At 37.8% G+C, this 72,089-nt stretch overlaps 1 protein-coding gene and 1 long non-coding RNA gene across 2 annotated transcripts; both read left to right on the forward strand.

The window, feature by feature from the left end:
• Positions 1-6,092: 6,092 nt before the first annotated feature.
• On the forward strand, positions 6,093-8,633 carry LOC131935597 (uncharacterized). The gene is made up of 4 exons (XR_009385955.1): positions 6,093-6,217; positions 6,671-6,768; positions 7,689-7,751; positions 8,511-8,633. It is a non-coding gene; the product is annotated as an uncharacterized LOC131935597 (long non-coding RNA).
• Positions 8,634-19,590: 10,957 nt separating this feature from the next.
• Positions 19,591-56,014, forward strand: LOC131935596 (uncharacterized). Its single transcript, XM_059292084.1, has 4 exons — positions 19,591-19,866; positions 34,750-36,001; positions 41,916-42,000; positions 55,818-56,014. The coding sequence occupies exons 2-3, from the start codon at positions 34,764-34,766 to the stop codon at positions 41,983-41,985; spliced, it is 1,308 nt and encodes a 435-aa protein (XP_059148067.1). The 5' UTR covers positions 19,591-19,866; positions 34,750-34,763; the 3' UTR covers positions 41,986-42,000; positions 55,818-56,014.
• The last annotated feature ends 16,075 nt before the right edge of the window (positions 56,015-72,089 follow it).

Here is a 72,089-nt window from a genome sequence, read left to right on the forward strand (position 1 = left end):
CATCCATTCATACATCCAGAAATGACGGGTTAATAAACGCAATTCTCCAGAATGGAAATTGCGCTAAAAATATTGAAAAAAAAATTGTTAGTGGCTCTTTGAAAACTGCGAAATTTTGAAAAGTGTAACGAATGACTCTTCCGTCTCAAAAGGTTGCTGACCCCTGATATAGGCTAAATGTTTTTTTTTTGTGCGTTTTTTTCCAGCGGTGTGCTGTCTGTGGATTTTGATGGACTAGGATACTAACGTAGGTAATACAAAACACAGTTGTATTTTGATACATTGGTATGTGACGTCGTTTAACTTGCGGCACATATCTCGTCAGGTACAGGTTCGGAACCCATGTCGTCATTGTAAATGTCTTTTGCTTTATCCTTTTATTTTAACACTCGACACAGAACCCCCTTCCTCCTCCCCCTTCTCAGCTAGTCCCTGATTGTAAATCTCACCACACTCCGCTGCTTATTTTATATTCTTGATTTGCGTTGCGAAAATCGGACAATTTTCTCCCGTTAATTCTCAGATGTGGTGCAGTTAAGTCCAGCCACCCACTTCTTCTCTCAAACATAATCAAGTAGGGCTTAAACCATCAAAACAATAGAAATAGTGCAAAAAATATTTTTATAGAACATACTTATATGGTAAAATATATCGTATCTGACCTTTGTTTAATGAGTCTAGCCATTACACAATAAATCTATTACGACAGCAAAGATAATATTTTATTTCACAACGGACGGGGTATATCATCGTCTAGTTAATGTTCAAGTCTGCTGTTACAGAAATAAAACCTAGTCCTAATTGATGATTCTGTTAGTGAAAGTTAACAATATTCTGTTACTAATAGTTTAATGTAGGCCTCAGTAAAAGGGGAAAAAAACATAGACTTAATACTAAGAGAAACTATCAACAATGTTCTGAAGTTTTTAAAATGTTCGCCCCCGAAAGGTATACACTTTCAAGGAGAAATTTTAAACGGTGGCAATGGAAAATTACTAATTACTAATTGATACATTAGGTTGTCTGATAATTTGCGATGGCTAATTGGTCTGTCTGCGACTTTAGCTCAATTAATAGATACTATTAATTAACGCGAGTTGCCAACCATAGGTGGATTTAGTGGTGTATTAAAAAAAAGTTTGGTTTTGTAAAGTTAATTTACAATTTACGTAAGTAACATTTATATATACATACATACATACACACCACCAAAAAAAAAAACAGTCTGCGATATAATCGTAAGTTTGAAAGCGGACTTTAAACCCCAAACAAGAAGTAGGAGTAAAAGATTTGGAATTATAGCCCACATGTAACTAAAATTTCAGTCTTACATTTCAGATCATGCACTTTTTTTAATTAGCTACTGACTTTTTGTGTTCTTTAAAGATAATTTTTTGACATAATGAGAAGGTACGGGTTAGATCACTGTATTACTCACACACCTTTTACTGGTAATTTCAAAAACAATATTCACAGAGATTTACGTTTCAAATGTATCGACCAAAGATAATTTTTTAACAAATCAATGTTTAAAACTGAGTTTAAAAAGTTTCCAAAAAGGCGCCACTTTGCTAAAAATCGCCAGAGGGGGAGCGGCCGCTCCCCCTGCTCCCCCCCCCCCCCCTGCGTACGCTACTGGTCTGTGGTGACACCAACTTTAAAGGAAGTAAAATTTAATGCCAAAAACGTTGTATCCAGTTATACAATAAAATAGTTGTAGGCGAGGGGTGACTATATCAAAAATGGTAAATTGTTGGATGAGATATGTTGACACCCTCAGCTACTACACGGGCTAAGAACATTCCTAATGACGCCACTAGCAGAGACTCCTGTTTCAGACACTATAGTTTTGTTTTTTTCTCACCATAAACAATTGCGCAAATGTTGCTTCCAAGGGCGCGAGAGTGTAATGGATCTCTATTGACGTCAGACCCAGTAGGTAAACAGATATACTGTCTGGATTTAGAGTACACCATTATAAAAAAAATGAAATAAACACCCACTCAAACATACATAAAGTATTTTCATAAGTACTCATCATATGGGATGGGGGGGGGGGAGATTAAAAAGCTGCCAAGATTTAGGAAAATGCCTTTAATTAAAAGCCGGATAGGTGAAGCTCATGGTTGCCATGGTTTCTTCAAGGCATCTACCGCGCCTCCGACGAAATGGAAAGTTATATAGAAAATATATAGTTTCACCAGTGTCCGCTCCCCCCCCCCCTCCCTTGGAGCAAAAATGTGGAAGAAACACTGATGGTTTTTTTTTTTTTTTAGCGCAATTTCCATTCTGGAGAATTGCGTTTATTAACTCGTCATTTCTGGGAATGGATGGATGGATGGATGAATGTGTGTCCGGGCTTTAAGTCGTATCTCCTCCTCAACGAAGCAATATCGATGAATAGTTCCAAAAGCAATTATGTTAAGCAAGTTACGAGAATGAGCATAGGCCATAAAAATTCCGGGTTTCTTTCATGTATTTCCCGGAAAAGCCAAAAAACCTCGAAAAAATTCAGTTTTTGGCCCATATCTCGGCAACCAGACCACTTAGCGACTTGAAACATGTACCAATCGATTCCTGTCATAATTTAGAACAATATTGCCGAAGAAAGTTTTCAAAAATATTCTCTCGTTCGGTCACAAATTTTAAAATTACATCAACACCTACAAACCGATTGTTCTTCTAGCTTGAACGCACCCCAACATTATACGTCAGAGCTATTTTTAGATAACATAAGGAAATTGCGCACAAATGTCACTAGACTTTTTTAATTAACTTGTTTTTTTTTTAGTATTTAATTTCAACGAATTTTGATGGGTTATTTACAACTGGACAAACCTGAACGTACCACTGTGTATTTTGGCCATGTTTGTGTAGTCAATACAAGTCAGAGATCACGCAAAGTTCTAATAAGATTTAGATTCTGTATTTATTTGCCAATGTTATGATCTCGATGTAGAGATTAATACACTGTAACGTTAAGGACAACAACGAAATACTGAACGCAGGGAAAGCCAAGAAGAGTTATGGGAAATGGGAATATTCTAAAAATTTATAAAATTATTTTGTTAAAATTAGATTAAATCATGGGTGTTGTTTTTATTTTTTAATTTTATTTTTTTTAGCGTGGTTTAATTGGGTTTTTTTTTGGGCATAATATAATAGTAAATACAAATGTATGTTTATTAAGCGTTATTAGTTTATTATTTTAATATACCAACTATTTTATCATTCTAAGACTCTGAAAATAGTGAAATAATAACTAGAAATAAATATAAGTTATTTGACATAGTAGCGAATCAAATGTGATAGTATCAAACATGTAGTTGTATGCTAATATTGATGGATGTACAAAATGATATCTGATAGGGTACCAGCATTTTGTTTAATTTTCAATTACTTCCAACACACGAAGTCAGTAATTAAGTCTTAATTACAATACCAATCCTGACGGTTCAATTAAAATGCTAATTAAAATCCATTTCCAGCTCAATTACGAACGATTCCATCACTCCGTTATTGGGGCATTAAAACACCACCTTTTTTAGTTTAAAGTTGAGTCTCCTGGTAAGGTCTAAAAGTGACATTCTTTTTATTATGAGAGGGGCGAGGGGGAAATCAAAACCACCGAGTCACAAGATTATATAGTAGTACGTTAAGTTTACAGTACTAAACGTTTTGAACAGCCGAGGATTAATAAGATGCACGCATAGTTTTTATATCTCCATCCGACTACAGGATGATATAACGAGGTCGGAGTAGTTTAGGCGGAGCAACCCAGCGATTATATTCTGGAGATAATAATCCTAGGCTAAGAGAGCTAGAGTAGACTGGGAGAGATAGACTAGGAGGGATAGACTAGAAATTACAGATTATTAAGGACAGACTAGGAAGGATAGATTAGGATAGACTAGGAGGGATAGAATAAAAGCGATGAACAAGATGGGATAGATTTGGAGGGACTATAAGGGATAAACTCAGAGGCGTAGCGAGGAGTGGGGTGGGGGCGGACCGCACCGGGTGACACCATTTAGGGGGGTGTCACCAAGGCAAAAAATAGTAAAATATATAGAGAAAAATTTGACGGGGGGGGGGGGGGGGGGTGCAAATCGAAAGTTTGAAGGGGGGGTTGCAAATCGAAAATTGAAAGTTTGTCCCCGGGAAGAGTCGCTACGCCTCTGGGGAGGGGGGTGACACCAATAAGTGCCGCACCGGGTGACACCCGACCTCGCTACGCCACTGGATAAACTAGAAGGGATAGACTAGGTGGGATAGACTGGGAGGGATAGATTAGGGTAGACAAAGAGGGATACACTAAGGGGTATAAAATAGGAGAGATAGATTAAGAGGGATAAAATAGAAGAGATAGACCAGGTGGGATAGACTTGAAGGGATAGACTAGGAAGGATTGATTAGGATAGACAGAGGGATAGACTAGGCGAGATAGGGATAGAGTAGGAGGTATAGATTTGGTGGGATATATTAGGAAGGATATACTAGAAAGGATAAACTAGGACCGATATAGTTGGAGGATTTGACAAGGAGTAAACTGTAGTTTATGAAGACGTGCATAATGGGCCAACTCTCAGGAATGCCGAGGCTGAAAGAGTTAAACCCTAATCTCATCTACATCGTAATCCTGGCCATAATCCTAACATTAATCCCAAAAAAAAACCACTTTATTTTAATCCTGAAGCAGCAAGCTTCTACATTCATCATAATGTTAGTAAAATAATTGTCAAGTGCAGTGGTATAGGGTAAGCTGTTTATTGATCCAAGGACATTGTAGTTGTTTAATTAATTCAAACGTTGAGATGTGTATCGATGGTGTTGGGTCATAGGTGGATCCCACTCTATGTTGGTGAGCACAAGGTGGATCTGTATGTGTGTTGATGAGCATGCAATGGATCCCACTCAATGTTGATGAGCTGTGGATCCCACTCTTTGTTGGTGAGCAGTGGATCCCACTCTTAGTTGGTGAGCAGTGGATCCCACTCTGTGTTGGTGAGCAGTGGATCCCACTCTGTGTTGGTGAGCAGTGGATCCCACTCTGTGTTGGTGAGCAGTGGATCCCACTCTGAGTTGGTGAGCAGTGGATCCCACTCTGTGTTGGTGAGCAGTGGATCCCACTCTGTGTTGGTGAGCAGTGGATCCCACTCTGTGTTGGTGAGCAGTGGATCCCACTCTGTGTTGGTGAGCAGTGGATCCCACTCTGTGTTGGTGAGCAGTGGATCCCACTCTGTGTTGGTGAGCAGTGGATCCCACTCTGTGTTGGTGAGCAGTGGATCCCACTCTGTGTTGGTGAGCAGTGGATCCCACTCTGTGTTGGTGAGCAGTGGATCCCACTCTGAGTTGGTGAGCAGTGGATCCCACTCTGTGTTGGTAAGCAGTGGATCCCACTCTGTGTTGGTGAGCAGTGGATCCCACTCTGTGTTGGTGAGCAGTGGATCCCACTCTGTGTTGGTGAGCAGTGGATCCCACTCTGTGTTGGTGAGCAGTGGATCCCACTCTGTGTTGGTGAGCAGTGGATCCCACTCTGTGTTGGTGAGCAGTGGATCCCACTCTGTGTTGGTGAGCAGTGGATCCCACTCTGTGTTGGTGAGAAGTGGATCCCACTCTGTGTTGGTGAGCAGTGGATCCCACTCTGTGTTGGTGAGCAGTGGATCCCACTCTGTGTTGGTGAGCAGTGGATCCCACTCTGTGTTGGTGAGCAGTGGATCCCACTCTGCGTTGGTGAGCAGTGGATCCCACTCTGTGTTGGTAAGCAGTGGGTCCCACTCTGTGTTGGTGAGCAGTGGATCCCACTCTGTGTTGGTGAGCAGTGGATCCCACTCTGTGTTGGTGAGCAGTGGATCCCACTCCGTGTTGGTGAGCAGTGGATCCCACTCCGTGTTGGTGAGCAGTGGATCCCACTCTGAGTTGGTGAGCAGTGGATCCCACTCTGTGTTGGTGAGCACTAAGTGGATCCCACTTTATGACACGCAACTTCTCAATTTAGAAGTTTCGACGATTAACCAGACGTAGAAATATCATTGGACATGTTTTAACTTAGCATTTTCTACGATAAACTATAATACTTCTTTTTGCAAAATCCGCCATGTTTTAATTAATTTGTGTTAATTAGTAGTTAAATAATCGATGAACAAGTTTATCAAATAGTCCGACCTAATACACTGAGTAGGCTTGCCTGAATCTATAGGAAGAGGGATTGAATCAGGTAAACATTAAGTATACATTAGTATAGGTATATTATGTATAGGTATATTATGTATAGGTATATAATGTATAGGTATATTATGTATTATTTTATATAACATCATGCTCTTCTATAAATTAGTGATGAAATATAAAATGTAATAAATGAACTTATGTTGACTAAGCAACAAACTGAACGCTAACCTTAAGTGAACGATATTTTTTAAAGTAATCCGAAAACTCTCAGTGTTAATTAAAAGTGTGGTATAGTATATTAATTACCTGGTGTTAAAATCACCATTAACCTATGATATTCAATTAGAATAAAATGTAATACACTTTATATAAGTTTAGCATTGAATTATTTTTATTTAAATTTTCACATTGTTATAATAGCTTCCAGAATGTACCTGTGGATGTGCATACATCAAATTAGGTAGAAAAAAATAAGATAAAACATCATGTCTTTCTATAGCTCTACCATAAGAAAATGAGACAACTAGCTGTGATTGCTCTAGTGTGTGTTGTTCTGATATGCTACAGCAGCGTAACTTGTAACAAAGATGAATTTGGGTAAGAACTAAAGGCATCTTTATTTACATTTTTTCTACTTTATTTTAATCAGTGATTGTTCCTCCCTGTTATCTGTTCGGTATTGATTAATCGACACACCTCCTTGTACATACATACAGTACACAGTACATACACTGTACACTGTCCGAGTACACACTCCTATAGTACGTTCATCACCAAGTAAACACCCTCCAAATGATTCCCCACCCCATACTTATTTAGTCGATCCTTTCCCTGCGCCAACAATGAACTACTTGATTCAGAGACGTAGCGAGGGCGGGGGGGGGGGGGGGGGGGGGGGGGCAGGGGGTACAAATGTCCCCGGGCGCCGACCTTAGGGGGCGCCAAATAGGTTGTAAAAACAAATTAAAATGGCATTTTAGCTGCAATTTTTGCAGTTTGAGTGGGTGTGGGTGCAAATTGAAAGGTTGAGGGGGGGGGGGGGGGGGGGTGATGCAAATCGAAAGTTCGAGGGGGGGGGGTTGCAAATTGAAAATTTGCTCCCGTGGGGGCGCCAAATTGAAAGTTTGTCTCCGGGCGCCGGGAAGGGTCGCTACGCCTCTGACTTGATTGCCCTTTCCCCGCTAGATCTAGCTATGTTACATCCAGGGCGGACTGAGGTTCCGACCGAGACACCAGAAAAAATCCTGTGGGATCAGAGTTTCTTCCAGACATCTCTTCGGGGTCGTGTGTCCCCCCCCCCCCCCTTCTTGCCCCCCCCCCACGCGAACGAAATGAAATTTACATAGAAAACATATACTTTTACCAGAGTCAGCCCCACTCCCCCGGAAATTGTTGTCCGTACCCCCCCCCCCCCCCCCGGAGAAAAAAAAACCGCTTTGAGTCTTCCTGGTAATTTAATTATTAAAATATTTAAATCCATACGTTCAAAATAAATACAGTGTTTTACATCTTGACAGTCTATTTCGGTGTTCAAGAGAAGACTGTGAATCTCTGATATGCTGTCCTGGTTACTACTGCAAGTAAAGGAACTTTTAAAAACATTTTATTAACATAATTGATATTGGCCATACAAAAATACTACACACAGTAGACGAAATATGATGAAAATTCCCAGTGGCGTAGGCAGGGGGGAGGTTAGGGGGATCATACCCCATACCCCCCCCATAGACCCCTCGGTATATATATAAAGTATGATGGGGGGGGCAAATTGAAAGTTTAAGGGGGTGGGGGGGTGCAAATCGAAAGTTTGAGGGGGGTGCAAATCAAAAGTTTGAGGGGGGTGCTAATCGAAAGTTTGAGGGGGGGGGGGGGGGTTGCAAATCGAAAGTTTGTCCCCGGGTAAAAATTGGACCCCCCCCCCCCCTTGAGACGATCCTGGCTACGCCACTGAAAATTCCCATTTTGAACCTGACGGTCCATGGGGCCAGCGAAGAAGAGTTCACCTGTTTTTTGTAACCTTGGCATAAGTGTGGTCTGCACTATGCCCAGCCGCTTTGGCTTTCCCTAACCATAGTTAGGTACCCATCATAGCTGGGTAGACTCAGGAAATTTCTACTAATTTAAACCCGTATTCGAACTCGAGACTTTCGGGTTAGCTGCCTAGCGCTCTACCGCAATTCCACGCTGTTCCTTAAACATAAAGTAATAGCCCTACAAAATATTTTTGCTAAATAAGTTAACTTTTTTAAAAACCTATTTTAGATACTTAAAATTAGTAGGATAAACTGTTTGTATGCGTTTTATTTGAGTTTATATAAATAAAAATCATTAATTTGCAGAGAGCGTGAAGAAGGAAGAATGTGCGAAATTAGAGGACCAAGATGATGTGCCATTTACCTTGACGAGATCTTTGACACCATAGACAAATAAATATAAATAAATAAATGTAGGCTCTACATACAAATATCGTTATTACTTGAAAATATGAAAATCTGGAATAAATTTAGCATACAGACGCACATCATCTTTTCCTTTTGTGCCCAAGAAATATGGGGCCGCCACAGAAAGCTCCCTCCACTTTTGTCACCCTCCGGCAATTGCCTTGGCAATCCGCGAAGAGAATCCTGTCTCTCAGAGCGTAGCGACCCTTCCCGGCGCCCGGGGACAAACTTTCAATTTAACGCCAACCTCGGGAGCAAATTTTTAACTTGCACCCCCACCCCCAACTTTCGATTTGCACCCCCCCTCTCAAACTATTTATAATTTGTTTTTCCAATCCATTTTGGCGCCCCCTAAGGTCGGCGCCCGGAGACATATGTACCCCCCCACCCCCCTTTGCTACGCCTCTACTGTCTCTCCCAGCTACTTCCCCGCCGTGCGCTTCAACGTCTCTCTACCAGTAGCTTGTTATGTATTACCTCTAATCGGGTGTTAGCTTTCCATAATTAGCGATCTTCTTAGCTCTAAATTTTCTTATTCACAACCTTTCACTTAATTAATTGATTGTTATTTTCTAGTTATCTTCCTCTAGGTATTGAATATTAAAAACTAAAAAAAAAATGTTTTTTTTTTAATTTAGATTTTAATTAGATACTTTTTCGGTGTTATCAGAACGCACCTATCAAAATTTTTATTTTAAAATTATATTTCCCTTTGTAAAGGATTAAGATTAAGTTGGAAAGTATTATTCAAATCTAATCTACAACAAACAAACACACGGAAAGTGGTACAAGTGAAACAACGTTTAATTATAATATGCAGTGGGGAATGCGTGGTTGAGCATGAAAGCGTTATGATTTCTAAAGTCCCGGGTTCGGACCTCCAAACAAATGAAGCTCGTTAGATGGGGACAGCACAGAGGTGTAGCGACCCTTCCCGGCGCCCGGGGACAAACTTTTCGATTTGAACCCCCCCCCCCCCCCTCAAGATTTCGATTTGCACCCCCCCTCATGATTTCGATTTGCACCCCTCTCCCCTCAGCCTTTCAATTTATTTTTCCACCCCATTTTGGCGCCCCCTAAGGTCGGCGCCCGGTGACATATGTCCCCCCCCCCGCCCCGCCCCCCCCCCCCTCGCTGCGCTACTGGGACAGCAATCCGCTTAAGAGAGGGCATTTTAGGTCCCTTACAGATTGTTCTTGGGTGGACAAAGACTATGGGAGCAAATCCAAAAAGAAAATCTTGATGAAACCAGTTTCAATGTGAAATAAAGCGCATAATATTTCGACAAGTATTCAGAGGCGTAGCGACCTATTCCGCGCCCGGGGCGAACTATCAGTTTTTCCTCCCCAACCCCAATTTATAAATAGTTAATCACGTTGAATAAAAACCGCCCCACTCAACAGCTTTTATTTTAGTGTCACACAATTGATGTAGATAACAGTTAAATAAGTCCGTAAAGGCATGTGCAGTCTATTGTTTTTTAAACTTTGAGTGTAATTGTCAGAATGAGCTTTTCTTTTCTTTCTACCCCGTTTGGCGCCCCTCTATGGTCGGCGACCTGGGCGGGCGCCTCACCCACCCTCCACTAGCTACGCCTCTGCGCGTATTAATTGTGTTTGAGGAAATTTCATCCACATATTACAGTTATGAACGAAGAAGAAGAAGAAATTTAACGTTTTTAAAACAATGATCAGAAGTCTCCACAGCTTTTGTTAGTACTCATAAAAAGTTACAAAATCTATTTAAAGATATGAAGTCATCTTTTACCCCGTTGCAATGTACGTTTTTTTTTTTAAAAGCAGAGTCACAGATGAAAATCTATTGATAGCTTTGATTTCAGATAAAAAATGACGTCATGTCAAAGACTAGATTGGCCTGAGTTTATTTTTGTCGAGTTTTTGTGTCAGAAATTGCAGGAATTTATTTTAGTCCTGCTGTTCATTTCAGACCAAATTGTCAAAGCTAAATTTCATTTAATTTATCCACTACTGACGTCATTCAACTTGATTTATTTTTAGAATATTTAAGTACATTATACTTTATAAATCGGAGTAAAAATAAATAGACAACCTAGTCATCTAAACTCGGCTTATCCTAAGTATATTTTCAAATTAAGTGTCTACTTTAAAAATCGCTTAATAAATAACATACACTAAAGTTGAAAATAATATATTTTTTCAACTTCAGTATGCATTTTCTTGTTTTCCGGTTTTTGCTAATATGAGGTACCCATCGGAGCTGGGTAGACGTTCTACAGACTTGAACCCGGATTGGAACTCGAGACTTTCGGGTTAGCAGCCTAGCTCTCTACCGCTATGCCACGCCAACCACATATCCTAAGAAGTCTAATAATATAAAAAATGCATTTGTTGGTAGGAATTTATGTCATTATGCTGTCTTTAGCTTATGTATAATAAGGTCTTAAGGTCTCTATCACAAACACGTTAGGTCCCTATCCCGCGAGTGTCTTTAAGTTATTGTACTGATTTAATTGAGTAATGTACGAGCTAGAGCATTATAAAACTAAACTATATTCGAATCAAATAAGTTTTTAGTTCAATATCATCGATATAATATCTTTAGTTAAGCCAGACGACTGTTCAATACTGATCCTTTTATTGGTGACGTCATTTTTTTGGTTTATGCCATCCAACCATACACGGCATCAAAGAGCTGGCTTCAAAAGGATCAAAAAAGAAACGGAATGGAACTAGTATAACACTATGGTATGGATTGTGGTGGATAGAGATCAAGTACCCTGACACACTCACAGCACTTTTTATGTTCTTTAAAAGGGCACTAAACTAACCGCTCAGATTAATGGAGTATGACTAGTGGTATAGCATGCTGATGGCGTGGCCTAGCGGTAGAGCCCGAAAGTCTCGAGTTCGAATCCAGATTGAGTTCTACGAGAGACATGAGACAACTCCAAAATCAAACAACTGCTGCTGCCTTGAAGTTTGTTCTTGGTTGGACAAAGGCTATGGATCCAAAAAGAAAAGCAGACTGAAATCGAAGTCGATTGCCTCAATGGCGCATAATCGGTATAATATGAAGGGATATCGATGTCAGCACTATGCTCATCCGCCTTTGCTAATGTGAGGTACCCATCGGATCTGGGGGGTGGACGTATACTTAATTGTGTTGGAGTGAATCCCTTCCAACACTAAAATTATGAACGAAGAAGAAGAAGGGTAAAGATCCCCATGCTTATACACACAGTATATAAAACCCTCCGGGTACCACACTAAAGTGGGCCTATACACAGTGTTAATGTTATGAGGTAATCAAGGTCTTTGATGAATAAAACTAAGCAATTATTGCAAACCATTGCCCTCCTTTCACAAAATAGCAATAAAAACAGAAAGTGATATTTCAACGCCAAGGTTAGACAAAGATACAAAATATAGTCCGAGTAGAGACAGAGAAGTTTTAACCCAACGGAATTCGAACCTACCATTCCACTCGGTACCAAATGGCCTCGCCATCTGATTATATTGTTAATTCAGAAAAAACGCCTGCTTCCATTCCATCCAATAAAAATCTTTTGACAAAAAATATATTTAAATGGCATTCGCCATAAAAATCCAGTTATTTCAAATAAATACATTGTAATAGTAACTCAAATTAAGTGTTTTATTTATTTTTTATTTTTTCAAAAATACAACAACATTTTTGATAACCCAAAAAATGTATCGCTCAAGGTACTTCATACAAAACTAGTTATTTATAAAATAATATTTCTGACTCCCCCCCCCCCCCATCACACACCACCTACACTCTCTCTAAGTACTAGCGTCATATACAGACAACTACTAACGATGTAACCTGTAAAAATTTAACAACAAATTCCCAGATTAAAAAAATATATAACTTTATCCGTGAGATTATCTATACTAAATATTTAAGATCAGGTAATTACTCACCGAACATGATTAGTATTTGTACGTATCCATTACCGTCTCGACGCCGGATTGCAGTTGTTTACCACACCTCACACAAACGTGAACAACAGATTGCCTTTTTTTTAGGCCTTGTGAAATCTTTTTCCCAACTAAGTCATTGTAATCTTGGGTCAAATGACACTTTGAGTTGTTGTTCAAGGGAAACAACTGGTTGGTGTGACCGTAACCCGCGCTGTGAAATTTGAGGTAGTAAATTGGTTGACACTGAGACTAGTATTTCGCAGTTATATTAGATGTTTCAGTTTATGATTAAATCAATGTCTGTGTCTCTGTCTATGTCCTTGTCGGTGACGATATTTAAATGATGTATGTGTCTATGTCTGTGTCCGTGTCTATGTTTGTGTCCGTGTCTATGTGTCTGTGTGTCTGTGTAATTCTGTGTCTGTGTGTCTCTGCGTCTGTACCTCTGTGTGTCTGTGTGTCTGTACGTCTGTGTGTCTCTACGTCTGTGCCTGTGTGTGTCTGTATGACTGTATGTTTGTTCTTCGGTACGTTTGTGTGTCAGTGTGTCTGTACGCCTGTGTGCCTGTACGTATGTGTGTCTGTACGTATGTGTGTCTGTACGTCTGTGTGTCTGTACGTCTGTGTGTCAGTACGTCTGTGTGTCTGTACGTCTGTGTGTCTGTACGTCTGTGTGTCTGTACGTCTGTGTGTCTGTACGTCTGTGTGTCTGTACGTCTGTGTGTCTGTACGTCTGTGTGTCTGTACGTCTGTGTGTCTGTACGTCTGTGTGTCTGTACGTCTGTGTGTCTGTACGTCTGTGTGTCTGTACGTCTGTGTGTCTGTACGTCTGTGTGTCTGTACGTCTGTGTGTCTGTACGTCTGTGTGTCTGTACGTCTGTGTGTCTGTACGTCTGTGTGTCTGTACGTCTGTGTGTCTGTACGTCTGTGTGTCTGTACGTCTGTGTGTCTGTACGTCTGTGTGTCTGTACGTCTGTGTGTTTGCGTGTCTGTGCTTGTGCTTGTGTCCACGTCCTCGTCCATGTCCTTGCCTAGGTCTATGTCTAGATCTATGTCCATGTCTACGTCTATGTTAAAAAATCTGTAAAAATCTAATCAAAATAATGTCCATTCCCCCACCCAACTCCACCCAACCCCACCCCCCCACCCGTCTCCGTCAAAACAACTTGGAATTTCCATACTTTTTTCTGTATTTAAACACGGAACAAAAAATGTTTTCGCTAAACACGAAAAGTATTCGCATTTTAGAATTAAAACTGTAAAACACACGACTTCCCCCCACCCCCACCCCCCGCCATTGCTCCAAAATGACAAGGTCACCCTGTCTGGTACAAAGAGTAAACAGAACTTCAAATTTCAAACGCCACGCAATTCGGAGCCACCAAATGATTGCATTTTATTCACACTTTAGAGTACAGTACAATTTTGAAATATTTGATGCTTGGCTAGACGCTTGATAACATCAGATTACTCAAAAAACCCAATCAATATCAAAACTGCTTTTTTAATTTTTAAGTTGATTATGATTTTAATAACATGTGTATTTGTTTTGTTTTTTGTATAATTAAATGCATACACATGCAACTAGTGTTTTTAATATATTTTTAATTTAAATAGTGTTTCTAATATAATGAGGTTTCCTTTTCGAAACTGGCGACACTTGGAGGAGATGAAGTAGAGTACGCCTGTTTCTGTAGCCTCGGCACATGAAGGGATAGTGAGATGAGCACTATGCGCAGCCGCCTTTACTTTACTCTAGGTGAGTAATGAGCTAGGTAGACAGAGGGACTTTCCTAGGACTCGGATATATATATATATATATATATATATATATATATATATATATATATATATATATATATATATATATATATCAGGGTGTATTATTTATAGCATGTGCTTCTTCTCTTATTCAAAAATCAAAATCTTAAATAATTGATAAATGGTATATACATCTTCCTTATTAATTTGCGTTTTTTTAGACATATTGGTGTTATTTACTACTATTCGCTGTTAATTAGTTTCATCCAATTAGTAAAGTCGTTTATTTAAAGTATTTAATTGTATCCCATGCTGTCCGTCCTGGCATTTAACGCACGTGCCACTTGCCTGGTTGGAAGACAAAAGGAAATTCTTCGCGTCGATAAAGTATTCTGCTATGTTCTCATACACTTTGGGTAAATAGAGAAGACACTAGCAACTAGAATAGCTGTTAGGAAGGTACCTTTTCGTCGAGGGAGAGTGTTTAAAATTGAGAGTACTCAATAAACAAACGTTATTTATTTTATTTTATTCCTTGACTGCTGTGCTTTACGGGATCGGATTCGTTGGATGTCACTGAGATCAAGTTATGAAACTAAGGCGGTTGGGCACATTACTCAACACGCTATCCTTCATCTGTCCCCTAGATAGCCACGTTTAAAAAAGGTGACGTTTTTAACATTCTTCTTTTAAAATATGTCGCGAATTTTTTTTTATTAGTAAGCACACATTTTTTTTGTATTTAATATCAAATCCACAAAACATGGAGGTATCAACCAATCAAAGTAAGACTATCCTTCTTCTTCTTCGTTCTTAATCCTAATGTTGGACGAAATTTCCTTAACGCAATTAATTAAGTATAAAGTGTCAATTTGTTCAATATAATATAAGCAGTTGATTCCGATTTCAGCCTGCTTTTCTTTCTGGATTTCATAGTCTTGGTTTATCCAAGAACAAACTACAAGGCAACAGCTGTTTGATTTTGGAGTTGTCTTTCCTAGATATGTTGCTTTCGAGCCTCATCTGCCAGTGTTCAAACTCGGGACTTTTCGGTTTAGTAACCCTAAGTGATTAATTTAAACAAAAAATGAAGTCTAAACGCATGTAGTCTATAAGGCAAGTAGTCTATAAGGCAAGTAGTCTATAAGGCAAGTTGTCTATAACGTAAGTAGTCTATAAGGCAAGTAGTCTATAACTCAATTAGTCTATAAGGCAAGTAGTCATAACGTAAGTAGTCTATAAGGCAAGTAGTCTATAACTCAATTAGTCTATAAGGCAAGTAGTCTATAAGGCATGTAGTCTATAAGGCAAGTAGTCTATAAGGCAAGTAGTCATAACGTAAGTAGTCTATAAGGCAAGTAGTCTATAAGGCAAGTAGTCTATAACTCGAGTAGTCTATAAGGCAAGTAGTCTATAACGTAAGTCTATAAGGCAAGTAGTCTATAACTCAATTAGTCTATAACTCAAGTAGTCTATAAGGCAAGTAGTCTATAACTCAAGTAGTCTATAAGGCAAGTAGTCTATAACTCAAGTAGTCTATAAGGCAAGTAGTCATAACGTAAGTAGTCTATAAGGTAAGTAGTCTATAAGGCAAGTAGTCATAACGTAAGTAGTCTATAAGGCAAGTAGTCTATAACGCAAGTAGTCTATAAGGCAAGTAGTCTATAACGCAAGTAGTCTATAACGCAAGTAGTCTATAACGCAAGTAGTCTATAAGGCAAGTAGTCTATAACTCAAGTAGACTATAACGCAAGTAGTCTATATCGTAAGTAGTCTATAAGGCAAGTAGTCTATAGAAACGTAAAGAGATTCTCAAATATTTTGTGCTAGTGCTGATGTCAAGTTCACCATTAAAGAAGGTCTCATCACATCATAGACTTCAGCCGAACTAGTTCACAACAACTAAACGTTTCGTCAAGCAGATGACCATAGACAGTACATCAACATCTTGTCATGCCAAGTGACATAAGGAAATAAGCAATAATCTTGTCATGCGCAACTGACATTAGGAAATGAGTAATAATCTTGTCGTGACAAATGGTCAAATACAATGAGTAGTAAAACAGTCAAACCAAATGACCTTAGAAAATGAGTAATAATCTCGCCGTGTCAAATGACCGGGGTCGTACCATGTCCCGACCTCAGCCAATCAAACGTAAGATAACAGAGATGCGAAACGCTGCTGAATACACATATTTATGTGTAGGCTGTATTGCTAAGGACGCTTATATTTTTTTTTTGTAATGGTGACTTTACTGCTTCATGATCATAAAGTTAAGTTTTATTCTGGTGATGCTAATTTGTCAATATTTTAATTTATGAATCATTAAAATAATTTTGATTAAGTGTATTATTTAGAAATTGTGTGTGTTAATTTAAAAAAAAATGATTAAAATATATTTTTAATGCATTATTATTACGCTTTATTAGTATTTCACAGCTTATCATTAGGAGAATAAATAATAACAACTGCATTGGCCTACTGATTAATTAACAGTTTCTTGTGAAAAATATATCGTGTCATACCATTGTCGCACATCTTTGAAAAACAAAATTCTTTTCAAATGTTGTGTTGAAAGTCTACTTTTTTGAAATACTAATCACTTGTTCACAGTGTTTCTTCAAGACTTTTTTCTCCGGCTTGGCAGAGCCCCCCCCCCCCCCCCCCGAAGAGATGCCTGGAAGAAACTCTTATTTAAAGACCTTGTTGCCATGAGTCCATGGACCCAGTTCCGCCTCACAGCTGACCTACCCCGCCCCCCCCACCAACCGGACGTGTCTTGACCGGATGTGCAATGACAACCAGACAGGCGCCGGAATTAAAATACCATCCGATTTCATTTAACGTTAAAGTCAGTAGTTAGATAACTGCTATTAGTTACGTTTGACCTTAGTTCTATTAATAACTCTAGACACTGCTACGTGAAGAGCCGAATAAAAAAATTCTAGGAAATAATAAAAAAAAAAAGAATTATGAGCGTTGATGTTGGTGATTTATTTTAGAGTCTTTTTTTTAACACAATGGCTATTTAAAATTAATGTCACAAATAATGTTTATTTTAGGTTGGGTAATTATTTTTTACTAAGTGTTTTGAAAGAATATTTTAAAATTTTAATCAACTAGACATCAAGATATGGTTAATTTTGCATTTAAAAAAAACTAAATCTAATTTCGTTTTATTTTAGCTCGGGAAAACCCATTCTGATAAATTGCTTGAAATGTTGATTGCTATATTTAGCACACAGCGTATCCGGTTTATTACGGGCATGCCGGCTGGTCATGGCGCAGTAATGAAGCAACTATTAATCTGTCACTTTCGTTTTCAATCAGAAAAATGAAAAATTATCCGACTAATTTTTTAAAAAGATGGGATTTGCGTAGATGATAATTAGGCGTTGGTGGGCTTAACATCTTGCTTTTTTTTATAACAGAAGGTGTGGGTGTATGCTAGCTTAGTCCTTAAAGCGAACAGACGAATTGTCATGGACAATATCAATATAGCCGGTGGAAAAATTCAAAGAAAGAACTAGAACATTTCAAATATATTGACGAGGTTTACACTTAGCCACCGTCGGTGTATGACATTATAGTAAGAAAATTATCGCGAGGTATAGGTTGTATAAGTCGGGGAGGGGGAGGGGAGGGGGGTGGGGAGGGGTGGAGGGGGTTCGTCGGAAGGGGCTGGGGGGGGGGGGGCTGTGCCGTTAACTGCTCATTATCATATTATCATTATCAATTTATACATGTAGGTATGCCATTATTTTCTGAAAATAATGTATGTTTCTGTTTACTTTTTTCTTAATCACGTCTCATTCATATATTAAACTGTCATTAGCAACTTAAGTAAAGCTCATTAGTAAAGACAGATTGCAACCTAATTAATTAAGAAACAAAAAGCTTTCTCACCCACGTTAAGTGCCGCAAGACATGCGGGTTCCCATCAGTTTGGCTTCTCTCTCCCTAGTTTGGCAAATCTGTCAGAGTCCTTTTTTCCCATTCCCCGTAACTCTTCCTGGCCTGAATTTATTTCGGCATTTCTTTGGTTGTCCGTAGAGTAAGAATTACCATCAGCACTTGTAAGAAAGATTCTGGGTGTTAAATAATATGTTCAGTATTTTAAAATTCTACTTATTAAACACTATGGGAAAACAATAGCTAAAACTATAACAATTTTATTAGATCATGAAATGCCATCACCATTACCATCATTCCTGTGGACTATTTGTCGAGCTCAGTGATCCATCCTCAACTCTCCACCGTACTCGGTTCTAGGCTATTCCTCCAATGGGCCTTCGTCATTGTGTCTGCTTCTGTTTCACTGAAAATAAATTTTCGCCAAGACTGTTTTTGCCTGTTCATCGGCCTCTTTTCTTATTGCCCTGTGATTCCGTGTCTTGTTATTCTGGGGACAGGCTCCCTGAGTGTGGCCGATCCATCCACATTTTCTATGGAGGATCTCTTTTTCAGCTGGCAATTCATATGTCCGTTGCTATAGACGCCTCTCATGAGTAAGTGATGGCTTTTTATAAGGCTGTTGTGCTTTATTTCTAACCTAGATTGTTTTTGTAAGATGTTATGCTAGTGAACAAAAAAAAAGACCTTGAAATAAAATTTGTCTGCTGTATATCGAAACAAAACATATCTATGACAACGAAATTAGTATTTATTTTCCGATTGTTTTTAAAGAACCGGATCACGTATCTATAGACATTAATTAGAATACCGAATGACAGCAAATGCGTGACTGCACTCATTTGCACTGTGATAAAACAAGCGGATTGTGTGTGGGCGTGTTTTATACTTCAGATTTGTCTCCCTTGTTCTCGCCGTGAAGTCTCAGCTATGTAGCAGCGATGTGTTCATGTATGCTTTTTGTTGGGAGTGTTGATTGATGTCGACCAATCGTAAACAGCCGTTCAAAGGGAGGTCAAACCATTTTATTTGCGGACACCTTTCATACTTGTGCCACGGTGATGGTTTTGACCTTGCTGCAACAGCAGACATGCCAAGCTGCCAGATTTTTAGGAAGTTAGAGTTCAAATTACAATCTGCGTTTCTATTTTACAAGTTCGGATTAGAATATAAGACATTCATCGTGAAATTTGTTTTCAGAAAACTTATATCTGACTAAAAAAAAGCATTCAATTTTACTGCCGAAGGCTGTTATTTTAAAATTTCAGAATACACGAAGATTTCTAGTTTTTGATTCAGTGGAGTTGGCAGCCAATAGAAAGCGAGGTTTCAACCCGTATCTTCGACCAATCAGAACGCAAGATGTCCGCGAAAGAAAAAAAAAGTTCCTTCTTTAAATCAAGCTCTATATATTAGCGCCATCCACCCGAAAATCTAGGAGCAAAAAAAAAAAAAGTGAAAAAATTGTATTTGAAAGTTAAGGGACAGCACCTATAAAAGGCAGAGAAAAGGGACGCTAAATTGTGTGCCGTAGCGAGAGGCTAGAGAGTAGACTAACAACAAACACCAACAAACTTTAGTGCTATTCGGTTTGAAAAGTTTTATTTCAAGTCACATCAACTTTTATTCTATTTTTACACCACAAAGATTAACCGTAAGTATATTTTTCCCCATTATATTTTTTTTTCATACATTAATATTTGAAATATGCCAGCTAATATCTTTAAAAGCTTTTCACTGTTTAGAATTTTTCTCTCTCATAAAAACTAAAAGAGCAAATCTAATAAGCAAGTAAACGAAAGAGTTTGGTAGTATTGTGATAAGAAGAGTGTTTTATAAAGCCGAGTAAATATTCTTCCATGTATACAAACTGTATTTTTAAAATCTGCATTAACAATTAATAAAAGTAATTGCTTATCAATTAATAAATTAGTTTAAGGTTTCACTTAGGTAAGATTTTACAAGTACTTATCCGATTTCATCATTTCCCTTTCGTACCCAAGACACACGGGGCAGATGAAGTAGAGTTCATCTGCATCAGATCACTATGCCCAACCGGCTCAGAGATCATCAAAGCTGACTCATGGACGTTCCACTGATTTGAAACTGGATTCGAACTCGTCACTCTCGGGTTAGCTGTCTAGAACTCTACCGCTAGGCCACGTCGTTCCATCATAATTGATAAAAAAATTATTTATTTTATTAGATTTGAACAATACGATTCTTCATCCTTATAGGTCTACACATAAACATAATATTCTCTCTCTTTCTCTCTCCCTCGCTCTCTCTTTATATATATATATATATATATATATATATATATATATATATATATATATATATATATATATATATATATATATATATATATATATATATATATATATATATATATATATATATATATATATATAGTATATATATATACTATGTGTATATTTATATGTTACTATTAGCCAGAGCCCGCATTAGTCAAACACAACACATATCATGCTATCCATTCATTAAAGCGCAGACAGTTTGATTTAGAAGATCGCATTTTAATCTAACAGCCAGTGATTCTCACTTCAGCGCTCGCTAATTTTTTAACACGTTTTATATTTGTAGGGGGTGGTTTTCATGTATTTTTTTGTATCCTGTTATTTATGTTTACAATTGTTACATAAGTACGCTGCTACAAATTGTTTTTTAACAAGTTTTTATGTTTGTAGTGAGTGGTTTTCATGTTTTTTTATTTCTTGTTATTAATGTTTACAATAGTTAAATGAGTAGGCCTACGTTGTTACAAATTGTTTACTCATTTTTAAAAATCAAACCAAGAGCAAAAATGTCTCCTATGAGAGAAGCATATTTCTCTAACATGCATTAGTTCTCATTACTAGATTTATAATTGGAAAATAATGCGAAATATAAAACTGTCGGTTTTCCAAAGTGTTGATGTACGGGGAGAGGGAATCATATAACAATTTATAAACTAATAGCTTGTGATCCTTCTCCCCGCCCCCTCCACAGATGAGGAGTATTGATTTAAACTTATGTTAAAAAAAATAATTATACTACCCCTTATGCCATAAGCTACTAGGACTGACTCCTTTACTTGCTGACCTCAATAGCATAGGTAAATTAGTCTGTTGCCAACTTTAACCATAGCGACATATCTAACCTTGTTTCCTGCCAATTTTAACCTTAACGTCATACCTAATCTTGTTTGAGTCTAGCTGTAACCTTATACGACACAAAAAAATCAAAATCCCACACTTATTTTTCTTTAATCCTCCCTTCAGCTGAATCACAATACAAGATTAACTATTACTTTCACTGCCGCCTTGTTTTCGCAATTAAAAAAATATTTTCCATTTTTGTTACACTTCCCCTTTTTAAAAAAAAAAATATTTAATCCTTTTGTATATTTTTAAAAATCTTTTTTTTCCTTTTCTAATTTGTAACTGTCATAATACTTACGGCTAGCGTGGGAGTAGTCAAGTTCATTGCACACTAAAAAACTAAAAATAAGTAAGGTAGTTGTTAATAAGTTATTAACTTTCTATAAGTTTTTAAAAAAAAATGCTAACTAGATCTAGATCTAGATGTAATTTTTACGGTCGGTGGCGTAACTAGAAAAAGGCTTTCCAGCTAAAATTTCTTCGGGCCCCATATTATATATATATATATATATATATATATATATATATATATATATATATATATATATATATATATATATATATATATAAATACATAATAACATAAATAAATATATATATATATATATATATATATATATATATATATATATATATATATATATATATATATATATATATAAATTCGGGTAAAATATTTCTATTTTGTTGCCGGATTTTGGGCCACCCGCTCATCAGCCCCCAACCACCCCCCTCATTAAGGGGCCTGGCAACATGGCTATTCCGTCCCAGTGATTTTCCCGAATGAACGCTTATGGAAACACGTTACTTTATCATCAGCCTGTATACTACACGCGTACTAAAAAACGCAATCATGATATGGCACTAGCCAGGGTTCCTCACCCTCTGGCACTTGTTGTTGAGAACCGCCGGCATAGTGGCAATCGCAGTATCTATGTCAGCCGATATATTAATTTAATGAACGCTGTCTGGCACAATTCTCTCGAGTCTCTGTTTCCTGAAAATATACTGTAAAAAATAAAAAAAATAAAAAAAATTTGAACAAAAAACGAAGCAATTTATAAATATTTTTTTTTCTAAGCAATGCGATCAATATTCACCTCTATAAACTAATTGGTTGTCCACATCAGTCGTGTAAGAGTTAAAAATTTAACTCTCTATTTTTGCCGGTATTATTCAAACTAAGCGAAGTTTAATCTCTGTTAGAAATTAATTAACCCGCTAATTAAAACATATTATACTTGATGATAAACATGATATTGTTAATTCATTTTTTTCTTGTTTTATTCTGTCCAATGCTCAATGATCGACCCAACAACGTCATACAAATATAGGCCTACCCAAAAACTGTCACACCTCGTCACATAATCCACCCGACCCCATGTCACACCAAGTCACATAAACACACTCTACCCCATAACTATCACACATCGTCACATAAACACACCCTACCCCATAACTATCACACCTCGTCACATAAACACACCCTACCCCATAACTGTCACACCGCGTCACATCAATACACCCTACCCCATAACTATCACACCTCGTCACATAAACACACCCTACCCCATAACTGTCACACCGCGTCACATCAATACATCCTACCCCATAACAGTCACACCTCGTCACATAAACACACCCTACCCCATAACTGCCACACCACGTCACATAAACACACCCTACCCCATAATAGTCACACCTCGTCACATAAACACACCCTACCCATAACTGCCACACCACGTCACATAAACACACCCTACCCCATAACTGCCACACCTCGTCACATAAACACACCCTACCCCATAACTATCACACCTCGTCACATAAACACACCCTACCCCATAACTGTCACACCTCGTCACATAAACACACCCTACCTCATAACTGTCACACCTCGTCACATAAACACACCCTACCCCATAACTGTCACACCTCGTCACATAAACACACCCTACCTCATAACTGTCACACCTCGTCACATAAACACACCCTACCCCATAACTGTCACACCGCGTCACATCAATACACCGTACCCCATAACAGTCACACCTCGTCACATAAACACACCCTACCCCATAACTGCCACACCACGTCACATAAACACACCCTACCCCATAACTGTCACACCTCGTCACATAAACACACCCTACCCCATAACTATCACACCTCGTCACATAAACACACCCTACCCCATAACTATCACACCTCGTCACATAAACACACCCTACCCCGTCCATGACTGTCACAACGCGTCACATAAACGCACCCTACCTCATAACTGTCACACCTCGCCACATAAACACACCCTACCCCATAACTGTCACACCTCGTCACATAAACACACCCTACTTCATAACTGTCATACCTCGTCACATAAACACACTCTACCCCATAACTGTCACACCTCGTCACATAAACACACCCTACCCCGTAACTGTCACACCTCGTCACATAAACACACCCTACCCCATAACTGTCACACCTCGTCACATAAACACACTCTACCCCATAAATGTCACACCCCGTCACATAAACACACCCTACCCCATAACTGTCACACCACGTCACACCAATACACCCTACCCCATAACTGTCACACCTCGTCACATAAACACACCCTGTCCCATAACTGTCACACCTCGTCACATAAACACACCCTACCCCATAACTGTCACACCTCGTCACACGAATAGACCCTATCCACTGTCACACCTTGTCACATAAACACACCCTACACCATAATTGTCACATCTTGTCACATAAACACACCCTGTCCCATAACTCACATACCTTTCTATCTGAAAACGCAATACCCCATAACTATCACAACACAAGAAAAAACAATTCTTATCCCCCCTCCCCATAAAATAAATTATGAACATCACTTACTTAAATAGCCAAAATTCTAACAAAAACAAACACAACTTTTTTCCCTCTATTATTATCCCACACCCACACCAATTCGTCTAAGTAACGCACCTCAACTTAATTCAATTATCTCACAATGCACACCGTCACAAAAAAAACCAAACCACTCCCTAACCCTATATAAGTGTCACTTGTTACGATACCTCCCTATTCTAACATTGAAACTACATTGAGTGGTGTTTCCGTGTTCTTGAATGTCGAGTCTCAATTGACTACCTACACACAGCAGAAAATCAATATCTGCCACAGTCAGCCCCTTAATCACGTGTCAATCACATGACGCTACAATTGTATTTCACCGCCCTGACATTTACCTCCAATGCCGAGATGCATTTGAACGTTAAACAGCTTTAACCAATCAGGGTTAATTATCAAATGATGTTAAGTTGACAAGTCGGTTTTTTGATCTGGGACAAATGATGTAAGGATGATTTATGTCAGGATGTGATCTAGGACAGTTTTCGTAAAGCTGATATGTCAAGTTTGGATCTATGACAAATAATGTCATGATGGCAGATGTCAGATTTTGAATTAGATTGACCACTCCCATTGAGTTTAATGTCATGATGACCTGTTGATTGCCAGGTTTTATCAGAACGTCATGTTGTCAGGTAGAAGGTTGTTCGGTTAGGGTCAGGTGATAGGGGTCATGTGGCGAGGGTCAAGTGGTGAGGGTCAAGTGGTGAGGGTCGAGTGGTGAGGGTCAAGTGGTGAGGGTCAAGTGGTGAGGGTCAAGTGGTGAGGGTCAAGTGGTGAGGGTCAAGTGGTGGGGGTCAAGTGATGAGGGTCAAGTGGTGGGGGTCAGGTTTTAAGGGTCAAGTGGTGAGGGTCAAGTGGTGAGGGTCAAGTGGTGGGGGTCAGGTTTTAAGGGTCAAGTGGTGAGGGTCAAGTGGTTAGGGTCGAGTGGTGAGGGTCGAGTGGTGAGGGTCAAGTGGTGAGGGTCAGGTTTTAAGGGTCAAGTGGTGAGGGTCAAGTGGTGAGGGTCAAGTCTTGAGGTAAAGGAGTGAGGGTCAAGTGGTGAGGTTCAAGTGGTGAGGGTCAAGTGGTGAGGGTCAAGTGGTGAGGGTTATATCTTGAGGGTCAAGTGGTGAGGGTCAAGTGGTGAGAGTTAGGTGATAGAGGTCAAGTGTTGAGGGTCAAGTGTTGAGGGTCAAGTGTTGAGGGTCAAGTGGTGAGGGTCAAGTGGTGAGGGTCAAGTGTTGAGGGTCAAGTGTTGAGGGTCAAGTGTTGAGGGTCAAGTGGTGAGGGTCAAGTGGTGAGGGTCAAGTGGTGAGGGTCAAGTGGTGAGGGTCAAGTGGTGAGGGTCAAGTAGTTGGGTCAAGTAGTGAGGGTCAAGTGGTGAGGGTCAAGTGGTGAGGGTCAAGTAGTTGGGTCAAGTAGTGAGGGTGAAGTGGTGAGGGTCAAGTGGTGAGGGTCAAGTGGTGAGGGTCAAGTAGTTGGGTCAAGTAGTGAGGGTCAAGTGGTGAGGGTCAAGTGGTGTGGGTCAAGTAGTGAGGGTCAAGTGGTGAGGGTCAAATGGTGAGGGTCAAATGTTGAAGGTCAAGTGGTGAGGGTCAAGTGGTGAGGGTCAAATGGTGTGGGTCAAGTGGTGAGGGTCAAGTGGTGAGGGTCAAGTAGTGAGGGTCAAGTGGTGAGGGTCAAATGGTGAGGGTCAATTGGTGGGGGTCAAGTGGTGAGGGTCAAGTGGTGAGGGTTAAGTGGTGAGGGTCAAATGGTGAGGGTCAAATTGTGAGGGTCATATCTTGAGGGTCAAGTATTGAGGGTCAAGTGGTGAGGGTCAAGTGGTGTGGGTCAAATGGTGAGGGTCAAGTGGTGAGGGTCAAGTGGTGAGGGTCAAGTGTTGAGGGTCAAGTGATGAGGGTCAAGTGGTGAGGGTCAAGTGGTGAGGGTCAAGTTGTGAGGGTCAAGTGGTGAGGGTCAAGTGGTGAAGATCAAGTGGTGAGGGTCAAATGGTGAGGGTCAAGTGGTGAGGGTCAAATGGTGAGGGTCAAGTGGTTAGGGTCAAATGGTGAAGGTCAAGTGGTGAGGGTCAAGTGGTGAGGGTCAAGTGTTGAGGGTCAAGTCGTGACCGTCAAGTAGTGAGGGTCCGGTGATGAGGTTCAAGTGGTAAGGGTTAAATGGTGAAGGTCAGATGTTGCGGAAAGACATCATAAAACACGATCCGACGTTTAGTCTTTCAGTTTTGTAATCCCTCTTATCGCAAATAGCTCATGGCCTTTTCAAGCATAAGCATGTTTTTTTTTTTATCAATTTCTGCCAAACTGGCAAGAACTAAATCCAAGTAACCACAACACAACTATTTCGATACGACTTTTATTGTTCATAAGTGGCTCTGGTTCTTGTTTATAACATTAGAGTGTGACAAGCATCTTGTATTTTACACTTCTCCATTTAAGATATAAGTTCAAAGGCATCTGGATCACTCTGGTTTCAGCGTGGGCTGGGTTCAAGTCTTTTATGTGCCTTTGAATGTACGCAAAGTTTACATTGACCCACCTACATTTTTTTCCTCCCTATTTAATTAATTGCGATCTAGATCCTCCCTATTAGCGCTAATTACTCGTCTCCGTAGAACGTGACATATCTATCCTCATTTACCTTAAAAAAAAGTAAAAAAAAAACAAACGTTAATTAATTAGGCCTACACCGTTTAATCTATTAACTGATAAAAACTATTTTACTTTTTCAAAATGTACAATAATTATTTAAGCAAACGTCGTCCTAAGACTACGGCCCAAACGTTGACCGTGCAAGAAGATCAGACGAAGGCCTTGAGCCTAAACATCGTTGAAGATGCTAGCAATGATAAGCTTGCGTGAACGGATGCGCCGGTATAGATTTTTAATTGTCCGCTGTTGAAAGGAGCGGGGCCAGGGTATCGCAGATCTGGCTAATGCAGTCGACACGGGGGTCGAGATCTTCTAGACAGATACACCCCTAGCCCCCGGGGGTGGTGGAGTTATAATTGCTGTGTAAGGGGGAAAAGATTATGTTTGAGTAATTTATATTTGTTTTATTTCAGGTGTGGGGAATAAATTACTTAATAGTTTAAATTGTGTTGATGTGTCAGTAGAATAACATGATTAACGCTGTCAGTTACTTAGACTAGTCGTGGGCAGAGGCGTAGCGAAGGGTGGGGGGTGCGGAGCGCACCGGGTGACACGATTTAGGGGGGTGACACCAAGGCAAAAAAATAGCGAAATATATAGAGAAAAATTTGAGGGGAGGGGTACAAATCGAAAAATTGAAGGGGGGGGGGGGTGCAAATCGAAACTTAAAATTGTTGTCCCCGGGAGTGGTCGCTATGCCTCTGGGGGGGGGGGGGTGACACCATTAAGTACCGCACCGGGTGACACCCGACCTCGCTACGCCACTGTATATTTGTTCTGGGTAAATAGCCTTATAAGAGACTAGTTCTGCTAAAAGCAGGCTATTGCTCTGTCTTCAAAACATGTATACGATTATGTTAAAGTAATTCACATTTATTGAATTGCAAATGTAGATGTGTGAGTAAAATTGCATGATTAAGGCTATTGAAGAGTCTATTACTTAGACTAATCGTGGGGTATATTTATTCTATTATCAGAGATTAATTCTGCTATAAGTATGTTATTGAGTTTTAAAATAAAATATATATAATTATGTTAAAATAATTCACATTTGTTGAAATGCATCAGTCTGTAAAAATTATAGGGTTAACAAGATTCAAAAGTCTAGCGGTAGAAAGCTAGGCTACTAACCCGAAAGTCTCCTGTTCGAAACGGGTTCAAGTCAATAGACCGTCCCTGAGTCCACCCATCCCCGATGGGTACATAACTCACATTAGGGAAAGTATACGCCCTAACAGAGGAACTCTACTTCACCTAACTTATGTCTCTTGAGCACGAACTGGTAAAGATGATGATGAAAAGTCTATTAAATAGTATAGTTATGAGGTAAATATATTCTGGGTAAATAACATTATCAGAGATTAATTCTATTCAAAGTTTGTTTTTGAACTACCTTATAATGAATACTTGAAACTGAAGAGCCTAGGGTAAAAACACTTAAGTCATATTACTTTCTAGAAATAAAAGCAAGAACTTGTCGTTACTCCTGTAGCTTGACTTATCTGATGTCAGAGTTTTACAAGCGACTCTTCGGTGTACTGCAAAGACAAAATAGAAAAAATGTATAATTTATTCATTTATAGAAAATATATAATTTAGACATTTATTCATAGAAAATATATAATTTATACATTTATTTATAGAAAATATATAATTTATACGTTTATTTATAGAAAATATGTAATTTAGACATTTATTCATAGAAAATGTATAATCTAAACAATGCCCTTCCACCCCCACCCCCTAGGAAAAATTACCACTCCCAGAGGTTGCAAGTACCCCACCCAGGATACAAATGTCTGAACTTAAACCTTGCTGATGTTCGCATATTAATGCTGAGTGATTTATTCAATGCCCCCTTTCAAACAACCATGTAAAATAAAACTATTATATTCCATATCCAATGTAAATTTTTGAGATCTGTTATCATTAAATGTGTATTTTGTCGCTTTAGTAGGCAACTTCCAGCACTAAGATCGTCGGTTATGGAAACCAGGGGTCTCCAAACTACGGCCCGCGGATACGGCCCGCGAGGTCCTCTCATCCGGGCCGCGGAGATCTTTTTGTTCACGGAAAATATTTTTTGTTAGAAGTGGCTGAGGAACTTTGCCCAGAAAATTCAAAACAATTTGAAAATGTAGCTTTGGGTGCTAATACCATTGCCCTCAGTTTTGCAGACATTGATGAAAACATTGTCACTCAAATAGTGACAGCTGCTAACATGCTTAGCAATTTTTCAATTGCAATGGATGATTTGCTGGACAGCTGTTCCATGTTTTTGGAACTTTCAGCAGTGCAAGGTCTTCATGGCGGTGCATTTAAATGTGTATATATTTCTGTATAAATTATATTTCGTTGGGGGGGGGGGGCACGGGGGACACCGCCACCCAAAAGAGATGCATGGAAGAAACTCTGGCCCTCGGGCTGATATTTGATAGTTAATGCGGCCCTCGGGCTGAAAAGTTTGGAGACCCCTGCACTAGACCATAATAAAAAGCTCTGAACAGTATTATCAAACTATAAGAAAACCGCTTATAGAAAAATGTCTAACATAGACCAACATTATTTAAGTAGCGGTACATCATAAATAAAACCTTTTCCCTATAAACGCTTTAATATATATATATATATATATATATATATATATATATATATATAAAGTACATTGTGTTTATGACTTACTTTTAGCACATTCAAAAGCTTGTTTATACCAATGTTTTCAATCATGTTTTCTTGTGTGCATTATGGTTACTATATATAACCATACGTGATGGAGAGACAATGTGATAGTTTATCAGATTATGTAAAAGCTCGTATTGCAAACTTGCTGTTAGCGCTATTCACTAACAAAAGCCTGATACAACAATCTGTTCGTTTCAAATTTATACCACGTTAACGATAAGGTTTTATAGATATAAAATGTAGTGAGTTAATGATATTATAATGGTTTTTATAGAAAAACTTAGCGTGGAAGTTATCGTGTTTTAAAAACAATTATAACCTCGGGTTCTAGAATAAGATCTTACTGTAAAGTGGCATTACATTAATAGCAGGGGAAGAGGGGTCAATCCCTCTTATAGCAGGGACATCAGGTCTTTTGCAGCAAGGAATGACGTACTGTCATTCTTTCTTACAATAGGCAATGACGTCACTCTCTCTTACAATAAGGAATCACGTCATTCTTTCTTATAACAGAGAATGACGTCACTCTCTCTTAGAATAAGGTATCTCAACAACCTTTGCTATACGAACGACTTCACTCTCTCTTATAATGAAGAATGACGTCACTCTCTCTTACAATAAGGAATCACGTCATTCTTTCTTATAACAGAGAATGACGTCACTCTCTCTTAGAATAAGGAATCTCAACAACCTTTGCTATACGAACGACTTCACTCTCTCTTATAATGAAGAATGACGTCACTCTCTCTTAGAATAATGAATGACGTCAATCTCTAACAATAATAAATGACGTCAAACTCCCTTACAGCAGGGAATGTGATCACGAGGGGGGAGGGTTATCCAATCCTTCTCTATTCCAACACTTCCACAAATTGGTTCCTTGATTCAATTTTAGCACCAAGGTAATCATTAGCAAAACATATCACGTGACTTGAATTACTCCACATGTAATGCGCGTGTAAGCTGTCACCTCAGAACGCTGTCAACGTTTATCTGACCCAGTTTTAGCTGTAATAACGAATACATTTCATTCTAAGATTGAAATTCTATATTACAAAACGCGTTTTTTTCCCGCTAAACATAAAAACATGACCTGCAATTACAATTAAAAAACACAAAGCTAATCGGCAGCGTTAACTGGGAGTTGAGCTAAAGTAACTTGTATTTCCTGAAAACAATTTCTTTTTTTTTTTAAATTCGACGAGTTTTGTTTCAAAAGATAACTTGACGCTTTATAATGAACATAAATATAACGAAAGCTGGTCTGCGATAGTACAACAATTCTTATCTTCTTGTTGGAAGGGATTTCTTTCAACACAATTTAGTATTACCTGTCAATGTAGGTTCTTGACTCCGATTTCAGTCTGCTTTTCTTTTTGGATTTGCTTCTATAGCCTTTGTTAAACCAAGAACTACAAGGCAGGAGTTGTCTGTCCCAGTGATAGAGCCTCTTCTGCACGGGGGTTCGAACTCAAGACTTTTCGGTTGAGCAACCATGAGCTTTACCGACTCGACGGCGGCAATAAATAAATTACAATAATTTTAGAACAAAAAAAAAACAACTAAGAAAACTGTATTCACAGAGAATTAATAATAAATAAAGCTCTAAATCATAAAAATAAACAAAGAAACTAAAGAAATTATTTTGGTAAGGAAACTGAGATGGATTGAGAAGAAGAGGACGCATGGTTCACAAAGACACACCATCTCTTCATATGGTGGAAGAAGAGGGGGACGAATGGGTCTCTGAAGACGAAAAGTAAAGGGTGAAATGTAGACAGCATATAACAACTGGGGATGATAGGGTAAGGTTTCTTTCAGACATTTTTATCCGGTGCCACATTTGAAACGTCCATAGGCACACTTGCAATGTTCCTGGAGGGGTTTAAGGGTGGGGGTGGCAGACAGTGTGTTGAAAATATATTTTCCATTTGACTTATATATATATATATATATATATATATATATATATATATATATATATATATATATATATATATATATATATATATATATCGTCCAGGGGAAGGGACAAGTTGGCGTTCTATGTAGGGAGATAGAGGGGAGGGGAATAAAGCGACTTAGACAGAAGATAGGACACAAAAGAAGGGCTGAAAACTTAGTTGCAGCCCTTTAAGACAAAGGGTTGGTTTCATAAATGGCAATTATGAATAAAATAATATAAAGATATAAATTTGTTTTTAATATTCCGATGTAGAATATAAAATATGCCCTCCCCTTTCTTAACCAGAGTTTCTTCCATCATCTCTTCGGGGGAAAATATATACTTTTAACAGTGACCGTCCCCCCGGAAATTTGAGTCCGCCCCCCCCCCCCCAGAAAATTTCAAGTGTTTTCCCGGAGAAAAAAGTCTGGGAGAAACACTGTACTTAATACTTGTAGATTTGCAGAACTTACATGCACAGGACGATCCAGATACTTGGATTTAAATAACCTATTTGAACCCGAAAAGATAAAAATTTGGATAAAAACACAACCATTTGATAAAAATCTGGACTGTTAAATGAGTAGGCCAGAATCTATGGCGTCTAGTTATAAAAACAAGCGGTTCGAAATATGAAGCGGCAATCGGTTTTGTTTTTAATGTAAATATTAATCAAACCCAATCGAAAACAAAACTAATATAAAAAAAATAACTGGAGCGAAAACAATTTAATTTTTAAAATTGTTAATTAAATATTTTATCTTTGAAAGGTTTGAGTATTGTCGGGTTTAAAATCAAGCGAGATGCGGTTTCAGAATTGCGGTATTTCGAAAGACAAAATTAATTAGGAATTTAAATAAGCGAAAAGATTTTTTAAAAATAATTGAAATGAGTGTAATTTCAGTGTTTCGTCTCCAGTACGATTTGAAGTCCAAAGGGAATTAATCAAGGACAGCAGTGATGACGAAATAACAAAATTAAGTGGTGTCTCACTTATAAATTTTGATCAAGGAAAAATCGAATGTTGTATATATTGTAAAATTTATAAATATATATAAAGTACATTATAAATTGTTGCTAATGACTGCGAGCCTAGCTGTGAAATTAGGATTTAGGCTCATCCATTTTTAAAATCATGCTAATTGACGATTTTTACCTCCCATCGTCATAAAAAATAAATTCCCAACCAAAAAAAATGACGTTACACTACAACCTCATAAACATTGCAGCTCATGTTGTTTAAAACATTGATTTAATTGTAACTTATTTTCTTATCTCGGTCAACATACTATTATAGTTTACAGTCATTCAAAAAACGCGAAACAACGGTTCCAATTCCGTTACTAAATAAGGCTACTTTTTAAAACGCAAAAGTGTTTTGTCAAACGTTATGACCCCGATTCTCTCTTTCTTCACACATCGTCAAGAAATTCCGAACTCCCTCTCGGATTTTAGTGTTACTTCTTTTTGGACGACCAATTAGGCGGCACATGTATATGTATACATACATATATATATATATATATATATATATATATATATATATATATATATATATATATATATATATATGTATATATATATATATGTATATATATATATCTTGTGATATTGAAACGATCGTGTACTGGTTCCAACACACGGTCAGCCTAACCGATACATTGTGCTTGCCATTAGGCTGATTTTAATAAGCAGACTATCATAATAGTATGCGACTTCATTGTCGAGTAGTAGTAGAGCGGATGGTATCAAGCTCAATGTACTAGACACGAGTCAGCGATTAACATTCTCTCGGCATAGTCCAGACCACTCGAGTTTTTTTTTTTTCTATACACCTGGATTAAATATACGTAGACTCGTTTTTACCAACAGACCCTTAGGCTAGGGCGGGAAATTTAAATGTATTCTTCATTAATTATGTTCGTAACTATTATTTGGCGGTGTGTGGACAAAGAGATAATTGTCTGCCTCTGTAATTGACTTTGTTTCTTTTAGACTTCTCATGTGAAAAGAGAGGGGGGGGGGGGGGGGGGGCGGCTACGATCACAACCTTAAAAAAATATTTTTATAATTTATTTTTAAAATATCTGATTTAGCCAGTGTCCACCCCCCCCCCCCTTCTGTTTTTGTTAGAAGTCCCTCCCTCTGGAAATTTCATGTACCGCCCCACCCACCCTTTTATCCACCCCCCTCGGAGAAAAAAATACCCAGCTCCCCACCCCCGTGTCTACGCCACAGAACTGACCCTGCCAAGTTCACTGTGTCACGGACTAAAGTTGCCTAACGTTAACTGATGACGGGCTGGCGTTGATAAAGGGAGGAAACAAACAACCGTATTGCGTCACAGTTATAACAAATAACAGCGGTGGTTTTTACAAGAAGAAATTATATCCTGATTTTTTTAATTAAACGAATCACGTTTCATGGGTTTGTCGCTTTCTGGTTTAATTAATTCATGAAATTAAGTTTCAAATTAAAAAAAAAAAAAAAAAAAAAAAAAAACCCAATACGGAAGACTTTATTTTGGGTTCATAAATATTTAATTGTTGGTTTAAAATAATTCCAAATTTAAAGGTTGAAATTGAAAACAGGTATACGTTTCGCTGTCCTGAAGCTCGGTTTATGTAAACATTTTGTAGATGTTACCCCCTTAGCCCATAACAAGTTTCCCAAATTTTACTTAACTGGCTATTGTATATGAAGTCCACAGGTGTACTAGATGATGCTCATGGTGATACGTTTTAAACCTAGCAAAGCTTACGTTCTTTTCATACTTAAACAAACAAAGGATTATATTATTCAGTAAGGTGCTGATTTATCCTCGTGTTTAAACAGTTTTATGTTTCAGTGACAAGCAACACATTGCTTAATTTTATGATAAAAATCTTTAAATGATTGGACTTACAATGGAAAAAATACGTAACACATGACTAATTTAGGATACAAATCTTAAATTGATTTGATCTACAATGGAGACCATATTTAAAAGTGAAATGAATGCTCAAGATGTTACAAGTTTTATTTTAGAGAACATAAACTGGTTTAATTAATTGCTTACGCTTACTGTCAAGTTCAGCTTTAAATTAAAAAAAAATCATCATAACCTGATTTGCGATATCTTTATCAAGATTAGTGTTGTTCAGATGTTGTAGCTATAAAATATATCTTATACCATTCACAATTTGCTGTTTTTTATCTTTGTCCAGCATTTAGGTAAACAATGCCTTGGCGCGGCAGCTACACCACTACTTTTCTTCTACTTGTTTGTTCCCACGTTACGATCGCCATCTTTATGGTAGGCCAACAGGGTCAGATGTCATCAAAATCCTACTCTGATGTTCAAAAAGAGGGCCACGGTAACGTGGGGGAAGATGAGCTCTCATCAAGTGAAGGAGATGGGGAGTTGGACTCTGCTGAAATTGAAGAATGGCGGAAACGAATTAAAATGTACGGAGCTTGGCTTGATGAGTTAAATGCTCAGTATATGAAAAGCAAACCAAAGTTATTTTCTAGGTTATCAAGAGGTAGACTCGGTCGGATGCCTTTGGCGTATGGCAAAAGAAGTAGCATGATGGTTGATTCGCCAGAGTTTCAGCGCGTCGTTAGAAACAAGCTGAACAGGATGCCGTTAACTTTTGGGAAAAGATGGCAAAACGGTGAACCATACTTAGATGATATTATCTCTAGGCTGATAACGAACAATGGTGCATTATCACGTCAGGTTATTTCTAAATTGGAAAACACAAATGAAAATTTAAACACACATTTAGAAACTCCTGAAGAACCTTTTTCAAGATACGCTAGGGCTAGGCTTACACGAATGCCTTTAACGTTTGGTAAGAGAAGCTTTGATAATTTCTACAGAGAAGTTAGATCAAGAATGAACCGTATGCCACTAACCTATGGGAAGAGATCTGAAATTAGACCTAGCGACGACTTTGAAGAAAACGACCACACGTCCCTCAATATTTTAGCAGAAGAACGTGCCAATAATCCAAACTCAGATGAGTATCAGATGTATTTAGACAATCTAAACCAACAACTTCAAGAACCAGTCACATTTAACGATAGACAAGAACAAGACGAAAATGAAAACACGTTGGTTAACTCTATGTCTCCTTATGAACCCTTGATCAGAGTTCGGAGGTCAAGGCTGGCGCGAATGCCGGCTGCCTTCGGGAAACGAGACCGCACGGCCTTCCCCACGCCATCATACAACTACCCCGAAACCACCAACGACTTAACTGCTGAAAAACTCCTCGTAGAGACAAGGTCAAGGATGCACCGTATGCCCATGGCTTTTGGCAAAAGGCACCGCACGGCCCCCGTCTACGCCAAGCGTTATAGACTAGACCGCATGCCCATGAGTTTCGGCAAAAGGACAGCTCCAGATAACAGCGACACGGCCGACTCTGGAATTAGATTTGGAAGCTTCACTGATGATGTTGACTTAGACAGGTGAGTGCTCTACATACGCCTTGTTGGTAGTCGTATATTCCACATAAAACATGAATATGTAGACCTGTATGTCTGTTAGAGCGTTGGACATCTATTTATGTTTACCCTCGAAAAAAGCAATCCCACCCACCTACCCCCGCCCTATCGGCTGAACTTCAAAAGAACATTTGCGACATACTTTACACAACACACTTACACACTTATACACACACACATACACACACTCATACACACACATAATACATATATATATATATATATATATATATATATATATATATATATATATATATATATATATATATATGTATATATATATATATATATATTCAATTTAATGACCTTAAAAGAAGCAGGAAATTTACCAAGTTGTATGAAGACCTGTCGTCTTTATCGAACGCAAGTACCTCTGTCAACAGCCTGTTTTATCAATGTAGACAGATAGGCAAACAATGTAACCTTTAGCGGCGGTCATTGGGATCGATGCTCTAATATTGATACAAAGGGTGACAGCGATCTGTTGAATCTTCACAACTACCTGGGATCGATGCATCAAAAAAACACCTCGTCACGCACTGTGTGGTTGTCGTGTTTTGATAACAGAAATAGTTTTATTGAGTTGTGGTTTGAGAAGAAACAAGTCTGAAATGTGAATTTGAGACAAAACAATTATGTGCCTATTTGAAGAGCTTTGCGTTTGGCTGTTAGCTGAAGGTCTTGAGTTCGAATCTCGCTTCGGACTTGTGACTGTAGAAAGTCTTTGAGTCCACTCAGCTCTGATGAATACCTGATCCATTGGGGAAAGTTACTTGTGGAATAGCCGCGAAATTATAATCAGTAAACATATACTTAGAATAACACTTTTCACAAGTGGGGAATAGGCATACAATACGTAAATCTTCTTGTGGAACTGTTAAAGAAGAAGAGTTACATTGTTTCTTTAATAATGTTAGGGAGTTTGTGGAGGCGAAGTAATGACTATAATTTTTTTTTATTATAATGGTATTAACAGTAGGTCCAGAAGTCTTTTTTTAAAATGACCATTATTTAAAACAAAATGTCAACATTTACACATTTCAATACCAATAATATAGTAGTAAAATAGCATTTGAAAATGTAGAATAAGGAAATAATGTTTGGAAAAAAAAATCGTAGTTAAGAATAAGAAAAGAATGAGAAATGCCGCTCTGAATCAGCTTAGTATTTCATGAATTAGATTCTTTTAGTTTAGTTTTGAATACAGTGTCGTTTAAAGAAAGTTGTATTCTGTTAGGAAGACTGATCCAAAAATTGGCACCAGAGTAGACGAAGCTATGTTTCAGGAGACGTTAGTGCTGGCATTATAATTTAGCGGGATTTTATCTGTCTAAACAGGATTAGTCTGTATGTTTTAAGTGTTGTATACTGCAAGCTATATTGATATGGCAAGCATTTGTTTGGTAGGAAATGTTAAACCCACGATGTAATGTATTACTACGCCGCTCTTCCTTGTGTAATAGTTTATTTTTCTAGATATCACTCCCATCTTCCCTCCCCCCTCCCTAAGAAGTTTTTTTTAAAATAAAAAACCGCAAGTGCGAAAGATAGCAAAAAAATATGTTAATGTCGTTTGGTAAAACTATTTAACCATTGTACAGCAATTTTATGTATCTCTAGGCCGCCGTTGCCTGTGAAACAATTTTATGTTTCTAGATATCTATCTCATCCCACCCCTCGTACATTCTAAAACTTGTTTTTTCCCATTAAAAAGGCAAGTAAGAAAGACTACCAATAGAGATATGTAAATGTTGTTTGGTAGAACTATTTAACCTTCGTACAGCGATGTAATGTATCACTACGCCGATGTTGCCTGTGTAAAAATTTATGTTTCTAGATATCTCTCCCATCTCCACCCCCCCCCCTCCTACGCCCTGAAACATGTTTTTCCCCATCAAAAAAACCGCAAGTGAGAAAGACAGCTTAGCTAGAACGATAACTCGACATTAACAATCACGCACACATTGGCGTCATTAGAACGTGGCTACAGCACGCGACGAGGGAGCTCAAACGACGACCTGTGGAGACTTGCCAATGATGGGTTAATTTTTATGGTCGTAAGGGAAAACGTTTGTAGGCTTGAGTTTTGATAAGTGTTTATTGGTCAGTGGCGTAGGCAAGGGGGGTGTTGGGGGGGGGGTTATAACCCCTCCCATGGACCCCTATATATATATATATATATATATATATATATATATAAAATAAATAAATAAATCATATATATATATATATATATGTATAAATAAATAAATAAATAAATAAATAAATAAATAAATAAATAAATAAATAAATAAATATATATATATATATATATATATATATATATATATATATATATATATATATATATATATATATATATATATATAGGATTGTATACGTATGGAAACATTTTTGAACCCCTCCTATGACCAATTCCTGGCTACGCCACTGGTGTTGGTTTTAGGTGTAGTAAACATTTGTAGGGTTACGACAGGTAAATATTTATTGTCCCTATCTTATGTATGAAAACAGTTCTAGTCACCAAGTCTAGTGAATTGGACGGCGTGGCCTAGCGTTAAAGAGCTAGACAGATAACCCACTAACCCGAGAGTGTCGAGTTCAAATCCGGGTTCAAATCGATGGAGCGTTCCTGAGTTCATCCAGCTCTGATGGGTACCTAACGTATGTTACGGAAAAACAAGCAGCTAGGCGTTTCTGACCACACTATCCCTTCATATGCCGAGGTCTCTGAAGCAGATTAACTCTACTTCATCTGCACCATGTGTCTTTGAGCACCAACAGGAAATGATGACGAAGTCTTGTAAACATTTATAGTCCCTAATATTATGAAAATTGTGTACTCCGCAAGTCTAGTAAACCTTTTTTTTAAACATTTTTAGTCCCCAAGTCTATGAGGTAAACATGTATGATCCTTAAATTTAGTAAAATTATGCAGGCCTAAAGGCTGGTAAGCTTTTGTTGTCCTTATGTTCGATAACTATTTTTAGTTTAAATGGTATACATTTTTAGTTCCTAAATTTAGTAAAATTGTGTGGGCACAAAGTCTGGTAAACTTTATTGATATCCCTACGTTTAGTATACATTTGTAGGCACTAAGCTTGGTTAATATTATATGATGTATGTTTTGTAAACATTTGTAAGGCCTACGTCCGGTAACCCTTTCTAGTCCTTAAGTTTTGCAACGATTTTGTGTAATATACAAGCTTTAAATGCTCGTGCGTCTTTTTATTTTAGAGAGCTTTATCGCTTCTAGTCCATCCGCACACCTCATGATTTATTTTTACTTTGGACAAGCTATCATATTGGCTGTTTGATAAACTCTACTGCCTATTTGTATGGTTCCCAGAAAAATACGCCAACGGAATGCCGCGCCACGGAAAATGCGCAAACAGAAAAATGCTCAAATACAAAATATCCTAATATATAAAATCCCATGTGCGTACTTATCTCTCTCTCTCTCTCTCTGTTCGCAACATTTTTAGGCGATGTGACCAGTATGTTCAGCGATATACGGAGAACTTAAAGATACAGACTTTTGTTGAAAATAATATGATGGATGTTATAAATGTATAAACTAAATTTTATTTAAAGCAGTGAAATAAAAATAAGGGCATATTCGAATGTAGAAACACTAATAATTTTTCTTCTTCTTCTTTGTTCTTAATTTTAGTGTTGGAAGGAATCCCCCTCCAGCACAATTAAAGATACGTGTCAACTGGTTATGTGCCATTGAGGCCTGCTTTTCTTTTTGGATTTGCTTCCATAGTCTTTGTCCAACCAAGGTAGCAGTTGTTTGATTTTGGAGTTGTCTCTCCTAGAAGAGTGGCTGTCCCACAGCTATCGAGCCTCATCTGCTCGAGGTTTCGAACTCGAGACTTTTCGGTTTAGCAACCATGAGCTTTACCGACTCGACCACGCCAAGCCCTGCTAATAGTGTTAATAATTTGGTTTTTCTAATAGGTATTGGTAGCCTATGTTATTTTAATTGTGTCGAATTTTTAGCTATTTAGTTATTTCTTTGCTTCGTCACTAATATCGTTCAACACATTGCGTTTAGACCAATAACTTTTTTTTAATAAAATATTTTTCTCAAACAAGTAAAACATTAAAATATATAGGTCTATAATTCACGTGTAACGGGTACCGACAGCTAGTTGATACTAATACACTTTAATTTTGTCATAATTCGTGGAAAGTTTGTCATTATACTACATTGTACATGCGGTAATTATTTGCTATTGTCTATAAATATTAAATTCTAGAAAACAACAGTGCTATTGCGCAATTTTTTTTGTCTGCAGTTTGCAGTTGCGCAGTTTTTCTTTTGCGCATCTTTCCATTCACTTTTTTTTGTATACCGTTCAGGCTTCTAGGTCAGTGTGTTGAACTTGGCATTTTTTTTTTACTGTACACGATTCCATGCTTAAAAATTTACACACAATAGCATTTGGTCGTCCTGTGAATGTCTCATTGAAGCACTTAACCTGTCTTCACAATAAGTCTTATGTTGATTCGTCTCTCACCATCGTGTTTATACAGTCCAGCACCGGCACAATGCGCTGGGACCACAGCTAAACGCATGCGGCAGCAAACCTTCGAGTCTGACAGTTCCGGCATTGTGTCCGGCTTAATTACCCTTGGTCAACACTACATGGGTGTCAAGTGTTATTTGTTTTCATAGAGAAGGCTGTCATGTAGTTCAAATAAATACGACCATAGGACAATGAGCTCAGTTGTGTGTGTATGTGTGTGTGTGGGGGGGGGGGGGTGGGAAGGAGAGGGGAGAAAGGGGTGGTTATGAAGCTAAGGTGTTTAAAAAAAAGTACATTCTCAGCTATCAGAAATTTTTGTTTATAAAATAAAACGTATGAAACGTTGGTTTGCAATATAGTTTAAGGTATGTGTTTAAGTTTCAGTAAGGCATTATGTATGGGACGGAGTAGTCGATGGTAGAGCATACGACTGTTAAATCGAAAGACACGAGTTCGAATCCGGGTTCAAGTACGTAGAACGTCTCTGAGGCGACCCAGCTCTTATGGGTACACAACTAGGTGAAGTAAAGGCGGCTGGGCATAGTGCCTTCATATGCTGAGGACACTGGTGAACTGTAAATCACTTGTCTTATGGACTGTCAGGTTCGAAAAGGAACTTTACTTTTGGGCAGTATGTGGTTATTATAGGAGGGTGAATAAGAGATGCCGAGGTTAAAATATGATAAACCACGTGACAGCATGTATGTATTACCTATAAGTTATAAATAAAATCATAGATGATACTGTCCAAAAATGGGAACCTATACTCGTGAAATCAATAAATTATCGATTAACCGAATATTAATTTCAAGAAGATATGGCGGACAGATGAAGAATGATGAATAGTAACGCTAAATATTCTTGATTTTCATGCATCAAGTAAGCTTTACATTTTTTCCATACGTGCGTTTTTTAATCTTTTCAACGGAGATCATTTTCAGTCAGTCAGATTTCTGTGTACATGTTATATGATGCTGTGCTTTTGTCATTTAAGTCATATAAAATACTAGCTTCCGTTTTTGTTATTTCAAGTGATTTACCCCCCCCCCCCCCCCCACACCACCCACCTATTTACTGAACAAACCACTCTTTAGTAAATAGTAACGTATGAAGGATAAAGGTTGATTCCTGAATGGGCGAGAATATCTTGTTAGGATGCCAATATCATTTAAAATAGAAGAGTATTACCTAAGCGAAATGCCATTAATCTTCGCCTTTTGTAACCTGTTTACATAAGCAAACTTTGACGAAGATCTATGTCACATTTTCCTGAGTATAACCACATAAAAAAGAGAACACTTTAAATGCACGTATTGTGATGTTGTTATTTGTTTCTTCTGTAGATTTGAATCACAGCATAAAGAAGACACGACAAAAATGGCCTCCGACACAATTACGTCACAAACAAGGTGACATGCTGATTTTTAGGTAGGTCTAATACATCTATAGTTACATCAACAGTGTTTCTTCCAGACTTTTTTCTCGGGGGGGGGGGGGGTGGGGCACTTGAGCATTTTATATTTTCGGGAGGTACAAGTCTATAGTTTCTATATAAATTCCATTTTGTTCGGTGCGGGGGGGGGGGGGGGTAGGGTAGAGGGTGGATGCGGTAGACTTTCTTCGGAAGGTGGGAGAGGGGGGGGAAGAGACTCATGGAAAAAGCTCTTTACATCACTGGTAAAGTATTTTTAGGTAGGTGTTACATTATCATATACACATAAGTCACTTGTAAGGTAGGAAGGATGATATTGGTGGAGGGGGGGGGGGTGGATAAGCCCATGAACACCACACAATTTATACATAGACCTATTACGGAGAAATTATTTTTTTTATATAAAATGACCCCCCTCCCCCCACTCTCTCACTCTTGCACAAAAGAAATGTGCATCGTATACGAAACTGTAAATCAATAGACATATCAGAACCACATATACTAGCAACGTATACATTTTCTTTTATATTTGATTATCTACCGATCCCTCTCAACCGACCTCCTGCGAGTTAGATATAGCCTCGAAGGTCTGTTTGATAATATTGTCTTCAAAAAGCCAAGCTTTTGATTTTATTTGCTTTCATAAAGTAGCTTTTTTTTCTTCTAAAAATATCATTATATCACGCACTTTCTATAGCACATCTTAGATAGAAAATCGGTGTAACATATGAATTGCTATAAAAACAATCTATTATCATTAACTAATTGACCTATAATTATAAATCAGAATGTTTATTTACATTCGTGCAAATGTAGTTTTCTTTTAATGCTCACACTAGTTATACGCTAATTCTCAGGGTAGGAAGACCCGGTGACACCCCAGTACCCACCCTAGAATTCTAGTGTAGACGCCTATGATTATAGTTATGTTAGATTTACTACTGCACTGTGTAAAACGCGGAAAACCATAACAACTTATTTCTGTAATAATGAACAAGGAAGTTAATTAGCTCTAACAAAAGTAATCATGTTTTTCGATAAGGAAGTTTATCATTTATTCTTTATTGTCTGTTTTACAATACTGCTCTTAACTGAACCCACCCCATCCCACCCCATCCCCCTCCCCACACGTACGTACGTTTAACCCTACTTGTATTGTTATATTGTTTTTCATGTTGTATAATGTTATATCGTTTCACTACCGTGTCACTATTTCGAAATGTTTTAATGGCTAGGTTTATTTTATGCATATGTCAAGAGAGCGCGATTTTATAAGGCGATTGAGACATGGTAGGTTTAGAGGGTGGGAAGAACGTGTGTGTGGGGGGAGTGGGGCGGTTGATAAAATAATATAGTATAGGTTAGTGGGGAAGTAGTGTGTCGATAGAACGTGTGCTTGCTAACCAGATGGTCACGGGTTGATGTCACGACCAAGCTGCCATGAAGAATGAAAAGCCTGGTAGAAAAAAAAAACAACTGTCAATGTATACGTTAAATGCTTATTTCGTCACCTTGATTTTACCTAAATAGTATATTTTCGGTTGGAAAGTGGGGTTGGGGGTGGGGGCGTCATGTTCTGTTTAACACTCTTCTATTTTACACTGACAACCCAACGACCGATTCTTAAGCCTTGGTGAATTGTGTTTTGTTTTGTCCTACCAGTGGTGTTATTGATTCGGCATGGTCGAGTAGTAGAGCTCCCAACTGCTAGCCAAAATTCTCGAGTTCAGATCCCTGGCTTGAGTTTATAAAACGTCCATGATTATACTCTGATGGGTACCGAACCCACATAAGGAAACGAAGGCGGCTGGACATAATGCTAACCACAGTATCCACTTTGTATGAGAAGGTCATTAAAAACAGATTTGATTTCATCTGCTACATGTGTCTTGTGCACTTACGGGAAAGATGTTGATTATGATTACTTTTGTTTGTTAGCTTCTAGATTAACTTTATTAGTTTATTAGAGCAAATATTTTTTTACACGTCAAGTCGCATTTAAATGATGCTCTATTTTAAAGTCAAACATCGAGTACTTTTAAATGTACAGATTTTCCAAACATTTTTAGTCCCATGTCTCTGAAGGTGAATATGCGTTGGTTAAAAAATATTATTAAACAACTTTCCCATCGTTCACGTATAGACTCTAGTAGATAATCAGGAGCTTTTCCGAAAGAAAGGGTAAACTCATTTTTAAAAAAAATGTAGCTTTTAAGTTTTGATTATTGACTCCAGAGGTCCACTAGCTGTGTACACGGCTGCAACAAGAAGCCCGGGGAATTTTAAGTGGAGCCCCCTATCCCAGATTTGAATTTTGATTGTGCATTTGTCGCTCTTTAAATTCGATTTTACGCCTTGGTATGTAGGAAGGAGATGGTAAAGTGGAGAAATAACAACACATTGTTTAAAAAAAAAAAACATTAATAGGGATAATACTACAGCACCGAGATGTTTGACTAGGGTCCCACCCAGATATTTTACTAGGGTCCCACCCAGATATTTTACTAGGGGCCCACCCATATATTTTACTAGGGGCCCACCCAGATATTTTACTAGGGGCCCACCCAGATATTTTACTAGGGGCCCACCCAGATATTTTACTAGGGGCCCACCCAGATATTTTACTAGGGGCCCACCCAGATATTTTACTAGGGGCCCACCCATATATTTTACTAGGGGCCCACCCAGATATTTTCCTTGGGGGCCGCCCAGATATTCCTCTGGGGCCCACCCAGATATTTTCCTTGGGGGCCGCCCAGATATTCCTCTGGGGCCCACCGAGATGTTTGACTAGGGGCCCACCCATATATTTTTCGGGGTAACCACCGGGGTTTTTATCCGATAGACCGACGGGCCAGTCCACCCCTGATTGACCCTCTCTGTGAATGCATATCTACCTCTACAGCTCTAAGCACCTGATGCCCTATACCTGCCTTAAAAAAAATTCTTCTCCTATAAAGATCGATCTCTTATCCCTGTTATGACGTCAGTGGTGTACGTCACACGTACGGTAAAAAAAAGTCTCACGTGGGTGTTTCTCGTGGGTGGTGGAAGGGGGGAAAAACGGAAGTAGATTTTTATTTTGATCGTTGCCATTAGCGATATAATTGGTTTGCACGTGGAATCATAGGATCAATAATAATAGCTGTTATAATTAGCAAATAATTATCGTCGTTTTTAGTTTGTGTTTTGTTATTCAAAACAAATTATGTACTAACATTTATCAATAAAATGTTATATTTGCATAGAATATATAGAGACGTATAGCATCAAAATAATAATTATATTTAATAAATTTGTATAATTTATTAGCTAAATTGTTCAACTTTTTGCAAAGGCAGATGATTTATATTGTTTTATAGCTTTATGTTGGTAGAAAATATATATTTATTTATTGGTCTAGTCTCTCTAGGTTTGTATATTTATATTTACAACCCCAATCCACATTTATACTGCAAGAAACACCATGCAGGGGAGGTAAACAACGCAAAAAAAAATCAATTTCTTTCGTGGAATGTTTGATTTGATTAGACCGCCAGTTACCGCCCTTTACTGAAGTCTTATACAAGGACTGGCCTGACATTTTGCAAATCATCTCTGTCTCATACACAAACACAGGGCTCATGATTGGCTCTTACATTCAGTTGTTCAAACACGCTGGATGACAGGAGAAAAAAAAATACAACCATACAGGTTGGGAGTGTTAGTGTACATGCGAAATGTGGTGAGAGTTGTGTACTGCATTTGATGGTAAAAAAAATGTCAAGGACGATTGTGAACATTTTTTTTTAATTTTCCGATGCAATGTGATGCTAGTGTTTGTAGAGGTGAGGAAGTAGAGTTTATGTTTCCGTGATGTAAGCGTTAAAATGTTTTGATTTACGAGGCGTCACATAAACTCGAGTCATGAACCCCAATTGAGGCGTCACACAAACTCGAGTCAGATACCCAATAGAAGAGTCACTAAAGTTCGAGTCAAATATCAACATAGGCGCCACACAAACAAAGGTGTAGCGAACTATTTCTGTACCTAGGTCGAACTATCAATTTTGCACCCCTCCCCAAATTTGACCTATGTCTTGTTATTCGCGTAGGTAAAAAGGCACCCCCACCCTCTCATTTGGATAGGTCGGGACGCTTTTTACAAGTCACTTTGCCTTGTTACTTGGTGTCTCACACTTGATATATAAAATAATTAAGCAAGTCTGTAATACCAGGTAGCAGTCTATATTCTTTACTTCGACTGTATTTATTTCAGTAATGAGCTTTTTATATTGTTATCTACCGCTTTTGACGCACACTTGGGTCGGCGTCCGAAGCGGTCGCCCCAGCCGCCATCTCCTAGCTACGCCACTGCACACAAAGTCGAATAAGGTACTAGCAAGGCGTCCATAAACTAACAACATATTCAATCCAATAAATATTTCCATGACAAAAGAGTAAAACAAAAACAATTTACATTTCGCATGACTTTTTGAGATCATAACGCGGGTTTTTAAACGATAAAATTAAAAAAATATTACCATTCTTACACATATGTAAAACAGAATCAACATCAGAGACTTTGGTTGAAAGTTATGCCCCTTTCATAGGCTGAACTCTTTCATCTCCCTTGAGTATTGGACTCTATACCATGCAAATATCCTGTTAGATGGAGTAGATAGTTGGAACTTTGTGTGATCTAGATGGAATCGATGTGCGATTGATCTCTTCATCTAAGGATCATACGAGTACACATTGAATACATGCGTAAGGCGTTGGTTTAAAAGGTGGATGGTAATGAAAATGTGATTATAAATAATGGGGGTAAATAGAGTTTTAAAACAAGATTGTGGCAGGGTTGAAAATACACTGTTTAGCCTAACACGTTAGATGGAGCTATAGGGAGGCATAAAGATGTATATTTAAGCTGTGTGTCGTCTCGGTTTTGTGCAGGTACACATTACACGAGCGTGTAGACCAGTGAAGTTGTATGAAGTATTATAGGAACTAAAATTAGCATATAGATACACACACTTGCTCACACACGCACGTAAACTCACACAAACACACGCACACACACATATTGATATATAGCACTGATAAAAACACACAAAAGCAATGCATACGTTACGTTTATATATATATATATATATACATATACATATATATATATATATATATATATATATATATATATATATATATATATATATATTTAAATATATTAGATATATAGCCTATTTAGTAATACATAAATATGCCCTATTTGGTAATATAACTATAGCATACACAGTATTATACCAACATAGCCTATATATATATATATATATTTATATATATATATATATATATATATATATATATATGTATGTATATATATATATATATATATATATATATATATATATATATATATATATATATATATATATATATATATATATATATAGTAAATTATTTATTTATAGCATCATCCATTCTATAATGTCTTGTTGTGCAAATTACTAACAAATCTACCTATTCTGATGAGTAAATCTAGACACTGCGCAATACTATTTCTATTGCTACATTATAGCAATGTCAACAACAGAGAACTCATTATTTATTCACCACGACCAAAAGCTCTGCATTTAGTGTAGAAACTCGTGGCGCCTTTACGACTTTGATCTAGTCTATTTTAGTCTACTGTCAGGGTGTTTGTGTTGTAAGACCCGACGCCAACATACGCATTAGGTTTATAATCCCTGCAACAAACAGGTCTCGTGATAGGGTGGTTTTGTCATCTCTTAGTATCGTCACTTTAATCTTATAATTGATTGTCAGCTTAAGAAAGGAAGAAAGACGTGTTTTTATTGTAATGTTATTTTCATCGGAAATACCTAAAAAAAAAGTAAAGATTAAGTTGAGTTGATCCTGAATGTGAACTAAGTGTTCGTCATTCTCTTCATGTGTCTGTTTGCTTTGAAACTGGGGATTAAAAATTAGAATTGTCCATTCAGAAAAGATATTAGTTAATCCCTTAAAACGGTGCTATATTGCACGTCGTTACACAATGTTGAGCGTATTAATATTTCATGATGCAAGGTATGTGGGTGGTCTGGGCACAAATACAAAATGATGTATGAGTTTGTGCTGTATATCTATATGCAGCATATTATATATATATATATATATATATATATATATATATATATATATATATATATATATATATATAATATGTATATTTAAATATATGTTAGTATTGTTGATACACGTACGTGCTTGTTTTTGAGCAATAATTGTTTTAATTAATACAAAAAAATTCCTTGCTCTCCTTTCAAATAAAGTTAACAAGTTAGCTTGAGTCTCATGGAATGTAGGTGTCGTATTAACTATGAATACAACCAAATAGTGGCACAAAGGGCGAACGTCCTAGAGAACAGTTGTCAATGATAAGCCTTTCACTGAGCAGCACTGAGGAAAAAAAAATAACATTTAAGCCAATCAATGCCGGTAATTAATATATCGATTTTTTTTAAAACTTCGAAGTGCTCAAATATTGATATTATGAAATCAATACGTTATACCCGATGATTCTTCAGTTATTTAATTATTTCCAGCGCTTGATTTTTGAAGTTTCATCTTTGTCATCACATTTTGACATCTTGTTAATGCTAAAAATACGTTTTTGTTTAACCTGACGAGTGTATGGAAAAAAATATTTAAGGGACATAACTCAATGAACTCCGTTTCATTTAGTGCAAAATGTTGATATTTTTCTTTCCATCTTACGTTGTTTGGGCAGCTATGGGGTCAGAACACGTCACTCGATTTTAAATGATCCACATCAGACTCGGCATAAAAAAAAAAGCCAATCCAACAACCCCTCCTAAAATGACGTCACATTTAAGTTTACAACCCCTCAAAGTTGCATTTTTGTCTTTTATTTTAATTTAAATTTATTCCTTTTTATACATTGTTTAGTTTGTCAACTCGATGAACATGAAGTATTTTAATAGAATTTCTATCAAAATGTATTAAAATACTTTTCTAAAACGGCCATTTTAAAAAATGCAAATGTGTGACGTCACGCCAGAAGCGTAGCGAGGGGGGGGGGGGGGCGGGGGTGCGGATTGCACCGGGTGACACCATTTAGGGGGGTGACATCAAGGCAAAAAATAGCAAAAAAAATTGAGGGGGGGGGTGCAAATCGAAAGTTTGAGGGGGGGGGGGGGGTGCAAATCAAAAGTTTGAGGGGGGGGGGGGGGGAGGGGAGGTGCAAATCGCAAATTCAAAAGTTTGTCCCGGGAAGGGTCGCTACGCCTCTGGGGGGGGGAGTGACACCATAAAGTGCCGCACCGGGTGACACCCGACCTCGCTACGCCACTGCGTCACGCTTTATGAATTCCCCCTCCCCTTCATCACACATCGTAACAAAATTACGAAACCTCCTCTCCCCCATGAGTGTGACGTCAATTATGGTTCGATCGAACCCTATGGGTTCGGGACGTCAGTATCAGGGCTTCGGTGGAGGTAAAGACACACACCTGACTCATATGATTTGCGATCGGATTCTTTCAGTGTTCTCAGATGAACGTGTTTTATCCTGTAAAGTTAAATTTAAAATAAATAAGAGTGAGCGGGAAGAACATACAGCACATATATTAGGAATCTGGGTACCGTTTTAGCTTCTTTTACAGTAAGTTAAGATACAATATAGAGAATGGCATTGAACCAGTTCGACTCTTGAAGGCACCGGAATAATTTTTAAAAATTCGTGTTCATCATCATCATCATCATCATCATCTTTTCCAGTTCGTGCCGCAGACACACGGGGTAGATAAAGTAGAGATCATCTGTTTCAGTGACCAGGCATATGAAGGGATATAACGGTATAAAGGGATAAAACGTGAGGTACCCATTTTGGGCTGGGTGGACTCAGAGACGTTCTACTTTATTGAACTCGGATTCGTGTTCACTGCATTCAAAACTTTCCTCATAAATACTTGATTTTTATTTTTTGTATCACAATAATACTAATTCGATGCATTTGTCATTCATATTTAAGACAACTGAAAAATAAAAAAAAATAAACCGGTAGTGATCTCCCCTAAACTTTCTCGAATATTCTTATATAAAACAACAGGGGATGGTAACTGGGGATATAGTTATGATTTTTAATCCATTTTAAATACTGAAACTTTTAAAAATAGAATAGAATCTCAGTAAAAATCAATTGCGCACCAAGCGAACGCCTAATAAAGGTGTGTATAATAGTGCGCAATAGTATTAGTACTTAATAAATTTACATTAGTTTTTTGAGAAATCGGAAGTAGCGTAAATTACTACTTCCGGTCAACGGAAATTACTCAAAATTTATCAGAAGGTAGAGAATTAGATCTTTTACTTACATGTGAAATTTCATTTATCTATCTGAAATAGTACTCAAGTTATAGGCTTTTGAAAAATTCAAAGTAGAAAAAGTACCACTTCCGGTTATCGGAAATCGCTCAAAAGTTGATACGGATCTACGATTTTGATATAATACTTATATATGAAATTTCATCAACCTAGCTGTAACGGTACTCAAGTTATCGTGTTTACACACGGACACACAGACACACACACAGACACACACACACAGACATACGGACAAGATTGCAAAATTATGTTTTTCCGTGTCAGTGAGGTGTAAAACGTCGAGATTTGTAAAAATCTCGATTTTTTTTTTTGCACGATTACAATACTTTCTCTATACTACGTATATACGAGAAAGTAAAAAAAAACAACCTTTTAATTTTGGTTCCTACATCGTCACATGGTAATATAATTTAAATGTAAACACATTAGCATTTAATAGGCCATGCTGACGATTTGTGTTTACATTTAAAATGTACCGGAAGTGGGGCATAAAGGAAAAAAGTGTGGTCCCCATTTAGTAACAGCCAATCAAAGTTTGTCTTAGTTATTGTCACTCGTCAGCTGAAGATGTCGTTTGGGTATATGTCGGGATATATCGGGATATGTCAGTATATGTCAGTATATGTCAGTGTGTCAGTATATGTCAGTACAATTGCAGCCTCCAAGTAAAAAAAAACAACATTGTTAAGTTTTCTGGATTTGCACAATTTATTACATCTTTTTAAAAAAAGATTGACATTTCTAATTTTGTAAGGTTAAATTCAAATATTTTAAAAGTGTAAAGTTTACCCAGACGATGAGATGTAGGCTACACAAATACATGTTTTTACATTCTGCAATTAAATGATATTTTGTTATCACAGACCCTTAAAACGATGATATTTTGCTATTAGTGATCTAGCGGTAGAGAGCTGGACTGCTAACCCGTAAGTCTCGATTTCGAATCCGGGTTCAAGTCAGTAGACCATCCCTGAGTCCACCCAACTCTGATGGGTACCTAACTCACGATAGGGAAAGTAAAGGCGGCTGGGCATAGTGCTGACCACACTATCTCTTCATATGCCGAGGTCACAGAAACAACTAAACTCTACTTCACTTACCCTATAGACCGTCAGGTTTGAAAAGGGAACTTTAACTTTACTATATGATAGTATGCTATCACAGATACAGGTATATTTTTACCCCATTAAATGATCATATTGTGTTATCACGGGTATGATGTTAACCCATTACATCATATTTTGTTACTACGTGTATTTTGTAACCCAATAAAATTATATTTTCATATTTTTTTTTAATCACAAGAAGGCCTATATTGTTACCCAATAATTAAATGATATTTTTTTATCATCGATATTTGTCACCCCATTAAACGATGATCTTTTGTTATTACCCAAGTATTGTTACTCCTAGCTAGTATAGCACTAGTGCGGATCTCGATACATTTAGCTCAGTTGTAAAGCCGCACTCCCCATTACGCTAGGGTTTACCATGGACTATATGCTCAAACAACAAACACTTGATACGAGCTAACGTTGGCTCAGCACAAATATCTATTCCAACATAACAGATAGATCTTTGTCTCTAGTTATTAATAATTCAACGTTACGAAATGAAACTGTTTTATTCTTTTCCAATTGTTTTTTTTCAAACTTCGGATTAATTTCTCATGTAAGTTCAGGGTTTTTATAACAATAATTAAAAAAAATAAAATAAAAAATATATTTTTATGTATACTCTGGTCATTGCCCTCGCTTATAAAACAAAACTCAATTCGCCTTAACGCATTTAAAGTTGTAGAATAAACATTCTTTTTTTTTTGTTATTACCGTTTCGTTTTATCACATATTCGCGTAAACTAGGATTTTTTAAAAGGGTTATTAAACATTGAGATGTACCCTAAGAAGCATTAGGCTTACATCTATTTATAGTTCATCTTATCGATACCCTGCGATCGTGCTTAAAGAGAAGCAGATACGACATAAAGAAAAATATGTGGGATTCTATACATAGAAATACTCGAATCACTTGAACAGCTCAGACGCAGTAATTAGCTCCTAATGTCTACGTCTAGAGAAAATCTGTTACAATAGAGGTTCTGTCCCATACATATTTATACATAAATACATGATATATATATATATATATATATATATATATATATATATATATATATATATATATATATATATATATATATATATATATATATATATATATATATATATATATATATACATGTAAACTTATTCGAACACCCATTAATATTTTGCACGTGACAAAGTCACAGAAAAAATTACAAAATGTTAAGAAATATTGATTTAATTGAATTGTAAAATCCTATTCGTTAATAAATGAGGCTAGTGATTTAATAACACTTATACACTAAATTTACAAAGGCATTGTGCTTTACAGTACCACTGTATATGTTGTATATTTAAATATATTTTCATATCTATAAGGTAATAGCTACCTTTTTGAACCTGCGATCCATGGACCAGGTGAAGTAGTGTTCACCTGTTTCTGTTGCCTGGGAAAATGAAGGGGTAGTGAGTTCAGGACTATGTTATTTTTAAGTATCCCATACATCTCTTAGATATCTTTTGCACGTTTTGATTAGTATCTTAAATATCTTCTATAGGCCTATATAGTATTTATCTCTTCTGTATCTTTTATATCTGTTACCATCACTTTTCTTTTTTTTGTTCCTTGCGCAAGATAGGGCATCTGTCAAAGCTTACACCTCCCCACGCTCTCCGGCCACTCTTTTCAGCTGTTCCCAATCAGTGTTTCTTCTAGAATTTTTTTTCTCCAGGGAGGGGGGGATCCGATATTTTAGGGGTGTGTGGGAGGGCGGACTACATTTTCCGGAGGGGTGGGGGGGACGGACACTGGTAAAAGTATATATTTTCTATGTACATTTCGTTTCCTTCGGGTGGGGCGGGAGGGGGGAGCAGTTATCTTTCTTCGGGGAGGGTGTGGGGGTGGCGGTGGGGGATGGGGTAGGACCTCCCCCCCTCCTCCATGAACTCTGTTCCCAGTTCCTTCCCATCCTTTCGGCCTCCTCGAGCAAGCTACGTCGCCATTTTGTCTTCATGGGTTGACCCCTGCGTATCTTGACCTGGGGTTCCACTCTAGTTATATGTCTGTTATACATGTTATATATTTTTATATATGTTGTATAACTCTTACCTGAAGAAAATTATAGTCGAATTGCAATAACTTTAAACATTACTGCCACCACAAATCTATTGACGTTGAGTAGAAGTGGCTAAGTAAATATAACAAAGACCATATTTTGTAGATCAGTCAACGCTTTGTCGTTTAACGAAAACATCTAAGGTAAATACAGTAACGGTACTACTTCCAAACCTGACAGTCAATGGGGCAATTGCTGTTTCTGTGACCTCGGCATATGAAGGGATAATGTAGTCAGCACTATGCCCAGCCGCCTTTACTTTCCCTAAAGTGTGTTAGGTACCCATCAGAGCTGAGTGGACTCAGGGACGTCTACTTACTTGAACCAGGATTTGAACTATTTTGTTGTAGTGAGTCGGATAAAATTACTTCAATTTGTAATACGATTTCAGCAGCTTTATTGAAAAACAGACAGAGTTGATTTCGTTATCGTTACTGTTTATTATACCATTGAGAAAGGCACGATTTTTTTATGAACACTAAGCAGGAAATGAAAAGTTGATTATTGAAGTTCATCTCCTAAACCACACAGACGATATTGACAAAAAAAATATATCATCACATAATCTAAAATGCACTTCATTTTCAATACCTCGTTTTTTTCCCCTCCCGAACTTAATTTTATTTTAAACTCAAAACGGATGAAGTTTCGATTCAAAGAGAGCGCGAGAAATTATAACAAAAATATCCCAAGCATAAAAACCGTGTTTTCCACATTGTATTTCATCATGCCGTGACGTCACATCACGAGCCGAGTGACGATGGGTATCGACAGCGCCAAAATTGCCGAGATGGAATTTGTTTTTTCCGTATTAATGCATACTCTCCACTCCGCCTCTTCGATGCCGATGAATGGGCTCTTAGCTGTAACTGTTGTTAACAAGAAAAGACAACTACTTTACACTTGGCCCGGAGAAATATCTTTTACATGCTAGAAATATTTGGGTAGAGACCGCTTTTTAGATGCGTCCTTTGTAATAATGTTTGTAAAGATGTTGATGTATAGATGCGTATGTGTAGTTTATGTGCATTTTATGTGTAGGCTATGTGTAAGTTAAGTGCAGGATATATGACGTTCGCTCTGTATATAGCCTACTATACGTACGTTATTTGTGTGTTAAGTGTATGCTATGTATGTGCAATGTGTATGCTGTGTGCGGTATGTGTGTATATGCGTATGTGTATGCGTGAGCGTGAGAGTGTGCGCTTGCGAGTGATAGTGCTCCAGCACGTGCTTGTACATGTGCGTTTGCTTATGCGTGTATATACATGTGTATATGTACATGCAAGCCCATGTGCAAATACATATACACGTGCATGTGTATAGGTGGTAATTGTATGTGTGTGTATCTATCCAACTGGTTATATGTATGCGCATGGGACGGAGTGGTCTAGCGGTAGTCTCGAGTTCGAATCCGGGTTCAAGTTAGTAGACCGTCCCTGAGTCCACCCAACTCTGATGGGTACATAACTCACGTCAAGGAAAGTAAAGGCGGCTGGGCATAGTGCTGGCCACACTATCTCTTCATATTATTATGCCGATGTCACAGAAACAAGTGAACTCTTCTTCACTTGCCCCATAGACCGTCAGGTTTGAAAGGGAAAGTTTACTTATGCGCATGGATATGTACATACATAAATACTTTAAACAAATATTCAAATGAAACAGTAGATCTAGAGCACGGGGCATATATGGGGTGAAATGTATACAATTAAAATTGTTTATTTTCTAAAAAAATCATTATCTTTATCTGGTTAGATGAGGGGTTATAACAAACTGAAAATATTATAGATATGGATAGACTAAATTTATTTAATTGTATTATTAACATTGATCACAGCTGTCTAAAGGAAATAACGTCCATAAAATGTTGGGAGTAAAAGCAGGGAATATTGTATTGCAATGGATTTAGTTGTATCGCGTTAATCTTGTTTGATAAAATGAGTATTATGGTGTTCGTGAATGTATGATTTGTTTTGACGTTGGAAAGGTGAGATATGTAGGGATCGGAATGGTGGGGGGATTAGGGGTCGGATAGGTTGCAGGGGGTCGAAAAAGTTGGGAAACATGGAGTCGGGTGAAAAGGACTACGTAAACTCTAAATGAGCTTAGAAGGTCAATTCAGACATAATGTTATTATATATATATAGATTTATATATATTTATTTATGTAAGCTCATGAAATCTATGAATCAATTAAAATTCATCTTTACATTTTATTTATTTCAGGAACTGCTTGTATGTGTACGAGATGGAACAGCCTTTTTTATCTAGACCTTCACAAGAGGCTGATAGAAAATCCTCCTACTGAGCTAATTTTATTTTGCCAAAAATAAAAGAAATTATAACCATATTTTCATTTTAAATTGTCAGTTTTTATACAGTTTCGTCTGTAGAGGAAATATTTAAAAAATTGCTTTTAATAAATTCAGCCCTGAAATTTATTTTAAATATTGTTAATTAAACTTTAAATTTAGAATTTTGAAATTTTTTTTTTTTTTTTTTTTTACATTTTTTTTTGTTGTTGTTGTAAAGTGCACAACTTGACAAGGATAAAAAGGATAAGTTTTCAAAGTGTTGGCAAAGTGTGTCAGCCACAACGAATAAACTGGTACTAGTATTAATGATATCTGACATAGACTCTTTCGAAAATAGGAGGCTGTTACCCTCAGTTGCATATCAGTTCTAGTGTTATGGTCAGGAATCATGGTTATGGATATGTTGCTACTAGGTTTAGGGACTAGGTTAGGGATAGGGTTAGCAGAAATTCCGGCATAGCTTTAGACTTGTAGCGTTAGATAACACCAAGGATTTCGGCAACGTCAAATTAACGTATACTAAACGTGTATTAAAAATAGGTCGACACAAATAATGTCGGGAAAATAAGGCTTGCACATCTATCTATATATATAATTCTCCTCTTCGAGCCGTTAGAAAACAAGCTGCAAACGCTCTCCCTACCTCCCCACCCCTACATGGTTTTAGTGAGCTGTGTTCACTCTAAATGTTTACAAGCAGAGCCAACGATTTTAAACGTAGGGGGGGAGGGGGGGGGGAAGGAAGGGGGGGGGGTTATGGTCCTTAACGAGCTACTTATAGTGTTTTAAAGAAATATTTTCAGTGTCAGCGTTGGTACTGTCGAATTCACAAATTATGAATTATTGAAAATTAGAAACAACTAAATAGCGGCGTATGTTATGCCGCGGGCCGGCTCGTATATATATAATTCTCTTCTGGGATCAGTTAGAAAACAAGCTGCAAGCGCGCGTTTGCAGTCCCCTCTCTTCCTCTCTATCACTATCACTACCACCCCCACCCCACCCCCACATGATCTGGTGAGCGGTGTTCACTCTGTTTACATTTTACTATCACAGAGACGGGTTTGGTGACGGCTATTAGGGGCAGATAATTTAGTTTGGAACGATTTTAAACTTAGAGGAGGTAACTAAGAGGATGCTGCTTTCACGTGGGGGGGGGGGGGGGGTTAGTGTTTTTAAGCAAATATTTTCAATGGCAGCATTGGTACTGTCGAATTCACAAATTATAAATTACTGAAAAGTAGAAAAAAAACAACTAAATAGCGGCGTATGATACGCAGCGGGTCGGCTCGTATCATTAAAATGGGACGGTGTGACAAAAGCGGTAGAGTGTTAGGCTACTAACACCAACGTCTCGAGTTCGAATCCGTCAGTAGAACGTCCCTGAGTCCACCCAGCTCTGATGGGTACCTAACTCACGTTAGGGAAAGTAAAGGTGGCTGGACACAAATGTCTAAGAAATGTTAATATCATTTTGTCCCTAGCGCCAGTCTTATAAGATGAATTAGAATGAGGTATACGCAAGTATCCTGCTCAGTATCAAAGAAATCAGTAATTAAAACATTCATAGAAATTAAAGAGAAAGAAAATGTTGTATTAATAGAAAATAACGCTGTAATTTATAATTTAAAACATCCTTTAGATCTGAAACAAAGTTACAAAAATATGTCTTCCTTCTCAGGTAGGTGTAATACTTCGAGATATTCGAACTCGAGACTTTCGGGTTAGCAATCTAACCTTCTAGGTCATGCTGACCCAGTGCTAAATTAATTACGTTTATCTCGGTATATAAATCTAGTCAGATAGTGGTATTTATTTATTTAGTTGTTAAAATCGTCTTTTTTTGAGTTTGCATGATAATTAAATTGCATAACAAAATACCATAAATAGTTGCATTGGCATTAATTTATCCGACTAGCCCACCTTCATTTAACGTTATTCTAAACAGTGTCTGAAATTATGCTTTAATCAAGTCTTTCTGATTAGAGACTTCCGTTTGAAGCTCTCCCCTGTGGAGGGAGTGAGTATTATGTATACGTTTTCAGCAGAATTTAATACGTTCTCTGTCATCTGCTTCCTACTGCAGTACACGTATTAATTGTTTTATCGTATCGGAAATTGCAATTCAAAAGTTGATATTCAATCCGACTGAAAGGTTGCGGAAATTTTACACTTTATTTTCTATTTTTAAAACATCGGGAAACTTAAAAACAAATTCTAGAGGGGTTTTATTGATAATGTCTAAAGTCTTAAAAAAAGAACAAATAACACACACACACACACACACACACACACACACATATATATATATATATATATATATATATATATATATATATATATATAAACAGAGGGAGAGAGAGTTTCTTAACAGTCCACCTAAATAATTGTATGTGTTTATGTAAACGATTTAGTCTAATCAAATCATACAAGGACAGTTTTCTTTAAATCGTAGTCATTGCAAATCAGTATAAAGGTACTGAACTTAAATCTTCATAGATAGTAGGCTGTAGGCTTTCAAAGTGACAACACAACAACGTATCGAAACTGATATTTAAAAAAAAAATGTTGCATTTTTTTAGCAGCTTAATTTATTCTAAATTTATTTCAGTAACCAAAAAAAAAAGGCGAAAAGTTCCTAAAGATTAGCGGCGGCTTCGTTGCTCAAACTGCATACATGCTTTTTATCTTAAACATTTTTTGTCTATTTGTTCCTTCTTCCTGGTGATTACATTACAGCGCTTGACATGCAAAGTACAAAGAAACCTGCCCGAAATAAAAACTGAAAATAGACCTTCTATTTTTAAACATTAATAATTTTCTGAAAATCCAAATTAGGGTTTTAATTTAATAACAAATATTTGGAAAATACACAATTTGCTTTAATAGCTTCAATGATAGGCCTATAAATAGCTTGTCATTTACATTTGCAGTTGTTATCACGTGACTTGGTAATTCCATACAACGGTTGATTAAAAACAGGAATAGGATACAAGCTGATACGAAACGAATTATTAACACTTAAGTGAATATGACATTGGTAAATACAAATGAATGCGACACTATGTACTTATGAGCTAGATATTGGTGAATTTGATAGCACTGCATTAGACCAGTTGTTCTTAAACTTTTTGGAGGTACTGAACCCCACCTTCTTATATTTCTATCGTTCGCATTGACAAAATCCAATCATGAATTAAATTAGTCGGGTGTGTGTATTGGTCTCCGCCGAACCCCTAAGACTGACTCACCGAACCCCTGGGGTTCGATCGTACACATGTTAAGAACCATTGCATTAGACAATTGGTAATGAGACACAATAACTTAAGACACGTGTCTTTTATTTATATTTGAATAAATACATGTGAATTATAGAAAAGACAAAACTTTACACGTGGGACAGCATGGTCTAGAGGTAGAGCGCTAGACTACTATACTGAAAGTTACGACTTCGAAACCGAGACTAAGTCGGTAGAATATCTCTGAGTCCACCCAGCTCTGACAAATATCTAAATCACGTTAGGGAGTGTAAAGGCGGTTGGGCATAGTGCTGACCACATTATTCCTTCATTTACCGAGGTCACAGAAACAGGTGAACTCTACTTCACTTGCCCCGTGTCCGTCAGGGTCGAAAAGAGAACTTTATTTTAAAATACAAATGTGAAAAAGACAATTGGAAATAGAGAAGTAAGAATAAATAACTTAAAAGACATCCATGTCAAAAAAAAACTTCTGAAAGCACAATACACAAATAACAAAATAAAACCAACTGGATGTCTATACCAAAAGAACAGGTCACTGAATCGATAGCATAATTATTTTTTGAAAATTACGTTTTATTGTCAATAAGCTCGACACCAAATACGACCAAACCAATTTGATTTTAAAACTTGATCAGAAGCATGCTCTCTCTCTAAGGAACACTATCTCCCTTTCTTAAATCGGTGAAAGGCTATCAGATAGGAAACAGTTCACGATAGTTCTGCTGACTGACGAGTGCTCGTTAGTACTGAATTCCTTAAAGATCTATATGATATTACACCTACATTTTACTTTACTTCCCCGAATTATTACTTTGTTTGGATGTAAGAGGCAGTTCGGTCGTGAGACCACTCGTTTCGAGTTAAATCTATCTATGTTTACAAACTGCTACCTGTAGACCACATCGCTTCCACACCATACCCTTCCATAAATACATGTTCTTAAATTAATGTATTTATTCTTTCGAACTAAAGCAAGGTCAACGTGAATCGTGTAAGAATTACTAAAATACTTGATATTTTTTTTTACTAATTGAAAACGTCTCTTATTAAAATAATGTATAGATAAATGACAGTTGAATTGGAAATTTAAAAATTAAAATAATGAATATATTTACATATATATATATATATATATATATATATATATTGACCTTTGTCATGATTTTATATTTGCCTGATTTACATATATCCAGCAAGGTAAGAGAAAACTGATTCAAGAGCAGATAGTTCAACTTTTTTGTTTTTGCATATAATTTGCAAGTGTGCATGCAACCAGTAGACCACATTGCTTTCCACACTCTCCCCGCCCATACATACATTCCTAATTACTGTATTTATTCTTTCGAACCAAGTTTAGTCGCAAGGCAAGGTCAACGTAAATCGCGTAAGAATGATTAAAATCCTTGAATTTTTTTTTAATATATCTACATTCATGATCGTATTTATTGACCTTTCTCTTGTTGTTGATATTCGCCTGATTTACATCAATTTAAAAAGGTAAAAAAGCGGTTTAAGGACAGAAAGTTCAGCAGTTTGTTTTTGGCATATGACGTGATGAGATGGTTTTCTATAGACTGGTGTCTCTATTTGTATCAAACACAATCAGACCTGCTTAGAAAAGTCGGCTCAACGGCCAGTTACCTTCACTTTAAAGAATTACAGAGAGGTTTGGATTAAACTGTCATGGGACGGCGTTGCCTAAGCGGTAGAGCGCTAGACTGCTAATTTGGAAGTCTCGAGTTCGAATCCGGGGGTCGGCGTGGTCGAGTCGGTAAAGCTCATGGTTGCTAAACCGAAAAGTCTCGAGTTCGAACCCTCGGGCAGATGAGGCTCGTTGGCTGGGGACAGCCCTCTCTTTTAGGAGAGACAACTCCAAAATTAAACAACTGCTGCCTTGTAGTGTGTTCTTGGTTGGACAAAGGCTATGGAGGCAAAATCCAAAAAGAAAAGCAGGCTGAAATCGGAGTCAATGGCCTCAATGGCGCATAACCAGTTGACACGTAACGCTTAATTGTGTTGGAGGCGTGGTCGAGTCGGCAAAAAGCTCATGGTTGATAAATTCGAACAAAGTCTCGAGTTCAAGCAGATAAATCTCGCTCCCCTTCAACACAAATAATTAAGAACGAAGAAGAAGAAAAGTTCAAATCCGGGTCCAAGTCAGTAGAAAATCCTTGAGTCCACCCAGCTCAGATGACCACACCTTCCCTTCATCTGCCCAATAAATTGATAGGGCTAAAAAGGATTCATTTTTTTTTGTTACTTTCAAAGAATACAATCATATGTGGGTATGTGGTCATTATTATGGCAAGTCGCCTTTACTTTCATAGAATACAAAGAGATCTAATTGGTCAAGTGGTCAGCACTATGGTCAGTCGCCTTTACTTTCACGATATCGGGAATGGAACTCGAGAGTTTCAAGCTATTTATCAAAGCCCTATCCCCCGACGGAGTGGGGGTAGAGGGCTGGACTACTAACCCGTGAGTCTCGAGTTTGAATCCGGGTTCAAGTCAGTAGACCGTCCCTGAGTCCACCCAGCTATGATGAGTACCGAACTCACGTTAGGAAAAGTAAAGGCGGCTGGGCATCTCTTCATATGCCGAGGTCACAGAAACAAAATTGAACTCTACTTCACCTGCCCAATAGACCGTCAGGTTTGATAAGGGAACTTTATCCCCCGACCTCGGTGTTATTAATACTCACTGCTTTAATCTTACCTCATAATATAGTTATGTATGTACAAAAAATTCAGAACCTCACGATGTCATAAACTTGAAAATTTTCACTCCAAACCTATTTTTTTCCAAAAATAATTAAACAAAAAATTATACATTGTTGTCTCCCCTGAGAGATATCCTATGTTGGTTTATAAAATCGTGCGGATCAAATACAACAATATTATCCCATGGGAGAGCTGGGATAACCATTGTCGTGTTTCTCCTTCCTTCTGCGTTCTGTCTAATTCCACGACCTCGACGTTACTTACCTGATATCGCTTTAAAAATTAGCAGTATCGTAGATCTCGGTAACATGGTTAATTAATGGATGCTGTTGATGACAACGGTTACATTACTTACATGAAAGTTATTTTCGTTAAATACAATTATCTGATTTAGAACGCAGGATAAGTAGTTGTGTCGAAATACAATGCACTACTTCGCTCTAAGTGTAATTAGTATTGTATAGCCTTCATATAGCCCATTCAGTCTATAAATACAGACACGTATAGCCCAGTATTGTATAGCCTGCATATAGCCCATTCAGTCTATAAATACAGACAAGTATAGCCCAGTATTGTATAGCCTTCATATAGCCCATTCAGTCTATAAATACAGACAAGTATAGCCCAGTATTGTATAGCCTTCATATAGCCCATTCAGTCTATAAATACAGACAAGTATAGCCAAGTATTGTATAGCCTTCATATAGTCCATAAAGTCTATAAATACAGAAAAGTATAGCCGAAATAACACTCTCGTATTGTTCTTAAATAGCTTGATCCCGATCGGGATAGCTGCTACGGTTAATATATCAAAACAATTACTGGGATTCAGAGTTTCTTTCAGGCAGTGTATCTTCCAGACTTTTTTCTCCGGGGGGGGGGGGGGGCACTTAATATTTTCGGGTGCGGGGTGCGGCGGGCACTAGTAAAAGTGTATGTTTACTATATAAAATCCATCTCGTTCGTGTAGGGGGGGGGGGGCGGTAGACTTTCTTCGGGGGAGGGGGGGTGGGTTATGACTGTCCCCTCTCGAAGCTTGATCACCGTCTAATGGGCGAAATAGAAAAAAAGTCATATATAGAATGTCTACTTATATAAGAACAGCATGTAAGAGTGAATCCTACTTGAATTTTGAACTTAGATCATAGGTCAGGACTACGCTTTCAAGTAAATATGGCTGCTCTATCGGAGAAACTCGATTCTATATACAAAACTAATTAAAAAAATAATTAGCTTTCGGCTATAGCTTTAATGATATAATTGTTTGTTGTTTCTATTAGGTTTCAACACTATTATCAAATCTCTAATTCTAGAATTTCAAGCTATGAATAGACTTAAGCCGTTTTTTAGGTCTATGTTATGTGGATATTAGAAACTTGATTCTAGATTACACTTTAAATAATTGAGTTTTTTAATAAAATATTTCAGGCCTTAAACATTTTATACTAATATTTGTTTCTTAACATGGGAATTGGTTTAATTAGGAAAAAAATGATTAAACTTAAAATTGGAATAGGTTAAATTATGATATCATATAATTAAAGATTTTACTATATGATTACGGACAGTATGCTAAATAGGTCCTAGGACAGCATTGGACAAAACACCTGAGATCAAAGACCCTATGTGGACAAAACACCTATGATCAAAGCCGGACACAGCGCTTGTGATCAAACACCCGTTGATAGACCACCTGTGATCAAAGACCCTCTGCTGAGAAAACACATGTGGTCAAACCCCCTATGGTCAAACCCCCTATGATCAAACCACCTATGGTCAAAGCACCGCTGTGGTCAAAGGCCCGCTGTGGTCAAACCCCCTATGGTCAAAGCCCCTATGGTCAAAGCACCTGTGGTCAAACCCCCTATGGTCAAAGCCCCTATGGTCAAAGCACCTGTGGTCAAAGGTCCGCGCACCGCTAAATAATACAATACATTTTTATCTATCGAAATGAGAGTTCTAAGCCAAGATGATAGTGTGTAGTCTAATCGCTCAGGTGGCAAGGGTACGGAACCTAAGCATTCATTTTCAATTTTTGTTTGGTTTCAATGTTTCAACTCAACATAACAAAGGACAATCACATAATAACCTGAACGGCTCTAGATCATTGTTACTTTTTTACGTTTGGTTTAATTTTTTTTTAAAATTATTCATATTAGGTTCGCTCTAGAAAAAACCACCTCATAATTATCATGACTCTGATTCAGATTTTAGATTAAGTTAAGCACATGTTTTGTTTTGTGCTACCGCCACCCGCGACCAGCGCAATGCGCTCAAGGAATATCCACACCCATGCGACACAAACACAATGGACTTGCTACCACCATCAATGCACAGCTCGGGCGCTCTGCTAGTATATTTTGAAGCAGTGACCGTCCCCGAGCTCCTCTAGGGAATTTGACTGCCCCACCCCAAAAATTTTAAGCGCCCTCCCGGAGAAAAATGTCTGTAAGAAACTCCTCTAGCCTTACCTACTAAGCAAAAATGTCGGTGTAACTAGACTATACGTTCTGTATATTTAATTCATCGAGTACTTGCCTAACTATAGTGCGATTTGAGACATGCAACACCAACTGTGATAAGTAAAAAAAAAAAGAACTAAGGTCTGATTTACGACTGATAATGGAAGTCGAAACAAAACATTCAAATGTAAAAATAGTCCATTGGACGTACCTGAGTCCACTCAACTAATTACTTAGTGTTCTGTTCAACGCCAGCCGTGCGTGACGGGAAAATTAAATTAGAGGTTGTCCATAAATTAGAGGAGGCTAAATCAACCGACTTATTCTTTTAACAGTCGATAAATTACAGGTAGCTAACTCAACTGATTTACTATTTTAACAAGTGTTTACATGTAAATAACATGAATCTATAACATTTTCGATTACATTATTTTGACTTTACACACTCACTCACACAGACATATGCATGTATATATATATATATCTATATCTATATATATATATATATATATATATATATATATATATATATATATATATATATATATAATTAAATTACTTGTAATATAAATAATTACATTTTCGCCTTACAGACTACCCGTAGAAAAATTTGCAAACAAAAAAGCGGTTACTTAATTTACATAATAAAAACGCAAAAATGTAAAAAAAAAATGGTATTGCAAATTTTCAAAGATCACGACAAACACAATAACCCTTAAGGCGCATCACGAGATTGAAACTTAATTTGTTCACTTAACACCTGATCTCATTAAACCCGCCTGTGTTTTTAGGTAATCAGGTTAACAGAATCCATTGTTATGATTATCAACGTGTTGTTTTTCCAGCACTGCCGCGTTATGTGTGGGAGGTAAAAAAAAATAACATCGGCTTGGAAGGTAAATCAGTTTGACGCTGTAAAAGGATTGCACATGAAGGGGTGGGGGTGGGTCGAGTGGGGGGGGGGGAGTAAAATAATTTGGGTGGGGGGGGGGAGAGTTGAGTAGTGTATTCCAGGCTAGTTTAGTTGCAGATGAAATATGGGAGCAGAACGTAGAATTTGTTTAAACAAGTCTTTGAGTATTATGTGGGTGGGGTGGGTGATGTGGAAATACGAGTTCCATCACAACTATGTAACAATGTTTGGGCAAAGTGTATGTGAATCCTACAACGTATGTTTATAAAGACATTAATCATAAAATTAGTATTTTAAAGTTTCTAAGTTGAGCGTTTCAAACCTTAAAATTAACTTTTTAGAGAGAAAATTATAAAATTATTACTAAACAATCAAATTTACGATTGATTGTATATATATATATATATATATATATATATATATATATATATATATATATATATATATATATATATATATATATATATATATCAATATATTTTTTTTTATTTATATACATACACACAAATAAATTAAGGAAAAATAACTTTTCAGACCAAAAGATAGGGTAGAAGAAGTAGAGTTCCCAGTTTTTTGTACCTCGGAAAATGAACTAGTGATCTTCAAGCTAGAGGCCAAATGCTCTACCATTCGACCACACTTACCCACGTAAATAAATATTTTAGGTTTTTTTTTGCATGTAGTCCAACACATAGGCTATAATGAGAAAAAAAGAAAAAAATATATATATATATATATATATCGATGGTCTCGGTCGCAAACCGTCTAACTCAAAAAAATTCGATTTTCTTTTTTTTTACATAAATCAAAAGCCAATATGATTCCCCATAATGCCTGAAAATATTAGAGAAATCTATAGAATGATTATTGAGATATAATCATTTGAACAAACCGCCTATTATTTCTAGCGCTAAAAATCTCGGCGCAAAACGAATATCGCTATATTTGTCAGTACACTTTTGATCGGGAACGCAGTCGCACGCCGCAATCACACAATTTTACAGCACAGCAGTCACAGTACTTATAGGTAAGGATATTTGATTAATTATGTTCAACTATTCTATTACATTTTATCATTTTAAAGAATAATAAACAAATATTATTTGTTTAATATAGCCTATTTTCAGATTGTCAATAACCAAATTGTTTTGTTTACAATTTTTTTAGGCCAACACAATGCTTTGAAACAAGATCTTCATTCTAGAATCTAAATATCAATCAAAACATTATAATTCGAATTATATGTCCACAATAATGTGCAATAAATTTAATAATTGTTAATTCTCTACTAGCTTTAGATTGAGGATTTAGATACCGTGTTAAGAAATGTTTATATGGTAGGTTACAAAATGTTAGGCGTACATGTTCAACGACATGGTTAGTTGTCTTTAGTAAATGCTTTTATGATTAATTTTTGAACAGACAAGCCTATCTCAACACACCAGCCTCTCTCAACATACCAGCCTCTCACAACAGACCAGTCTTACCATATAACAAACCAGCCTCTCCCAACAGATCAGCCTCTCTTAACAGATCAGCCTCTCTCAACAGACCAGCCTCTCGACATACCAGCCTCTCTCAACAGACCAGCCTCTCTCAACGGATCAGCCTCTCTCTACAGACCAGCCTCTCTCAATAGACCAGCCTCTCTTAACAGATGAGCCTCTCTTAACAGACCAGCCTCTCTCAACAGATCAGCCTCTCTCTACAGACCAGCCTCTCTCAACAGACCAGCCTCTCTTAACAGATCAGCCTCTCTCAACAGACCAGCCTCTCGGCATACCAGCCTCTCTCAACAGACCAGCCTCTCTTAACAGATCAGCCTCTCTCAACAGACCAGCCGCTCGACATACCAGCCTCTCTCAACAGATTAGCCTCTCTCAAAAGACTAGCCTCTCTCAACATATCAGTCTCTTTCAACAGACCCGCCTCTCTCAACAGACCAGCCTCTCTCAACAGATTAGCCTCTCTCAAAAGACTAGCCTCTCTCAACATATCAGTCTCTTTCAACAGACCCGCCTCTCTCAACAGACCAGCCTCTCTCAACAGACTAGCCTCTCTCAACATACCAGCCTCTCTCAACAGACCAGTCTCTATCAACATACCAGCCTCTCTCAACAGACCAGCCTCTCTCAACAGACCAGCCTCTCGACATACCAACCTCTCTCAACAGATCAGCCTCTCTCTACAGACCAGCCTCTCTCAATAGACCAGCCTCTCTTAACAGATCAGCCTCTCTTAACAGACCAGCCTCTCTCAACAGATCAGCCTCGCTCTACAGACCAGCCTCTCTCAACAGACCAGCCTCTCTTAACAGATCAGCCTCTCTCAACAGACCAGCCTCTCGACATACCAGCCTCTCTCAACAGACCAGCCTCTCTTAACAGATCAGCCTCCTTAAACAGACCAGCCGCTCGACATACCAGCCTCTCTCAACAGATTAGCCTCTCTCAAAAGACTAGCCTCTCTCAACATATCAGTCTCTTTCAACAGACCCGCCTCTCTCAACAGACCAGCCTCTTTCAACATACCAGCCTCTCTCTACAGACCAGCCTCTATCAATAGACCAGCCTTTCTTAACAGATCAGCCTCTCTTAACAGACCAGCCTCTCTCAACAGATCAGCCTCTCTCTACAGACCAGCCTCTCTCAACAGACCAGCCTCTCTTAACAGATCAGCCTCTCTTAACAGACCAGCCGCTCGACATACCAGCCTCTCTCAACAGATTAGCCTCTCTCAAAAGACTAGCCTCTCTCAACATATCAGTCTCTTTCAACAGACCCGCCTCTCTCAACAGACCAGCCTCTCTCAACAGACCAGTCTCTATCAATATACCAGCCTCTCTAAACAGACCAGTCTCTATCAACATACCAGCCTCTCTCAACAGACCAGCCTCTCTTACAACAGACAAGCCTCTCAACATTTCAGTCTCTCTCGACTAGCCTCTCTAAACAGACCAGTCTCTATCAACATACCAGCCTCTCTCAACAGACCAGCCTCTCTTACAACAGACAAGCCTCTCAACATTTCAGTCTCTCTCGACTAGCTTCTCTCAACAGACCAGCCTCTCTCAACATACCAGCCTCTCTCAACAGACCAGTCTCTATCAACAGACCAGCCTCTCTCAACATATCAGCCTCTCTCAACAGACCAGCCTCTCAACATATCAGTCTCTCTCAACAGACCAGCCTCTCTCAACAGACCAGCCTCTCTCAACATACCAGCCTCTCTCAACAGACCAGTCTCTATCAACAGACCAGCCTCTCTCAACATATCAGCCTCTCTCAACAGACCAGCCTCTGAACATATCAGTCTCTCTCAACAGACCAGTCTTAACATACAAGACACCAGCATCTGTCAACTGACAAATCGTAAAGGAGCCCGCATCTCTCAACATACAAGTCGAAACATTAAGGCACCAGTAACTCACAAGAGACCAGTCTCTCTCAGCAGACTAGTCGTAATATGCAAAAGACCAATCTCTCTCAACTGACCAATCTTACCCTCCAGGATACCAGCCTCTCTCAACAGTCCATTCTTACCACACAAGAGACTAGCCTCTCTCAAAAGATTAGTCTTATCCTACACTAGACAAGCCTCTCTCAACACACCAGTCCACCATACAAGACACCAGCCTTTCTGAACAGATCAATCGTAACATACAATAGACAAGCCTCACATAACAGACATTAGACACCAACATCTCTCAAAAAGACCAGCCTTACCATACAAGAGACCAGCCGATCTCAAAAGACCAGTCAGACCTATCAAAAATTCAAAGCGACAGATATTCGTGCACTGCAGTACAAGCCTGATGCTACTGTCTACTTCAAAGTGAATTAGCAGATAGCTGGAAATTGCTAAGCTAGGGCCGTAAGATATATATCTCATCTGTAGCCCCTGTCAAGTTGTACAAGAGCAGAAAAAAAAATAAAAGCTGTCATATTTGAGCACCTAAAAGCAAGTCATAAACACACCTTTTTATGATGATTTCCCTGATTTTAAAAATATGTTGCCATTTTAATTTTTCTTTATGTGACATTTATTAAAAGAATAAATTTTTAAAATAAACACATTTTTATGTGTTACATTTTTGTAAAATAAGTAAACATTAAGTTATTAATGTGATTAATGTGTTATGTCTCATTCATAATATATCTGACAATACGGTTTCTGTTTTTACTATTATCATTCTATAAACCCAGCACCCACCAGATTTAGTAAAATAAACTGTGAGAATAGAAAAATATAATAAATAAAGCATAACCCTCAACAGTTAACAAGTTTAGTGCTAAATACAGACATAATGAATACAGTCGAAAGCGATAAAGCCATACTAAAACATCTCTACTAAAAATTAAACTGACCCCATAATGTAGAATAAACTCAAATAATTAAAATATGAGCCCAAAACTATAATCTAAATATTATGAAGTGTTAATTATAACTTAAAAACATAAACATAACTAAATCACGTTCATTGGACAAAACGAATGAACGCGACTGAGACCGAAATTCTCGGCTCAAAACAGCTAAGTCTGCGCGCGCACAGAGAGACGGTTTGCACCGAGAATTTTAGACCGAGCAAACAGTCTATCTTTTTAAACCTCCTATAATTTTGTAAATATAAAAAAAAACCATTTTAAAACGCTACAGTATAGTCGGTAGAGAGTTTCTTCGGAGATATCTTTAAAAAAAATTAGTATTAGAGCGATCGAGAAGGAAATAATCAGTTTTTTGTGTCTCCTGTAAAATTTACATTTTCGGAGTTAGACGGTTTGCGACCGAGACCATCGATATATATATATATATATATATATATATATATATATGCATACACCATTCCTTTCTTAAAATGTATGCAAAAATAGAGATCGCTTGTATTTTATCATGAGGAAAACCTATTTATAGGGTTAAGAGTATTTTCGCACACTGATGACGTCAAAAGACGGTGATGTAACGCTTGTCTAAATCCTTTCCATCACGCGTTTATATTGCTGCTAATGTCTTCATGACTGGTCAGTTATAGCGAGACTAAACACGGCATCATTACGTAATGTCCAGTCAACAGCTCCTGTGTCCGTGATTAATACATTAGCGTCGGCGTTACTTAAATGTTACTTTAATTTAAGTTATGGGTATGGGTTATTAGCCTCCCTCCGTGGAATGACGTCTTTGGAGACTTATACTTTATATATATATATATATATATATATATATATATATATATATATATATACCTATACAAATTGGCAAGAGTTACCCAAAGAAAATAAGCGCAACGCTGACGCTTAAGGGGCCTCTACTCATGTTTGATTTTGGAGTTTTCTCTCCTAGATGGGTTGCTGTTCCCAGCTTACGAGCCTCATCTGCCCAAGGATTCGAACACGAGCTCATTATTTTAGCACCCACGCTCTTTCCCGGCCCAACCACGATGACACCTAGCCCCATCACGCCGACCCCATGCTGACCACGACGAACCCTAGCCCGACCACTTGCCCAACCACTTCAAACCAAAATTGTTTACCATTTCTTTGCTGCTTACATTCTGCTAAACTGCTATTGACTCATAAAACATAACATAAAGTAAGGCGTGAGGATTACCCTAAAATAATTCGGACCCCCTCCTCTAACAGTAACATCCCTAATCCTCGCCCAAGCAGGAATCAAATAACACGCCGATTCCTAGACCGACCATGCCGTCTCCTATATATAAACCATCACTTTAGTGTCTAAATTCTACTCAGTTATTTACTGACTCATATTCCTAAATCTAAATCCTCCCTTAACCCTTGCTTGGATCGTTGAGGTACCACAGTGCTGTGTGTGTGTCTAGGGCTAAGTGTTGCATGGCGTCGCCCACCCCTCTCCATGCCTGACCACAGCCGGAATGCCTCCATCTAGGTAGCAATGTTTCTTCCAGACTTTTTACCCGGGGGGGGGGGGGGTGGGCACTTGAAATATTCGGGGGGGGGGGGGGCGGACTAACATTTTCGCGGGGGGGAGGGGGCGGCGGATACTGTTAAAAGTATATATTTTCCATATGAATTCCATTTCGTCCGGGGAGGGGGGGTGGGGGTGGAGAAAATAGACTTTTTAGGGGGGGGGGCTCTGTCCCCCCCCCCCCCTGGAAGAAACTCTGCTAGGTGGCTAGACTAGGTCACGAACACGTAACCGTTGAAGTTCATCTAGGAACTCTTGCGTCCTGGCCATTGACTTGTACTGGGAGGTCATACGCCCGGTATTGCTGTATTAGCCTCAGTTGTTTTAGTTTGGAGTTTTCCCTACTAGATGGGTTGCTGTCCCCAGTTATCGAGCCTTATATCAAACATAGCTTAAAATAATTCGCGTGCAATACTTTAAAATCGACCCCCCTCTTTCCCCACCCTAAGCCAACTTCCCTAAGCTCCCCCCCCCCCCCCGACCCAGCGGGAACGGGCATTAATTTTTGTGTGCACGGCTGACCTCCATTAACTTTATTTAGCACTGGCGAAGGGCAACTGCGCACAGGGCGACACGTTAGCCTTTTGTAAATTAATTAGCTTGAAGAACATTGTTGATTCAATTTGTGCGGCTTTCATGTCATAATAGTGTGCAGGCTCCTTGTTATTTTTAGACATTAAGATGGCATATTAAAAGAAAAAGTTTCTTCATTTTTTTTTAGACAAACGGCTGAATTTTAAAAGATTAAAATTATGTCGCGGCCGGAGTGGTAATTAGTCGGTTAATGTGAGTCATATCATAACCTTTAACCTATTTTGCTAACTAGATTACTTTGACGTACTGTCACATTTTAATACATTTTTAATTTAAGATATTTTTATT

The sequence above is a fragment of the Physella acuta genome, unplaced genomic scaffold, assembly GCF_028476545.2.
Source record: "Physella acuta isolate Inbredline_101_S28 unplaced genomic scaffold, ASM2847654v3 ptg000150l, whole genome shotgun sequence".
Taxonomy (NCBI): domain Eukaryota; kingdom Metazoa; phylum Mollusca; class Gastropoda; family Physidae; genus Physella; species Physella acuta.

Excerpts from the sequence above, each read along its gene's own strand:
- LOC131935596 (XM_059292084.1), top strand. The coding sequence starts at position 34,764 with ATGCCTTGGCGCGGCAGCTACACCACTACTTTTCTTCTACTTGTTTGT. Across the intron at positions 36,002-41,915 it reads GATGATGTTGACTTAGACAG|ATTTGAATCACAGCATAAAG; the intron begins GTGAGTGCTCTA and ends TTTCTTCTGTAG.